Genomic DNA, 72,089 nt, shown 5'->3' with positions numbered 1-72,089 from the left:
GAAGTGATGTTATATCCTTGACAAACTTTTACAGTGCTCTAGCACCACCATCAAAATATGCCAGCATTTCTCAAGGCAGTGCTGGTAACTCTACTTCAAAGCAGCCATTAGAGGCTACAGGTGAAATCGGAACAATGGTGTTGGTGGGGGTGGTTTTTAACCCTTTCGTTTTCACCATTTGCATGCTCTAGTTGTCCCCTCCATTACTGCATCATCCTCCCAGAGGAGAAAAAGTATAGATATCTCTTACAGGTTTGAACTTACAGTCAGTGGTGCCAACAAGGTTGGACTTTGGGGGCAAAACTCCAGGGTCTTAGACAAGGTTGCCAAACTCTTAAGTGAGACCTGGAGATCTCCTGGAATTACAACTGATCTCCAGACGACAGAGATCAGTTCCCCTGGAGAAAATGCCAGCTTTGGAAGGCGGACACTAGGGCATTATACACCCCCGAGGTCATTTCCCCTCCCCAAACCCCCCCTGCCCAAGCTCCACCCCTAAATCTCCAGATATTTCCCCACTTGAAGTTGGCAACTCTAGCCTCAGACACAAGCTCAACAGAGAAGTCAATGTAGATTGTGTAGCTAAAGATGGGCGAACTCTGTCCATTTCACCTCCATCTTTATTCCTCCAGTTCCTTCCCTACAATGCTTTCTGGGAACTGTAGTTCCCAGGCTGCCTGGTAAAGGGATTGGTGCTAAAACCATTAAATGCAAAGTTTAAAAATTTCTAACTGTGCCATTGCTTTGCAATTGATTTCAGTGGCAGGATTAAGCGTGTGCTAAAATCTCTTCTCTCTCAGCTTGTCTTCAGGGTGCTCAGGGCGGTATGCATAGGGTTCTCAGGTGGCGTCTCATCCAGGAACTAACCAAACCAAGATCTGCATAGTATCAGCCCACTGAAGACAACAGGTCTGAAGAGTGCTCAACATAGATTCTGCCCTATTTTTTTCCCAGCATTATCCATTGTAATAAATACTGCCAGTTTTATCAGACACTGAAAGATCCTTATACACAAGGGCAAACCCACCGCAATGCCAGTAAAAATGCCAGGGAAACAGAACATAAAATATTGCTTGCCGTCTTACATTATTTAGTGTTATTAACATTAATTGTCATGCACAGATACTGCGGGTGATTCATAGGTTTTTTTCCCTCCCATAACTTCTGCAACAAGGTCTAAACTTTTGATGAAGTTTTCCCTTTCCCTGGTGCTGCAAATGCAGAGGCATTCACAGGGGCAACGGAGCATAGGGTTACCAGCTGTTGTCTGGTGATCCCCAGGAGGATTTATGGGGTGGAGACTTCTGGGACATCACTTCCTTTTTCAGAAAAGAACATGACATCATGACACTCTAGGAATTTTCAAAATCTCTCTGTTTTTTATCATAGAGATTTGAACATTCTTAGAGTATCATGATGTCACTTCCTGTTCTCAAACAGGAAGTGACATCCAGTCATATACTGATATCATTTCTCACCCCGTTTCCCTCCCCTACTCCAATGGGGAGCATTGCCAGGAGGTTCCTTCTCTGGAACTGGGTAAGAGCTTAGAGCACAGAGCATACACACACCGGTAGGGTTGCCAGATTCCCCCATGGCAACTAGAAGGGGGCAGGATGTGTGAGGGAAGCTGGTACCCATTGTCTTCCTTGTGTGTGTGTACTCCCATTAAGATATCACTGTCAGTGCGAGTGGCAGCAATTTCATTGCCCCATTGCAAAACATAGCATTTTTGCCGTGCAATGCTGTCACTTCTGGTCAAACTGAAAGTGGCATCATTGATGGGAGTGCATGTGTGGCCATTTCTCTGGCCTGCCTGATGATGATGGGCAATTTCTGGACATCCAGCAATTGGCAGACAGATGCAGGAATCTCTAGGAGATTGCCTGCCAACAGCGGGCACATTGGGAACCTTATATATCAGCTTTCCCCATTTTTCTTCGCTATGGCAGCTATCCACCTCCACCATCAGAGGGCTTTTTCTGGGAGGAGGCTAATCAATAATTGACATAAAGGTATATCTTATTAATTTATTTAATTATGTTATATATAGTCCACTTTTCTCACTGCAACACAAGGTGAATTACAAAGTCAATCAAGGACGGGGAGATTCAATAAACAGTACAATAGGCAATGGATTACAGAAGTTTGGAAATAAGCAGAAATCCAATGCAGAGCTGAAACAACACATAATCAATTTAACATGACATATGAAACAATATGGAAACTTGCCAGTAGGAGAATACTTACAGCAACAGACAGTACACAGTAGTATACTCTACACTCCCTATCCCTTTATCAAAGCATCTCTCTGAACCATTTCCGTACAGCACAGCCCTATTAACTGTTGGGTAGCCAATGGAGTGACCACAGAATAGGAGTAATATGCATGTTCCACCTGATAATAACTGAGCTGCAACATTCTATACCAACTGGAGTTGACTTTGAGGGAAGACCTACATAGAGTGTGTTGCAGTAGTCTAGTCTTGATGTTACCAAGGCATGGATCCAGGTGGCCAGATGGGCCGTGTCAAGGTAGGGGGCCATTTTCTGGGCTTGACTGAGTGAGATGAAGACATTTTTTGGCAACTGTATTTAGTTGCTTCTCTAGCAGCAGTGCTGGATCCAGTAGAACCCGAGCTCTTAACTGAGTCTGCAAGGGTCAATTGAACTCCCTCAGAAGTGGGGAACACAAGGTCCTTCAATAACTCCACCTTCCCAACCAGCATCACTTCCATCTTGTCTGGGTTCATTTGCTTTCAGCCATTTGACCCCAATTATGGTACCATAGCGTTATAACATTATAAATCCATTTTTTGAAAAACTCTGGTTGGGGAACAAGAAACTGGAGCTAGGAAAACGGCACCTAGCTCAGCAGTGACGGGATGGGTCCACTCAGCCAGGGGATTTCCTGCCCCGAACAGGAACATGTTAAGCCTAGTCTTTGGAATGATCTCCCAGGCACCTAGCCTGTTTACTTTAGAGTGCCAAGTAGAGATGGGCACAAACCAAAATATGAACCAAAGTTCGTCATGAACCAGACTAGTTTTTGGTTCGCAAAATGGCAGTTCGTCAGAGCTCATTTCTGACAAACCGTGACGAACTGCTATGATTTTTAAAGCAAATGGTTTGTTTTTCAGTTTGCCACAGCAGACAGCCTGGTGCCAATCAATCTGTTACCTAGGCAATTGAGGGATGGGCTTTCTGCAGACCTTCTGCAGCCCCGGAAGTGACAAACTGACAAACCAATAAACTGGTTCATGAACCGGGCAAGTTAATGGCGGTTCGTGATTCATGGTTTGTGAAACGCGACGAACCACGAACCGCAACGAACTGCCATTTTCCCAGTTCGTGCCCATCTCTGGCGCCAAGCTTTCTCTGCTTCAAGGCCTTTGGCACTGTGTGTGTGTATGTGCATGTGTGGTTGGGCTCTGGCTTTAACATTATTGCTGTCTTATTACAAGTGTTAGTAATGCTATTGCGCACTTTGGGGGAGGGGGGTCCTGGGAAGAGAGTACTCAGCCCCCCTCCGTGCCCCAAACTGGGCTCCCTTTCTTGCCCTCCCACCCATTCCTCCTCCACCTGCCTGTGCCTCTTTCCTTTGCCGACTTGCAAGCTCTCCCACCACCTGCAGCCACAGCCGCCCGCACTCCCTGCATGCCTATTTTCCGTTAGTGCTTGGTGGCGGGCGCAGCTAAGAGTGTCACTTCCCTGCTGAGTCGAAATGCTGATGCAGAACTAGGTGGCCTGTGCATCAGGGAGCAGAGGTGACAAAGCACTCATGACAAAGCACAAAGGCATTCGAGAAGATGCGTGAGGAAGAGGTCAGCAGCAGCAGGCACCACCGGAAGCCAGGGGCTCTGGCAGCTGCCCCACCTCGCCATGTGTTGATACCAGCCATGGCCAAGTCTTTAATAAATGGTGCTGGAGATTTTATCCTGTTGCATTTTGGAAGACATCTTCAAAGCTTGTAGCACAGATGTGGGAGAGACGTTTTGCAAAAAAAAAAAAATGAGCCCCTCCAGCTTAGCCACCAGCTGCTGCTTCCTTGTCCAGCTCCTCTAAGGACAGGTTCCCTCCTCTGGGGAGACCCTTCGCTTTGTCACACTCGTCTCAGGCACAAGCTGTTGTTTCCCTTTGAAACATAATGCTTCACTCCTTTGGAATACTCCTTCATGATTTCCAGTCAAGGATATCAGGGTAGTTAGGCTTCAAGAGGAAATGGAAAGAGGGCGCAGAGTTTTTGAGCTCTTTAACAAACAGGATCTTTTTAAAAAAACACCAAAATTTACATACGATTAGTTCTTGCAAGGTTTTCACTTGCACTTTTCCTTCTGCATCCTGTGATCTGCCCGGAATCTCAATAAGAAAGGCAGACTCTAAGTAAGGTAAACAAAATAAAATGAAATAACGCTGTTACGATATTTTAAAAATATTTTCTGTGGCATTTCCCCTTTGGAGAGGAAACACTATTTAACATGTTACATGTAAATGAGTGTAACTTTTTTGTAAAGGAAAGCACCTTTGGAAGGGGTACTTTTTTAGGGGGGTGGAGATGCTTAAACTTTGACTCGCCGTCTGTTCTGTTGCAGATTCATCCCCTGCCAAGCTGTTTTTTCCCATCATAAGGATCCAGATGTGTGTTTGCCATGAAGTGTGTCATTATACGTTGTGTGCATGTGCTAGGTTCAGATTTGAGCCGATGAAAACCAAATTAAGGCATAGGCTTTTGTAATATTTTTTTAAATGAAGAGTTTTATATAATTAAAAAAATCCATAAAAATACAATTACACAAAAACTAACAGACAATCAAAACTAACAGACCATAGAAACAAAAAAACACAATAAACATAAAAGATAAAGAATACAGAACATCTATATAAACTAAAAAGAAACTTCCAATTCCGATTTTCTCAATGACAAATATTCGTATTTTCAAATTTTCTCTTACTCTGTGTTAAAGACAAAGGCTCTTTTTTCTAATGTTCAAATGTCTTGTAATAATTTAAGGTTTGCAACTCTGGGAGAACAGTTGCTAAGATGGGAAGCCCATTATTACTACTTCATAGTAACATAAGGACAGATAGTGTTGCCAACTCCAGATGGGGAAATTCCTGGAGATTTGGGATGGAGCTTGGGGAAGGCAGGGTTTGGGGAGGGGTGGGACCTCAGCAGGGTATAATACCATAGAGTATTGACTATGAGTCTCTATACACAAGACATCTTACATGGGAACACTCAAGTGAAGGGAGATGCAATGTTAGCCGGGAAGCATAGTTTTAAAAGATAGAGCTGAAGACTCTGTTAATTTCACCTCTCTACAGGAGGGTAGTTTAAAAAGACAGAGCTGGCAAAGATCGCTCCTCAGAGAGTTTGTTAATTTCATCTTCACCTCCCGGAAGGCTCCGTCAATTTCACCTCCCCTTCAGGGAAGCGATGATGAGATTAACAAACTCTCTGAGGAGCAATCTCCCCTTGCTCTGTCTTTTTAAACTACCCTCATGTAGAGAGGTGAAATTGACAGAGCCTTCCAGAAGGCGAAGATGAAATTAACAAACCCTCTGAGGAGCGATCTCAGCCAGCTCTGTCTTTTTAAACCATGCTTCCCAGATAACATTGCCTCGTCCTAAACTTGAGCATTCCCCGGTAAGATGTCTTGTGTAGAGAGACTCTATGTCATCCATTGTCTTTCAATGAATGGCCTTCATCATGTTATGGGCCTTTAATTACGGAATATGCTTAAGCAGCCATTGTCTCCAGGGGGAGTGATCTCTATAATCTGGGGATCAATTCTAATACCAGGAGATCTCCAGGCCCCACTTGGAGGTTAGTAATCCTATGTCTTATACAGAGTTAGGCCACTGGCATTTTACATCCCGCCTGTCGTATTTTCTGTCCAGAATCCCAACACTCACTACTATTTAATTTAAGATGCCAGCTTCCGCATCACCACACATCTCTGTGTTCATACCAACACACTTGTGTTTCAGAAAACCACACTGCAGGAAGCAGCTTCCAGTGGTACTTGTGAATGCGCTTGATCAGTCTGTCTGTACGATTTCACATTGCTTTTTTTTAAAAAAGATTTTTTTATTGGATGGGTTCACATATATTCCAAAAACATTTTACAACAAATATACCCCTTTTCATAATATGCTATCCCACCCTCTCCCCCTCCCCCTTTTCCATATTGACTCCCAGCAGCACTCTGACCCCTCTTCCCCTAGTAACTAAGAGCCAAACTACAAGTGACGCCTGACACAGGTTGGACACTTGTCAGCTTCCCTCAAGTTTTGATGGGAAATGTAGGCGTCCTGGTTTTATAGCTTGGCTCTCCATTACAGCTGCAAGACCAGGATGCCTACATTTCCCATCAAAACTTGAGGGAAGCCGACTAGTGTCCAACCTGTGTAAGACATCACTTGTAGTTTGGCTCTAACTCTAGTCTAAATAATTTTTCTCCTAACATTTAAGGCAAAGTTTTGTCTTACATTTCTAATTCTCTCATACTCAATAATTATCATGAGACCACAACGGACCTTTCACATCCCATTTCTTTTCTACATATTTTTTAAATTTACACCAATCTTCTGCGAATTCCTTTGGATTTTGTTCTCTCAATTTCCTTGTTAATTTGTCCATTTCCGCTATACGATTTCACATTGGATAGGAAGAACAGCTGTAGGTTCTTCAAAGCAGTTACCAAGCCACAGCTTCCAGGGCACGCCACAGCCGATCAGTCCTGTGATCACCCAGCCCGTTGAAACCGCTCGCCCGCCTAACCTTTCCTCCTCCTCCTCCTTCCCGAAAGTTAGAAACATCTTTTGTATTCCAAAAGGCCAAAGGGCCAAAGTTTGCCTTTTAATTAAAATGCATATTCCGTAATTAAAGGCCCCATAACACATGAAGGGCATTCATTGAAATACGATGGGTGACATAGTCATTACCCCACTGTTAATTACTAATTAATGAAGCTATTTCAATTAATAGCTTCCCCGCTGTCACTCTCCCTTTGACAGGGCTCCGTGCTGCAAAGCTGCGGCAGAATCACAGACAATCATAACTCCTGGAACATCACCAAAAGGCCTCTATTGAATATTCATGTCAGAGGACTTTAACACTTTTCAATTAAACATAATAAAGTAAAATCTCTGTCAAAAGTGTATATCAAACATGTGTCATCTTTTTTTTTCTTCCCCCCACCCGCCTTCTCTTCCCCTGGCTTCTCAAAAATAAGTAGAATGAAAGACGGAAGAGAGGGTGTTCTTTCTTCACCCCTTTGGCACCTCGGGCAGAAGTGTGATTTATCAGCGGTGGTTGTGAGCATGCAGTGCGCTGCCAGACAGGGACACAGTCGGGAGCGGACAGTCACTCGTTTCAAGCATGCCTTCATAGTCCTGTCTCTTTTTGTTTCCATTTAGAACCTACACTGACTCATTATTTGGTGGTTTTGCCTATCTGGCGGTGGCAGTGATGATTGAAAGTGCCATCAAGTCATAGCTGATTTACGGTGACCCCTGATGGGATTTTCAAGGCAAGGGACTAACAGAAGTGGGTTGTTATTGCCTGCCTCTGCAACCCAGGTCTTCTTTGGTGGTCTCCCGCCCAATTACTAACCACGGCCGACCCTGCTTAGCTTCTGAGATCAGATGAGATCAGGTTTGCGTGGGTTATCCAGGTCGAGGATTACCTATCTACTCTATTGATTATTTACATACTTCATTTATCCCCTGACATTTACCCCAATGGGGACCCAAAAAGGATGACATCATTCTCCTCTTTTCCCTCTTCACAACAACCCTGTCAGGTATGTTAGGCTGAGGTTCATTTGCTCCTTTTTCCTATCCAATTTGTTCGTTCAATTAGTAAAGCTTTTGTTACAGGTAATCAGTTGCGTAGGCACTCTGCCAACAGTTAAAGCCAATCTACCCTTCCCACCAATTTCCCTTTAAACTCTCCTCCCCAGTCCTTTCTCTCCCGGATGGGCTCCCTTTCCAACCACAGAGCCAGCAAGGTGGGTGGTTGGATGAACACAGAAGGATAGAATCCTAGCAAGAGGGTTTGGGGTGGAGACATGGTGGGGTGGCAGTGTTGTCAGTGTGACAAAATCACTTCCAGGGAGGATCCAAAAGGGACAGCAGGTAGCTCTAGGATTCCTACAGCTATCCACTTCGCGTCTGGGTTTCTTCCAGGAAAGAATACTGAACACTTTCGAGGGATCAAATGATTGGGTCTCTTTTCTGACAAAATACGACATCTTGTGTTCATCATGAATTTTATGCGTATAGTGCTTTCTATGAACTGATCAGCTGTTTCCTGTGCAGCGGCATACTGGGAAGGAACTGCCCGGGAAATGAGCCCTGCCCTCTCCCGTCCAGCTTAGGCCCTACCCCTACAAAGGAGGGAGAGAGAAGGAGCCATCTGGCCCCACTGCTCTACCAGGCCCTGTGCCTGGCTAGCCCAGGCTGGGATCAGCCTGCCTTCGGCTGGTGCAGCTCTTCTAGCCTGAGCAGAACTGGGGGGAGCAGGCTATCAACCCACTGGGAAATTCCCCATTGGCAATAACGGCTGGTCCACCCTGTTCCTGTGAAGGGGGGGAGGCAGAAAGTCCCTGATCCTTGCTTCCAGAGAGAAACAGCGCATATGAATTACATGGAAAGCTTTCTATAAATCTCAAAGCATAATCCACTGAACGCCTTTCCTTTTTTGGGCTGTTCCAGTAATTACACGCCGAGCCTCTGTTCTTCGCATTTCAATTCCTGTGCTGGAGTCCAGGCTACACTCCGAGTAAAAGCTTGGTTCTCTTGAGCCTTGTACCTTCTGCTTGGAAACTTGAGGTCAAAACAAATGTGACATGGCTGTAAGTGCCCCGTCACATTCAAATGCGCTTAACATATTCATGGACCCACGGATGTCTAGCATTCTCTCCCTCTCTCTCTCTTCTTTCTCTCTCTCTCTGTCACACACACATACACAGAGTGAGAGAGAGGTGGAAGTAGCTTGGTCCTTTGACTTGCACAACGGCCTTGGACACTTTTGTACGTTTTCTACTTTCCTCCATTCATTCTTGGAAGATCCAGAGAAACCCTTCTTGAATGTAGCAAAGCGTAAACCAAAAATAAGATAAATCCCTTCCTTTCCCCCCTTCCCCGCTTTTGGGGGATCAGGATTATCTGGTCTCCAAGGTTTCAATTAGGACTCGGTCCTGACTTGACTCCACCTCTCCTGGGATGTACTTTGCCTGCTCTGGTCAATTACAGGCAGCGATTTTATCATGCAGAAAACAAAACCCAAGGGAAGCCGCTTTAGTTACACTTAGCCGTTAACCTCAGATGTGTTTTTCAGAGGCACAAATGGCAAGATTTCCCACACTGATATTGGGGAGGTAACGAGCCCTTGATCTGGCCAGATTGGACAGGAAGCAGCTAACCAAGCTAATTAACTTGCCAGGTCCTCATTTGTGTATGAAGTCATTCCCCTAGCCCCCACCCCAGGGCCATTATCATAATCTTGGAATCGAGTTCCCCGTCATTGCAGGGAAGCTGTCAATAAGCTCTTTCAATGTGGCCTGTGGCAGGTGGATTTTATCACTAAGAGGCCTCTCAAGTAGGGTTGCCAACTCTAGACTGGGAAGTTCCCGGAGACTGGGGGGGCGGGCTAGGGATGGTAATGTTTGGAGAGGGAAGAGACTTCAGTGGGGTATAATGCTATAGAGATTGCCCACTGAAGCAGACATTTTCTTAAGGGAACTGATCTCTGTAGTGTGGAGATCAGCTATAATACCAGGAGATCTCCAGGTCCCACATGGAGGTTGACAAGCTGACTCTCAATTGGTAGAAAAGGCATGTACAGATCAATGAGGATCTGCAGCTAGCAACTGATTGGATTTTTCAGAGAGAGATGAGATTTCTCAGCTTTGTGATCCCTGTCTGTGAATGGATTTCCTTTCTGCCCACGCTCAGTTTTACTCCTCTGGTCTTATGCTAGAGCCCCCAATTGCACTAAGAGCCAAGCTACAAGTGACGAATGACACTTGCCTGGCAAGTGAACAGACTTATGTGTATTCTTCCCTGTTCACTTGCCATTCACTTGCGGAGCGCAAGTGAATGGCAAGTGAACAGGGAGGAATACACGTGAGTCTGTTCACTTGCCAGGCAAGTGTCATTCGTCACTTGTAGCTTGGCTCTAAGTCCCTGTGCTTGCTTTGACTTGTTGACTTCTTTTAGCTGAATCCACCACCCAAGACAATTCTATGCAATTCCTGTCAGCTTTTCTAAATTTCAAGCAAGGTCTTGTCCAAACAAATTTCCACAATTTTACCTGAGCTTTTGTAGCTTAGTGGTTAAGAGGCTGGGCTCTGAGCCAGCATTCGGCTGGTTCGAGTCCCACTACTGCCATAAACTCTGCTGGGGCCTAGGGTAAGCTATTTGTCTCAGCCCCAGTTCCCCAGTTATATTGCGAGTATAATGAAAACACTGATTTTGTTCATTGCTTTGTGTGTGGCACTAATCTGTCCAGAAGGGTGGTAAATAAGCACACAGTTGTTGTAGAAAAGAGCAACAGTCCTGTAGCACCTATAAGACTAACAAAATTTGTGGTAGGGTATGAGCTTTCGTGAGTCACAGCTCACTTCACTGATCCTGAAGAAGTGAGCTGTGGCTCAAGAAAGCACATACCTGTAGAGTTAAGATTTTAATATTCCTTATCTTATAAGGGTTTTAAAGAATTTTATACTTTTATACCCATATATTCTTAGAATGAATTAATAGTGCCGAGTGCCTAATTCTTGCAAAAAAAAACCCACCCTTTTTTCTCTCAGTGTTCCGTTTTTACTGAAAGCTGCTTTAGGGAGACATCAAACTGAAGGCCGAACAGTTTCTCTCTCTCAGTTGCCTAGGGAACATAGATAAGGCCACATTCCAAAAGACTATTTTCACCTGACAAAAAGATACAAGAGGAACACATTCACTCCCTGTATTCATAACTTTCGATTCTGGAGTTTGAAAGTTAGCAAAAAGTGTGAAATTCACAGTGAGCAAACGGTATAGTGACCAAATAAGGAAAGATGGGAAGTTACAGTAATAGATGCACTGTTGCGAGACTAGTTAGAGAACTGAGAAGTAGCCAATTAAAAGAACTATAGAGATCAGATGTATGTAGATGACCAATTATCAATCGCTCAGCAGGTAGTTCCTTTTGTACTAGAAAAATGTCTTTAAAACTGCTTGTAAGCTTTATGTTCTATGGTACGCTCAGAGCTTTTTTTGAAGCTGTACCCAATATTGCAATGTTTAATAAAAATCCTTGAAGCAAGCCCTTGCCTGTTTCCTCCTCTGCTCTGAAGAATCTGGATAAGGGCAGAAGGGCACTTAATTTGTGTACCATACCCTAACACAAATGTTGTTTGTCTTATAGGTGCTACTGGACTCTTGCTCTTTTCTACAGCTACAGACAGACTAACATGGCTAGCCACTGCTGTTGTTGCTATGTTCAGAAAAGTTCAAGTTGTAAAAAAGATAAAGAGGCCTCATATTTGTAACTCTCCATTGGATTATGACAAAATTTGAGTCCACTAACAAGATTCCCAGGGTATAAACTTTCACGAGTCAAATTCTCTTCATCAGATACAAGTAGGAATGGAAATCCCTGAGCCCTTATATCCCAGTCAGAGATTGGAAGGAGTGTTACAAAAAAGAGGGTCAGGATGAAATGGTACAATACAGAATATAATTGGCTTGATTAAAGCAGGGGAGGAAATACAGAAAATTAGCCTTTGTAGGGAGATAAGAATCCTATGACGGGATTTTAAATTGCTGCATAATAATCTGAGGGCAAAGTCGGCCGAGAAGAATAAGTGTTACTGAGAATGGGAAATCAACATGATGAGACTATTGTTTGCATCCTTGTTGATGCCACTAAATATGATCATTGTGGCATGCCACTGCGGAGTAAGTTGAGCATTCCACCTGTGGAATGGTGTTCATGGAAAATGTTTCAAGTTTGTGCTCATGTGCACGCACCAGGCATACACAGGGCAGTTGTGTGAATCAGTTTTCAGTACGGGTTGGAAAAAAACCACACAAAATGCACCAGAGCGACTTGTGGATTTCCTTGCGCATAATACTTGCCGGAAGAGAAGAGTCATTTGAGGAATTCATTAAAAGAGAAAAAACCTTACCGCTGGTTATCCTTCTAAACACCGAAGGTGCACATTAATCAAAATCTATTTTCGTATCAAGCATGGAAAGTAATCGCCCCTGTTGGCTGTGAATATCTGATGTCTGCCTTGCTTTCCCCCACCCCCATTCTTCCTGATCCATGAATGCATTCTTGCTTTCAGTTATTAGTTCCTGCGCTCAGTAAATCTGGTATTAAAGGTAGCTCCTCAATTGGAGAATACAGATTTTGCTGTTATTAAACGGGCTATGAGAAGTAATTGTACAATACGAAGTGGCTTCTAGTTAATCTAATAAGTACGACTGGCTAAGATATGGGAAGGGAAGGGGGAAGCACAAAGCTTAATCTTATGCATGGAAACAATCTAATTTCTGATCAGAAATGTTTTATTATACATGCAGTGACAGCAGCAAGAATTCTACTAGCATTTTATTGGAAAAGACCAGTAATACACCGACAGGAGGAGCTAATAGTGAAGATAATGGAGAGTGCGGAATTAGACAAATTGACTTTACTAATGAAAGGACAAATGGAAGAAGACTTTGCTGAGCTATGAACCCCATTCTACAACTGGAGGAGAAATAAATATAAGGACCCGAATGCTGTAATTATATGATGGCAATATTGTAATTTTTTATTAGTAATCACGGTTAAATGATGAGCCCTGGAAAATTTAGATAAGTAGAGTGATGTTTCAAGCAGAATGTATGATACTTTTTAATTTTGCTCCCCCTCTTCCGCTATCCCTAATGGAAACTAATAAAAAATATTAAGAAAGAAAGAAAGAAAGAAAGAAAGAAAGAAAGAAAGAAAGAAAGAAAGAAAGAAAGAAAGAAAGAAAGAAAGGAAAAAGAATCTAATTTCTGAAAACCCTATTGTTTAGAATAAAATTCCCATGAATGTTGCAACGGTAGTCACGTTTCTGTGATGGGCAAGGGATTGCGCTTACTGGGGCTGAGTGTACTATGCCACAGCGTTCTTGGGTTGTCACATAACAGTCAAAGGGAGAGGACAGTTGGAGTCAGGCAGAAGGTGATGATGATCCGTTCTCTCCTTCCGCTTTCCCCTTGCAGTCCCATCCTCTTTGTTACTTTTCTCCACAATGTGCAAACAGACCCCCTGCAGGTGAAAATGTAGATGGGCTGACTGCAGGGTTGCCAACTCTGGTTTGGGAAATTCCTAGAAATTTGGGGATGGGGCCTGTAGAAGATGTGGTCGGGGTGAGAAGGGACCTCAGCAGGGTATAATGCCATAGAGCCCACCATAGGATTGCCAGGTCCCCTTACCCACCCTGCGCCTGTGCAATGACATCACTTCTGGGAAGCCTGCTGTGAAGTGCATGGGTGCTCCCAAGCCTGCAAGATGACATCACTTCCCAGCAGGGGAAGTGACATGCACTTCATAGCAGGCTGATTCAGCCCTTTTGGGGACCAAATCGGCTCACTGCGAAGCAAAGGCGTGCTCTCAGGGCGGTGCAATAATATCAGTCCTGGGAAGTGACGTCATCGTACCGCCCGAGAAGCAAGCCCGGGAGGCTTGTTCCTGCACCTTTCCCTCTGCTGGCCAGGGGAATGGTGGTGGGGGATGGAAAGTGGGAGCAGGGGATCCCTCACCCCCACCGGGGGACCTGGGCTCCCTAGTCCACTGTCCAAAGCAGCCATTTTCTCCAGGGGATCTGACTTCTGTAGTCTGGGACCAGTTGTAATTCCAGGAGATCTCCGGGCCCCGCTTGCAGGCTGGCAACCCTAACTGAGTGAGTTACAGGGGGAAGCAGCAAACAGAGAAAGGGTTTCTTAAACTTCATTGGACAGGAGGCAGACCGCTGTTCCATATAGTTTAGGGCTGCAACTGTTTGCTCCACTCTATGATCTCGGGTAGACAAGGGCCCCATTCCTGCTACTTAAAATCTTTCCATTAACCATGCAAAAAAAGCATATGAGCCATTTCCACATGACTTACCTTCCTCTGGAATGTTGCGGAACATCAAGATTTCTTGTGTGAAATCGCGACAGGAAGACGTGATGTTACACAAAACTCCCGAATGATCGTGTCTACCTGGCATGATTTCACACAAGAAGACGCTATCTCCTGCATGTTTTTCACGACGTTCCGGAGGAAAGTAAGTTGTTTGGAAACAGCCCCAGTCTTCTACAGAACCACAGCTGCTAAGGGTGCCAATCTCCTGGTGGGATCTGGAGAATATAGCTGCTTTGAAGGGTGGACTCCACAGCATTGTACCGTGCTGAGATCCCTCCCTACCCGAAACCACACCCTTCTCACATTCCACCCCCAAAATCTCTAGGTATTTCCAATCCAGAGTTGGCAACTCGGGGTCTTCCATGAATAGCTTCAACAATATCACATCATCTGCTGTCACCATTCATTAGACCCAATTAGTTTCGATGAATGCACCTGCTGCAAAGGTGAATTTTCCAGGAAAGAGTGCAACTTGTAATTGCTGGTGCGCGTTGTTTGTTTGGAAGAGTTCCCCAAGAAAGGACACAACTGGAATTTTGGAAAGGCTTGCAGCTCTTTTCCATGACAGTGCTTCTCCCTCGCTCCGATCATCACCACTACACACTGGAGAGATGATAAATTAATGTTTTTTTATGAGAGACATGATGGGGAGGTGGGGAGAGCAACATGAAAGGGGGCTAACAGCTGCAATGAGCCTAAACAGGCAGCGATGGAACGTCCCCCGCCAACAGCTGCCTGTTTGCTATTAATGAGGATTCAAGACAGGTTCTGGTCGCTTTATAATTCTCTATATCGAAAGTCATAACACACATAATTGCTACCCATGTACCTTCACACCATCTCCCATGATTATAATTTTTTCCCTCTCCTTGGACCTGGAATTTAAAAAGCTGCTTGTTAAAAGAGATGTTATAGCATTACTGTGCACCTCAAGATCTTGCATAGAGTTTAGAAAATAAAAAAAATATATTGCAAAAAAAAAAAGATCTTGCATGGACTCCATGAGGCTAAATAAATCTGCTATTATCATGGCCAATAATTTCTGTAATGTACAGAAGTGCTTTGTCCCTGAGGGTCATGGAAGAGGAACCATGAATGCTCCAGAGGAGAATCTGAGGGCAGAACTCTTTTGTCGAACACCTCGTATGTCATTCCACCAGGGCTCATTTCGAGGGGTAACATGCCGGAACACAGTTCCGGCAGTTCCCCAAAGAGGTCACATGTCAGGTGGCCTCTCCCATCTGACTCTCGGCCATTTTGGGCTCATTTTGTACTGGATTGGGGCCGAAACGGCCCTGATTGGGCCTCTGATGGGTGGTGGATCACTCTCCTGTTCAGCAGCAGCCCGATCCTGACCATTGTGGGGCCCTTTTCGGCCATTTTCAGCCCCTTTTTGCCATTTTGGGTCCAATTTCGGCCCTGAATGGCCAGGATACGGTCCAAAGCAGCCAGGATAGGTGATGTCAGGGGGTGTGGCATATGCAAATCAGTTATGCTAATGACACATTGTGGTGATGTTAAGGGGCATGGCATATGCTAGTGAGTTATGCTAATGAGTTCCTCCAGCTCTTTTTCTACAAAATGGCTGCTTCCATACACGTTGGATAATCCACTTTCAATACTCTTTAGTGAACATTTGAAACTGATTTTCCATGTGTGGAACAAAAAATCCACTTCTAAAGGATTACGAAAGTGCATTGAAAGTGCATTATTCAACGTGTGTGGAAATGGCCAATGACCCCTGCATTCCACAATATAACACAGCTGTGGGGGTTGCAGTATAAAACCCTTTTTCCCCTCACATCATTCTCCCACCCCAATTTACTTTCACCTAGAAACATGAAGACCCAGGAAAAGACTGGAAATTTGGAGGAAATACTTTCGCTCCATTTCTTTTGCCTGTAGGAAAAAAATGGGAAATTTTAGAGAACGGAAAGGAAAAAACTCAGAGGAAATATTTTGAAATGAGTGGAATGCTTTCAAGGCAAGATTTTGCTCATTCAGAACGGGATACTCTAAGAGCAGCTCACTCAAACCTCACACCAGATACACTGGAGACTTCCTATCTACCAATCAGAGGAGACAATATTGGGTAAGATGGATGAATGGACTGTTTCAACAGAAAGCACTTTCATATGTCCAGATGCAAAAGTGATTTGCACTTTTAGAGCACCAAAGGAATAATAATAATAATAACAACAACAACAACAACAACAACAACAACAACAACATTCGATTTATATACCGCCCTTCAGGACAACTTAATGCCCACTCAGAGCAGTTTACAAAGTGTTATTATTACCCCACAACAATCACCCTGTGAGGTGGGTGGGGCTGAGAGAGCTCCAGAGAGCTGTGACTCGCCCAAGGTCACCCAGCTGGCTTCAAGCGGAGGAGTGGGGAATCAAACCCGGCTCTCCAGATTAGAGTCCCATGCTCTTAACCACTACACCAAACTGGCTCTCCAGAAGAAAGAAGAATTAGAAAGAGCTTAAATGCAAAATAGGAGATGGGTCCTCTTTTAATGTCCTGTGCATTTGGGGCCCTGCAGGCACTTCCTGCAGAAATTCTAAAATGGCTACCAGAGAAGGCAGGCAGGCTCGCCCTTTTCTCCCCACCATCTAGAAAGCATCCTGAGAATTACTGTCACATACTCTAAGAACAAAAACAAAGGCTTGTGCTGCTGACAAACAGATTTACTACAATGTAAACTTTTTGTGAGCTCAAAGCCCATTTCATCAGCTGCTTCGTGTGCAAATAAATACGATGCAGAACAGACGACTAACAGAAAAGATGTCACAAGACCTGGGCCGTTTCCACACGGCTTACCTTGTTCCAGAAAACAGCGAAATCTCGTGCAAAATCATGCGAGAAGACGCTGTTATCGCGTCTTCTTGCACGATAACAGCGTCTTCTCGCGTGATTTCTTGCAATAACAGCGTCTTTTCGTGTGATTTCGTGCGAGATTTCGCTGTTTTCTGGAACAAGGTAAGCCGTGTGGAAACGGCCTGTATTTTGATTTGGCTGGAACAGACTAAAACAACGACCCCGCTTCACTTTTAATGCAGTCCAAGTCCACAGAATAAGGAAGACGTGTTTGTCCACAGCGGGAACAAGAGAAAATCAGGTGACCCTAATCAAGGGTCCTTTAAGCACGATCGATGAAAGCCACATCAAATATAAAGTTGCCCGCAATGCCGGCTCTTAATTCCGCACTGAATAGGGATGCAACTTCCAAGTGGTTCTGGGGATCTCCTGGAACTGCATCTGGTCCCTAGACTATAGGGATACGTTCCCCTGGAGAAAACGGCTGCTTTGGAGGGAGGACTCCATGGCATTATGCCCCGCTGAGGTCCCTCCATTCCACAAATCCTGCCCTCCCCAAGATCCATCCCCCAAATCTGCAGGAATTTCCCAACCCGAGTACCGAATCGCTTTTGTAGCATTTCAGAATGGAATCAAGAGGCGTCCTACGATCTTGTCTGGACAGACCCAGAGCTTACAGCTCCCTCTGTTGGAATCCGTTTGCATTTAGGAGCTGTATTTTACATCCCCCTCCAACATTCTGCAGAATAGAAACATGAGATTGCAACATCCTTCTCATCATAAGGATCACTGCTCGAGCTTACCCCGTCATTGTTAAAGCTTCTTCTCTACCTGCTACACATCACATTCACTGACGCGGCGGCGGCAGCTTCCCCTGCATGCATTTTGAAGACGAGAGGGCGTCTCTTCTTTTGGCTAAAGATGTGCTAGAAAAATAGTATTCTCCTCCATTAGGAAGAGTTCAAAGCAAACATCAGCAGTGACAAGGATTGAAAGGGCAGGCTGTGCCTATGTGTTCATGCACGTGCAATGACATGGATATGCGCTAGACGAAACACACAGTGCATCTCACACTGCGAGGCACCCCAAAAGATTTCACCTCTAGAGATCTTGACGGGAGAGCTGAACCCTGAAATGTACAGTGTGTGGAACAGGCTTCCTCGGGAGGTGGTGGGCTCTCCTTTGGAGTTGTTTAAGCAGAGGCTAGATGGCCATCAGACAGCAATGCTGATTCTGTGAATCTAGGCAGATCATGAGGGGGGGGCAGAATAGGTTACATCAGTGCTTAGTTCGCATGGCCCCTTCTTACATGCCCAGGGTAATACCGATCACCACTTGGGGTCAGGTAGCAATTTTCCCCAGGCCAGTTTGGCTAGGGATCCTGACGGTGTTTTGCCATCTTCTGCGCATGGAGCAGGGGTCACTAGGTGTGTGGGGGGGAAGTAGTTGTGAATTTCCTGTGTTGTGCAGGGGGTTGGACTAGATGACCCTAGAGGTACCTTCCAACTCTATGATTCTATGAAAGAGAACTCTTATTTGACACATCTCAAAAGGCACACAGAAGTCCTGTTCTCAAGCTACAGTGAACACACATATATTCCGTGTGTGTGTGTGTGTGTACATCTGTATGTAAGAAAGAACCAATGTGCACTCACTTTACAAATGAAACCACCGACCAGTACCTGGATAAATGTGCAGACTCAATTACATGTTCAGCTGTACATGAATGCTGAGAGGGTGTGCAATCTTGAACGCGGCATTGAGAAGCCATTTTATCGTATTTATAGTGCTGATGGATTTTATTCCATGCTGTTGTTGTTTTATCCTTATATGTATTAACTGATGTTGTTACCCGCTGTGAGCCCGTTTGCGGAGAGAGTGGGCTATAAATTTAATAAAATCAATCAATGTACCATGAGAATGACTCAATTTGCATATCAAGAAAAATCAAGTGTACACAATACACCGATTGGTTGTGCATTCACTGTAACTTGTGAACAGGGCAAGTGTCGAAATAGATATCATGATTTAATAGGAACCTGGACCAAAAAAGGGGGGCCCTGGTAAAGAGGGGCATCTGGTATGTATGCGTTTGGAACTGGTTCTGATCATTTCTGTGAAATGCACTGAATTTGAAACAACAGCGCAATCATGGGCATTATTTCTGGGGCGGGGGGAGTACTGAACTAATTTACTGTTGCATCACAAAACAACCAGGGGGACCTCAGCTTGACTTTTTCTGAGCCAGATTCAAGTTTGCCTCACTTTGTGCCTATTCTGTTTTGCTCCCATTCCCTTCCAACACTTTGGCCATTTCCACACGCTCTTAAAGAGACAGCCCACTCACCGAACACTGGCTGCTTTCCCCCAGGAATCCAGACAGCTCTGTTTGCAAAACGGCTACAGGCGGTTTGACTTGCATTTTTTCAGCATGCTTTTCTGAGAATGCACTTTCCACGTTCCCTAAAAAGCATGCTGTAAAAACAGAAGCCAAACAGCCCGCAGCCATTTTGCAAATGGAGCCATCTGGATCCCTGGGGGCAAGCTGCCAGCTTGCAGTGAGTGGACCGTCCCTTTAAGAGCATATGGAAACGGCATTTTGGTGCAATCCTGAACAGAATTACTCCAATCTAAGCCCATTGATTTCAAGGGGCTTAGACTGGAGTAACTCTTCTCAGGATTGTTCTGCTAGTCTACTAAATCAGTGGGCTTCAATTAGGGCTATTCAAACATCCACTGGTTCAGGTCACAGACTGTTCACCCATCATTGGTATTTTTTTGGTCAATCAGTTTGACTGTTTGTGAACAGTTCGAACCTGTTCCTCAAGGTTACTTTAAAAAAAATATATTGAATTGTGAAAATACAACTTATAAACTTTAACAATTAACAACTTGAAAGCATAAGAACATAAGAACATAAGCAAAGCCATGTTGGATCAGGCCAGTGGCCCATCCAGTCCAACATTCTGTCACACACAGTGGCTAGAAATCCAGTGCCATCTAAAGGACTGTCAGTGAGGCCAGGACACCAGAAGCCCTCCCACTGCCTTCCTTCCAGCACCAAGACAACAGAGCACCACCTCCCCACAAAGAGAATACCATCTATCTCCTGTGGCTAATAGCCACTGATGGACCTCTGCTCCATATATTTGTCCAGTCCCCTCTTGAAGCTGGCAATGCTTGTAGCTGCCACCACCTCCTGTGGCAACGAATTCCATGTGTTTATCACCCTTTGTGTAAAGTAGTATTTTCTTCTATCTGTTCTAACCCGACTGCTCAATAATTTCATAGAGTGCCCACGAGTTCTTGTATTGTGAGAAAGGGAGAAAAACACATCTTTCTCGACCTTCTCTAACCCGTGCATTATCTTGTAAACCTCTATCATGTCTCCCCTCAGTCGTCTTTTCTCCAGGCTAAAGAGCCCCAAGCGCCTCAATCTTTCCTCATAGGGAAAGTGTTCCAACCCTTTAATCATTTTAGTTGCCCTTCTCTGTACTTTTTCCAGTGCTATATCTTTTTTAAGGTGTGGCGACCAGAACTGTACACAGTACTCCAAATGAGGCCTCACCATTGATTTATACAGAGGCATTATGATACCGGCTGATTTGTTTTCAATCCCTTTCCTAATAACCCCTAGCATAGCATTAGCTTTTTTTATGGCAGTCGCACACTGTGCTGACATTTTTAGTGAGTTATCTATCATGACTCCAAGATCTCTCTCTTGGTCAGTCTCCGCCAGTTCAGACCCCATCAATTTGTATTTATATTTTGGATTTTTGGTTCCAATGTGCATTACTTTGCACTTGGCTACATTGAACCTCATTTGCCACATGGATGCCCACTCTTCTAGCCTCGACAGATCCCTTTGGAGTGCCTCACAATCCTCTCTGGCTTTCACCACCCTGAACAATTTCGTGTCATCTGCAAATTTAGCCACTTCACTGCTTAATCCCAATTCCAAATCATTAATAAACAAGTTAAAAAGCATTGGACCCAATACCGACCCCTGTGGCACCCCACTGCTCACCACCCTCCACTGTGAGAAGTGCCCGTTTATACTCACTCTCTGTTTCCTATTAATTAGCCAGTTTTCGATCCACAAGAGGACTTGGCCCTTTATCCCATAGCTACTGAGCTTACTTAGGAGCCTTTGATGAGGAACTTTGTCAAAAGCTTTCTGGAAGTCAAGATAAACAATATCTATCGGGTCTCCCTTGTCCACTTGTTTGTTCACTCTCTCAAAGAACTCTAACAGATTGGTGAGACAAGATCTTCCCTTACAGAACCCATGCTGAGTTTTCCTCATCAGCTTTTGGTCATCAATGTGCCCACTAATTTTATTTTTGATAATAGTTTCCACCAACTTACCCGGTATTGACGTCAGGCTGACTGGCCTGTAATTTCCCGGATCTCCCCTGGAACCTTTTTTAAAGATGGGGACAACATTAGCTACCTTCCAGTCCTCAGGAACAGATGCAGAGTTTAATGACAGATTACATATTTTTGTGAGGAGATCTACAAGTTCACACTTGAGTTCTTTCAGAACTCTTGGATGTATGCCATCTGGGCCCGGTGATTTATCAGTTTTTAAATTATCTAGCAGTCGCATAACCTCCTCTCTCGTCACCTCAATGTGACTCAGGTCTTTCAAAACCCCTCCCAAAGTCAGTGCTTCCGGAGTGGGCATGCGCTTCTTATCTTCCACAGTGAAGACAGAAGCAAAGAACGCATTCAGCTTCTCGGCCATTTCCCTATCACCCTTTAGTAATCCTTTTACGCCTTGGTCATCCAAGGGCCCCACTGCCTCCCTAGCTGGTTTCCTACTTCTAATATATTTAAAGAATTGTTTATTGTTTCTCTTTATGTTCTTTGCAATATGCTCCTCATATTCCCTTTTTGCCTGTCTGATCACAGACTTGCACTTTTTTTGCCACAGCTTATGCTCCTTTTTATCAACCTCACTCCGACTAGTTTTCCACTGCCTAAAAGAATCCTTTTTACCTTTTACAGCTTCTATTACATTGCTTGTTAACCATGCTGGCCTTTTCCTAAACCTATTTGTGCCTTTCCTAACCAGCGGTATATATTTAATTTGAGCTTCCAGGATTGTAGTTTTAAATAGTCTCCAAGATTCCCCAAGTGTTTTGACCTTTTTTACTTTCCCTTTCAGTTTCTTCTTCACGTACCCCCTCATCTCAGAAACATATTAAGTAGGTAGAAAAATAAGTTAAATATATATATAAACTAAGACAGTAGCTGTAAGGAGTAGAGCGGTATAAACCAGATATGTTGATAATATTATGGTAACATAATTTCAAAATTATAAGATAAAAGGATTGAACCGGTACGATTTACCTGGATTTAAACCCAGGTTGGCCATATACTCCAAAACTGGAAACTAAGTTTCTAGAAAGCTCGAGTGGTAATGATCCAAGTCAATGTGAGAAATTTAATCAGTGATCTTTTCCATAAAATAATGGTCCCCGATTTTTTTGTGTGCCATAAAGTGATAGATGGAGTTTGGGTTTTTTTCCAAACTGCAGCAATAGTTGATTTGGCCACAGCCAAAAGAATAGCTATTAGGGTTTTTTTTTCCATTTTCTTTGGAAGATTACTTTTCACATGTTCAAAAAGAACAGTACAGTACAGTGCAATTGGCATCAATTCATGCATGGGCATTCTCACACAGCCCAATGGAAATGCTACTTTCTCCCTTCCTCCCAGATCTTCTGTTGCTGCATGCCACTTGGCAGCCAATCATACATAGCATTTTTTTTAAAGACTTAGCCATGTGATGTTCAGTTCCACGTGACTGATGTCATTTCACGCATACACATTTTTGCATGACTTGGTGGGAAGCGTAGCTCACCCCTTCACATCATCAAATTACCTGACCCAGCTGTCCATAGATTGAATCATCCCACCTACTACACAGATGCAAAAGCTGCCACAATGTAAGGAAATGAAGCTCCGCTTCTGTGCAGCTGCAAAGCTTTTGACAGCTGTTTGAGGCAGACAGTGGGCAGGCAAACAAGCCAGAGTTTTGGCTCCTGGGCAGCCACAGCACTCAAACATGGTACATCCACCTAGCAAACATGTTCACCTCAAAGGTCATAGCATCTCTGCCTTCCACTTTCTCAGTGAAAAAGGTAGGCTATAAACAAACTCATGGGTCAGGAACCTCGCGTGGTTGTAAAGTCCCTTAAGGAGATGCAGTTTGGAAGGGCCTTCTGCATATAATAATAACTGCGCTTATATACCGCTCTTCTAGAGAGATTAGTGCTCCACCCAGAGCGGTGAACAAGTTAGTTCACCAGTTTGGTGCAGTGGTTAAGAGCAGGGGACTCTAATCTGGAGAGCTGGGTTTGATTCCCCACTCCTCCACTTGAAGCCAGCTGGGTGACCTTGGGTCAGTCACAGCTCTCTCAGAGCTCTCTCAGCCTCACCCACCTCACAGGGTGTTTTGTTGTGGGGATAATAATGACATACTTTGTAAACCGCTCTGAGTGGACATTAAGTTGTCCTGAAGGGCGGTATATAAATCGAATGTTGTTGTTGTTGTTAGTGTGTTTATTATCCCCACAATACAGCTGGGGAGCTGGGGCTGAGAGGAGTGGCTTACCCAAGGCCATGTACTGAGCTCATAGCAGTAGTGGGAGTTGAACCATCAGAGTGCTGATTCGCAGCCGAACCACTTAACCACTGTGCTACAGCAGCTCTCTCCATAAAATATATATGTCATTCCTGTTGAAAAGAGCAACAAGATGGTGAGTAGGTTGGGAAATCCCAGCAGATTTGAGGGTGGAGCCTGAAGGTGGCAGGATTTAGGGAAGGGGAGGGACCTCAGCAGGATATAATGCCATGGAATCCACCTTCCAAGGCAGCCATTTTCTCCCAGGGAAGTGATCTCTCATCTGGAGAGCAGTTGTAATTACAGGAGATCTCCAGGCTGCACCTGGAGGTTGGCAAATCTAATAGGTGAGGTGTTAATTTGACAGATTCTTCCCTGCCTCTGGTCCTCCGTTAATTCATCATGGTGGTATCACCTCCTAGTGTTCCGTTGTTGTCCATCCCTATTCTAGACACGGATGAAGTCATAACTCTTGCTCCTCCTCTTCCTATCACATGACTCAATTATTAGCTTGCAGCTCAAGAGGTCTATGTTGATTGGTTTGGAAAGGTTGACGCCCTATCTTCTAACGCTGCAGCCTCAAGTACTCTTCAACTCTTCAAAAAATATCACACCCATCAAATACTTTAAATAAGTTCGCTTTATTAATTTACAATGCATCTTCCCCACCTTTCCATCTTTATGATCCACAAGGCAGCTCACAGCATTAAAAATAACTTTAGAAAAAACACAGATAAAATAACATTTCCTTATTTAGAAAATCTGTATGCCGCCTCTCCAGAGATCTGCATGAGGCAGCTCACCTAGTCAAAAGAAATAAATACAGTTTTTAAAAGAACTGTACAATGTTCAAATATTATAAAATTATATACAATTAAGACAAAGACACACACACACAAAAAAAAGCATTAAGCATGCTAAAAATGATATCCATGTAACAGCTCATAGGCTAGAAGCAAATCACAATAGCTTTTAAAAAGCGCAAGAGTCCTGTAGCACCTATAAGACTAACAAAATTTGTGGTAGGGTATGAGCTTTCGTGAGTCACAGCTCACTTTTTCAGTGGTATCTGAAGAAGTGAGCTGCGACTCATGAAAGCTCATACCTTACCTCAAATTTTTTAAGTCTTATAGGTGCTACTGGACTCTTGCTCTTTTCTACTGCTCCAGACAGACTGTCAGGCTATGGATGACAGGATATGGTAACCAGGTCTCTGTACCATTACAACAAGAAGTCCAAGCTCTTGGTTAAATGGTTTTTATTCAGAAATCCAATCTTTCCATATACATGTCCATAGAATTACTCAGAGGCAAGAAAGCCTCCAAGCAGTACACGCTTCCTTGATAGGAATAGAAACGTGAGAAAAGTACAGCTCTAAATACTCAATTATTTCCCCCCTCCCAAAACCACAAGTTTGCGCGTGAAGGAGTCTGGGAACTTCTGCTGGAGTTTATACATCAGCTAGACAGGACAAAGAGGCATAAGAGAAACGGCAACATTTCAGAGAGTGCAAGGTCACTTCGGTGAGCTTCAAAGAAAGAGAGAACACAGCTATGTTCTCAGGCTGAGAAAGAGAAATGAAAGTGTTGATTATAGCATTTACAAACTGAAATCAAGACACAGTATTAGCAATAGTTCAACACCTAGAACAATTACATGGATGTAGGGGTACAGACATGACACTAACACGGCTACCCATCTCGAGCTTTTAAAAAGAGGGAGCACTTCAATTAAAAGCCCGGGTAAAGAGAAATGTGCTTGATGGAGAGGTGAGGCACATGCGCACGTGACATGTTCAGAAGATACCAAAGGCAGACTCCCTGCCATGGTAGCAACCGAACAGAGCATTTGGTTCTGACCTCCAGTCCATTTCTTGTAGACATCCTGCTTTGGTTTATTCCAACAGCTACAACACTAAGGCACACAAGGGTGATTTAATGTTCCTTGATCATTCTCATAAATGCTGGTGAAAAGTACAAACTGACAATCTGGGAAGTGAATAAAAGGGTGGGTGGGTTCTGTTGAGTACCTTTGGAGTCACATTTCTCAAAATGCGATTCTCTCCACTTACTCCAGCCCATTTTTAAAAGTCCTTCTGGGGTAGGAGCAGAGCGCCAAACTGTCTTTTTCTCCCAGCAGGGCCTGCTGTAGTCTCGATTGGGGCCGTTTCCACACTGCTTACCTTCCCTCGGAACGACCCAAAACATCACGCAAAAAAAGCAGAAGATCGTGTTTTCTTGCGCAAGATTTGCATGACATCACACAAATCTCGTGCAAGAAAACACGATCTTCCGCATTTTTTGCGTGATGTTCCGGGTTGTTTCAAGGAAAGGTAAACAGTGTGGAAACAGCCCTTCTGTGTTGCCTGACATTGCTGCAGGAGTGGGGGGGGGGGGCAAGAGGCTCAAAGCTTTTATGCTGCATGAAATGCTTTATGGACCCAACATGGTCCATAAAACATTTCATGTACTGAGTTAGAGGAAGCAAGCCACAGTTCTACCCTGTTGCACTTGAGTGCAATTTCCCCCACAAATAAAGTTCTCCCCGCCATGTGAAAAATTTGGTGTTGTATGAGGATTTCATGCAACACCAAAAATCAACTAAGAATTATTGCACTAAGAAACACTGGGAGTTCTTGTGGTTATGTTTGGGGAAACTCAGACTGGGTTTGGATGTTTAGTTAGGCTGCTTAGCTTCAGGGTCACCGAAGCAGAACATTAAAATGGTCAGTACAAACTTCAGCTCTTTTTTGGAGGACGTCTAAGACGGCTTCCAAAAATATGTTAAGCTTTCTAGAAGAAAATCATCTTTGGGATCCATGAGAGTTGCAGGTCCCGGTTGGGAAATTCCTGGAGATTTGGGGGGGTTGGAACCTGGAGAGGGCAGATTTGGGGAAGGGAGGGTACAATGCCACAGAGTCCACCCTCCAAAGCAGCCATTTTCTTCAGGGGAACTGATCTCTGTTGTCTGGAGATCAGTTGTAATTCTGGTAGATCTCCAACCACCTCCTAGAGGCTGACAATCCTAGATCCACATGGTCACAGCTACCAACTAATTAGCAGCAGTTTGGTGGAAGAATTTTAAACACTTTGTTTGAGAGTTCTCTGTCTGTAATTTAAACACTGTTTCAGAAGAAAATGATCCTGAACTGGCCTATAGCATAGGTAACTTGGAGGTCTTACGGTCTTCCAAGTTGCCAGAAAAATGGTCCACACACCCAACAATAACATTGAGTTAAAAGGAAGGCTGCAAGATAGGGTTGCCCGGGACTTTGAGTCCCTCGACGGGAGACCCTGGGCTCTCCCGTGGGGCATTGGGAGCCGGCACTTACCCTGGCTTCTTTCTTCATGCGTACACACAGCGTGCGCATGCTCCTGGCTCACATGATGATGTCACTTCCTGGAGTGACATCATCATGTGGGGGTCAAAGGGCGCCCCCAGGTCAAAGGGGCCCTTGTCCTCGCTGGCACAGACTGCTCTCGCCACTGCGGCCGCAGCCCACTCTTGTTTGATGCAAAGGGGCCATGGTGGCAGTGACAAGAGCATGCGGCAGTGGCAGTGAGAGCGGGTGACAACAGCGGCGGCGATGGCAGTGAGAGTGGGCCACGGCACTGGTGGCAGCGCCAAGAGCGGGCCACTGTCATGGCGCGGGAGCACATCCCCTGCCCAGGGGTGCAATGCACCACCCAGAGAGGGGGCACCCCAGGGAATGTGCGCCCCTGCTAGCCAAGTGAGTTGCCACAGGGGGGAAAGGGTGCAATCAGGAGATCCCCTACCCCAGACAGGGGAATGAGAACCCTACCACAAGACGACCTCACAGCCAATCTGATAATATGTGGGTTTCCTTCATTCCATAGCCAATACTATTATTGCCATGTTCAGCTTAAATTCAGCTGCTGTCTCACACAAGCCGGTGTTTCCAGTCTGACTTTGTCCTGGGGTTTGCACATGTAGTCCACAGAAGGGTTTATAAATCTACATAAACAGAGTCTGTGTCTAATCTGTGGGCTTCTCCAAAGATCAGAAATGTGCAAAGTCCAAGGGTATTCACTGTGGCCACAAGATGGAAGACAGACACCCAGGAACCTGTGCTTTCAATCAGATGTCCAGCCAAGTACACGCAGACGACACCTGCGCACAGACAGAAAGAAAACTGATCAGCAATTTGGGCAATTCTCTACCAATGTTTCACGTTAACAGAATGCCTGCCTATTAATCCAATTTGCTGTGTACATAGTGGATGTTTATTGGAGAGAGGAACCAATTTCTGGGCAATAACTTACCTAATAAAGCTCCACCAGTGTTTGCCACACCTGTGGAAAGAAAGGAAAGAAACCAAGAGAGATAGGATGCTTCTAATCCCACATCTGTTCTAGATTAGATTATGGTAACTCCCTCTACGCAGGGCTTCCCTTGAGTCTGGTGTGGAGGTTGCAGCTGGTCCAAAATGCAGCTGCACGTGTTATTGCAGGAGTGCCAACTGGAGAACACAGAACATCTATACTGCGTCAGCTGCATTGGTTGCCAGCGGAGTACCGGATCAGATTCAAGGTTTTGATACTAACCTGTAAAGCCCTAAGCGGACTGGGACCAGCATATCTGCAGGACCGCCTCTCCATCTATAGCCTTATAACCAGCTGAGGTCACTTCCCAAACCACACCCCTTCCCAGACTCCACCCCCAACCTCCAGGAATTTCCCAACCTGGAGTCGACAACCGTATGCTGATCTCTCTGCTCTATAAAAGCCTATATTTCTACCAGTCATTTTGGATCATCTTCTCACATGGTTTTGTCCTCTCTCACACAACCTGTTAAGTCCTGCTTGAAGACCCCGTTCTTTTAGCAAAGCCTCCTCTGAACTTCCCTCTACCTGAACCTCCCCAGCCAAGAGCAGTCACTAGTGCTCCCCAAAACTGACACAATTTGAAGCCCCAGAGGTCTGTCTATTCAAGTCTATCCCATCTGATGATCAGGAACTGTAGCAGCTCACCAGCAGCCACAACCATCGTGCCCTGGCTCCTCCCATCGAAAAACGGAAATAACCGACACTCACCAAACAACAGGCCAGCGCACGACGGGGCCAAATCCTGCACGTTGACTGCAATGCCGCTGTTCAGGAAGAGGAAAGATACAAGTGTGGGAAGAAGCTAATTCAGCCAGCACTGTGGCTTTAAAAAGTAGCTACAGTACAGGATAACTAAAGCTAACTTATACCGAGTCAGACCACTCGTTGTAGATCTGCCTCACTACCTCCCATTCTGACTCGCAGCAGCAGCTATCCAAAGTCTCAGGTAAGGAAAGGTTTACCCCAACACTGGAAACTGGAGACCCTTTAACTGGAGAGCCAGGAAGCAAACATGGGAACATCCACAAGCAAGACAGGGGCTCTGGCAATGTAGGTGGGGTGGTGGTGGCGGCAGCGGCAATTATTAAGAAGAGATGTCTTATTTATCAGCTATTTCCTCTTTCCAGTAGCCTTCCCATTGCGTCTCCACAACCACCTTGTGAGGTGGGTCAAGATAAGAGACAAGGACTTGTCCAAGCCTAAACTTGATGTGAAAAAGGGGGTTTGAACACAGATCAACTTTCCCACTAAACCATACTGGCACACCTACATCCAGCAGGCTTTCTACATAAACGAGAGCAGGGCTCATTTTGAGGAGGAATGTGCCGGAATGCAGTTCCGGCAGTTCCCCAAAGAGGTCACATGTCAGGAGGCCCCGTCCACCTGACTCTCGGCCATTTTGGGCCCGTTTTGTCCTGGATTGGGGCCGAAACAGCTCGGATCGGGCCTCTGACAGGTGGTGGATCACTCTTCCACTCAGCAGCAGCCCGATCCTGACCATTTTGGGCCCCTTTTCAGCCATTTTCAGCCCCTTTTTGACATTTCGGGCCCAATTTTGGCCCTGAATGGTCAGGATTGGATCCGAAACAGCCAGGGTAGATGATGTCAGGGGGTGCAGCATATGCAAATGAGTTATGCTAATGACACACGTCTGGTGATGTCAAGGGGTGTGGCATAACCTAATGAGTTATGCTAATAAGTTATGCTAATGAGTTCCTCCCGCTCTTTTTCTACGAAATGACCCCTGGACGAGAGACTTTTGATGCACCTTACCTGTGGTTAAAACTCTGAAGTCCTATGCAAGCGGAAGCAAACACAACCGCTCTGCAGAAACTGGAGGTGTGACCGATGCACAAGGCGAAAATACTAGACACACCAGAGCCAACGACCTAAAAGCAACAACATCAGGATTAGACGATGTGGACAGAACATTACATGAACTATTTCGATATTTGCTGACAGCAGCAAGAGTGGCGAGGGCAAGCAAACCAAAAGAAGGAGAATGCCCAACGAGGGAAATTGGGAAGGACAAAATGTCAGAATAGGCGGTGATGGCAAATCTGACGAATTACATAAATAGGCCAATTAAAGAATTGGAAGAGAAATGGGGGAAGCTACTTTGCCTATAATGGATAAAATTTATAAGAGGCTTTAGTTCTGCAGATCTGAAAATGTTTGCACTGTGATATATTTGATAACTCGATTGTAAGATAATTAGTTATATAAAGATGATAGATTTTATAATATTAAAACACTGGCAAAAAGTCAACATTAGTACAGTTCTATAAAGTATAAGTAAAATGAAAATATTGAGTAGAAATAGGTTAGAAATCCTAATAGTACTTTATATTAAGACTCTCAACGGTTGTGATAATCAGTTATATTAAGTAATAAGCAGTGTTCGCGTTAACAGTTGTTTTTCTCTCTTTATTATTACTAGAATAACAAGTAGAAATAGGTTTGAACTTTGCATGTGATGCTTATTCTGGAAAAATATTCAACAGTTATTTTAATATCTATAAAGGTCATGACTCTGGTATTTTGTATTTTAATAATCCTTGTAGCACACAATTTCACATCTGCTCGTCCCCTTTTCTCCCCTTCTTTTCTGTACCCCTTTTTTTGCTTTAATAAAAAAAAGCCTATATCTATTTGATGTGTACATGTAACCACTATTCCAGGCAAGGGTGGCATAAGGCGCATACAACACCATTCTTACGCGAGCTGCATTGGTTGCCAGTGGAGTACTGGATCAGATTCAAGGTTCTGGTATTGACCTATAAGGCCTCGTGTGGACTGGGATCCGCGTATCTACGGGACCATCTCTCCCCATATATTCCCCAGAGGACACTCCAATCAGGGAACAAACAGCTGTTGGTGGTCTCTGGCCCCAAGGAGGCCCGCCTAGCCTTGACTAGAGCCAGGGCCTTTTCGGTCCTGGCTCCCACCTGGTGGAATGCTCTGTCTGCTGAAATCAGGGCCTGGCAGGACTTACTACCTTTTCGCTAGGCCTGCAAGACAGAGTTGTTCCGCCAGGCATATGGCTGAGGCTGGGCCTCCGCCGTCCTGGAAAAAAGGGGTGTATAAAACCCTCCCTGTGAAGGCTGTCCACCATCTTGTTTTAAATGTGTTGTTTTTAATGAATATGAATTTTTAATTGTATTTTAATTGTATTTTTAATATGTTGTTATCCACTCTGAGCCCGCTTGCGGGGAGGGCGGAATACAAATTTGAAATAAATAAATAAATAAATAAGTGTATGAACTAGCAACTTATCAACAAAAGACTTAAACTCTTGCAGTGAAGTTTCATTGAGAGCTGCTTGGCATTCCTTACAGGCTGTGATTGACCCAAGGTCACCCAGTGAGTTTTATGGCTGGACTGTGCTTTCAGCCTCAGTTTCCCTGGACCCAAGTGTCATAAACAGTCCATTCACACTAAGAACACCTGCGGATCTTCCCATACATGAAAATAGGTTCCTGTCCCCTTCCCCCAAACATCCATACCATGGGTTTTTTCCTTACCTGCATAAACTTACGAGTGGTGATTGTTTTATATCCTGAAAGCAAAAAAAAAAAAAGACTGTCAGAAAAACAATCCAATGTGAAATACAAATGAGGCACAGGCCCGGCTCCAAAGATGCTACTTATTTTATTTTACTTCATTTATACCCCACCTCTCTCCCCAAATCAGGTTTCATCATTCTTCTCTCCTCTATTTTATCCTCACAACAATGCTGTGACACAGAGCTAAGCTGCAAGGGATGAATTACACGAGGAGAAGCACACAAAGGGAGTCGCAATGTTAGCCGGGAAGCTGAGTTTTAAAAGAGATCGGCCGGCTTTGACAATTTCCCCTCTCTACAGAGCCAGGGAAGATCCCTGCTCAGAGGGTTTGTTATTTTCCTCTTTGCCTCTGGAAGACTCTGTCAGTTTCACCTCCCCTTCTAAGAGGTGAAGAGGAAATAAACCTTCTGAGGAGTGATCTTCCCTGGCTCTGTAGAGAGGGGAAATTGACAAAGCCTTCCGATCTCTTTTAAAACTCAGCTTCCCAGCTAACATTGTGATTTCCTTCACATGCTCCTCCTCGTGTAATTCGTCTCTCGTAGTTTGGCTCATAGAGTCTCTCTACATCTTACACAGGGATGCGCAAGTTACTGATTTTCTGTGTGGTCTTATAGTCAAGTGTACTCTGTCTTCCTAGCAGTGCATGTGTATCCACAATGGGAGAACAAGTGTAAGATCTTTCACTTGAGCGTCCTCATATAAGATATCTTGTGTAGAGAGACTCATAGGTTAGGCTAAGAGTGTGTGATTGATCACAGAATCATAGAATCATAAGGTTCAAAGGGATCTCTAGGGTCATCTAGTCCAACCCCCTGCACAATGCAGAAAATTCACAAATACCTCCCCCCCCCACACACACACAGTGACCCTTACTCCATGCCCAGAAGATGACAAAACACCATCAGGATCCCTAGTCAAACTGGTCTGTGGAAAATTGCTACCTGACCCCAAGGTGGCAATCGGCCTTACCCTGGGCATGTAAGAAGGGGCCACGAGAACTAAGGACTGATGTAACCCATTCTGCCCTCCCTCTCATGAGCTGCCCAGGTTCACAGAATCAGCATTGCTGTCAGATGGCCATCTAGCCTCTGCTTAAAAACTTCCAAAGAAGGAGAGCCCACCTATGGAGGTTTTTCCAAAAGTGGTCAATCAGCAAGCTTCTGTGGCAGAGCTGGAATTCAAACCTGGGTGTCTGAAATCTTAGTCAGACATTCTAACCATTGCAGCACACTGAGTCTCGAAACAGAGTGATATTCCACTACGGGTTATCAGGGGGGTGCAATGAGATTCTTTGCATTCTTTGTACTTATGTATTAAGTGATTCTTTGCACTTATGTATTAAGTCTACATACATAGAAACCACAGTAGAATGACTAAACACCAATCCCGTTCCTTCATGCCTGAACTTAAGCTTCCTTGTCTATGGAGGCACAGGTTGCAGCGGTTGTTTGATCCTCATTCTTCTATCTAAGACAGGCTCGACAACTTGTCCCCTACTTATCGACCCATGACCTTACAACAGTGATCCAGGCAACAGTCACCTCCAGATTAGACTACTGCAACTCACTCTACGCAGGGCTTCCCTTGGGCTTGATCCAGAAACTGCAGCTGGTTCAGAATGCAGCTGCACGGGTGGTTGCCAGAGCACCAATCATGGCTCATATAACACCTATCCTCCGTCAGCTGCACTGGTTACCGGTTGAGTACTGGGCCTGGTTCAAGGTTGTGGTGCTGACCTATAAAGCCCTATGCAGACTGGGCCCAGCATACCTTCGGGACCGCCTCTCCCCATATGTTCCCCGGAGGTAGCTTCGATCAGCCACTAAGCACTTGCTGATGGTCCCTGGTCCCAGGGAGGTCTGCCTGGCCTCTACCAGAGCCAGGGCCTTTTTTGTCCTGGCTCCGACCTGGTGGAACTCTCTGTCTAAGGAAACTAGGGCCCAGCAGGATTTGTTATCTTTCCGCCAGGCCTGCAAGACAGAGATGTTCCGCCAGGCATTTGGTGGGGGCTAGGCTGTCCTCTCACCGGCCATACCACTGAAGACCTTCCACCACCCATGCAGGAAAATGCTGTATTTCAATATTTTATACCCGCCAATTTTAATTGTTTTGATATAATGTTTTAATGTTTTTATAATGTTTTTACTGTTTTAAACTGTTGTTAAACCACCCTGAGCCCATCTGATGGGGAGGGCGGTCTAGAAATGTGATAAAATAAATAAATAAATAAGATATATATTTTTCTAAAACAAACTTTTTACTTAATGAGCACGCATGTGTGAGGGCTGAACTCATAATGTGCTGAGACCAGACAATCTGAGCACCTCCAGAACAGAAACATATTCTGTTTCTTCTCAGTCAAGTCCTGTTAGCAGGGCTACCAACTGCCTGGAGAAAAAATACCATGTACCTTAAACACAGGTGTAATGACATCTTTTTACCCAGTGATTTTATTTAATCTCCATTCCACGAAAAGCTTCGACGGCCCGATTCCCTTGCATGGTGCCTCTTATTAAAGGGTCAGGATATTTTCTCCAGGCCTTCTGGCAGCCCTATCTGTTAGTTACCACTAAGAAGGGGGTCTAAGCAGGAAGGAGACCCTGGTGTAGTCTCAAAGTGCAGTGCAAATGACTCCCCCTCCCAAGTTTTCACCCTACCAAAGTCGGACCATTGGTTCAACTAGCTCAGTATTACTTAGTCATTCTTTTGAGGAAGAAAGGGGTCTTTCCTGATGTGTGATACTGAAAATCTTTTAGTTGGCCATTCTAGGGATCAAGCCTAGGACAAGCTGAAGGCAAATCTGGTGTTCTTCCACAAAGCCATAGCTATATTTAAAGAAACACACTCTTAAAACGTGTATTAATTTGTTGCTTTATATATGCATGAGTAACACAATTAGGCTTGCCAGCTCTGGGTAGGGAAATTCCTGCAGAATTTGGAGGTGGGGCCTGGGGGGGGCTTGGAAGGTCGGTGGGCAGGCCTTAGCAGAAGCCATGCTGATTTTCCCTCAGCAGGCTTTGTTCCTCTATGCGCCTAATAAGCCCAAACTTTGATTATAGTTTCTATGAGCCTTACAGCCAAGTGCAAGATTTGAACCTGGGTCTAGTCTAGCACACTAACCACCACTCAATAGTTCGCCTCTTTGTCATTGGGAAAATAATACCATTCCCTTATTCCAGAAGAAAACCGCACCTGTTGAATTTCTGCTGCCTCCCATGCTGCCATATTGAACTAGTAAAGAGCAGAAGGACAAATTACCTTGACTGATAAACTGATCGGAAAGGAATCCACTGAAGAGACTTGATGGAATTGCCACCAGCCACGGAATGACGTTAAATATCCACCCCTGAAAGGAGTAAAGAAAAACACAGAACAATCACAAGTACTTTACTTTAAACAAAAGTCCTGGTTTTGTCCTACTTACTTTCCAAGGAGCTCAGGGCAGTGTGGCTTATTCATTTTATCATCACAACAACCCTGTGAGGCAGGCCAGACTAAGAGGGAGTGACGGGCTCAAAGTCACCTTACTAAGATTCCAGGCAGAGTGGGAATTTGAACGCAGGTCTCCAAAATCCCAGTCCAACACTGTAGCATCGTTCTTTTTTCTTTTTAAACCCAAAGGCTGTATAATTTGCAAACGGATGAAATCTGCTTTTGTCAGACCTTGGGGTTCTACCAAATTTTCTACTGTTTTCAGTTAAATGGCATTTTGTGTAACAAATTACACAAATGGAGCACAATAATTAGAAATGATCAATAGCAGAAGTCCAACACTCTAGCCACTTTGCTATGGTGCCTCTTATTACAATGTTGTTGTTGTTGTTGTTGTTTAGATTTATAACCCGCCCCTAAGAAAGCACTATTGCAATTTGAAAATAAATACCAAATTTGTTAGCTTTTCTTCGTCTCAACGAATGCTGTGAAACCCACCAGTATGAAGATTCGATATTGATTTGTACAAGAGTTCACTTGTAATTTGCATATGTGATCAGTAGGTGGTGCAGTTTTACCATACTCAGGCTTTCACCCAAAAGAGTTTGCATTTATTAAGCAACTTGCAAGGTGTAGAGTAGACAAACCTTCTTGTGCAAATCATGAGAGACAAACACTTAATTGACTGCTCTGTCTAATGTTGCCAGCACTTCTGTAGAAGGATACAGAACTCAACGGCGACATGATTTTATATAAAAATACAAGCGTGCCCTGAACCTAACACAGTCATAAATGAATATTGTTTGTATGTATCCAGTGTTTATCCTCCTCTTTAAATTCCAGCAGTTAAGATAAAATGCCAACACCTCAATCAGAGAAATCAGCACACAGAGGAAGCTGTTTTGAAGACACTCTGCACCTTGTCCCTGAAAGATCTTTTGAGTTTTACTTTTTGTCACAGGTGGAGAGGGAATAGTCAAAGCTGGTGAAGGAAGGAAGGAAGGAAGGAAGGAAGGAAGGAAGGCTCCCCCTTGCTCTTCATCACCCTTTCTCCAGGAACAGTTTTTTTTCCAAAAGAGAAGGATCGGTAAAGGGGCTGGTAGAAAAACCCTAAATTAAAGCAGGAAGCCACATCTATACTTGGTGGACTTTGCTGCACTTTACTTTCACTTCTCTCCTCTCTCTGATGCAACATGGACTTACTTTCGAATCAGGGAATGTTTCCTTGAAGAACGTCGGCAGCCAAGAGAGCAGGGTGAAAAAGGTACTTGCTGCAGATAGCTGAGCTACTATTACAGCCCTGATAATACACAACAGGAGAATGAATCAATAGATATGGCAGGTCAGCAATGTAACCCAAGCTAGAGGGAAGAGATGGGGGTGGGGGGCGGTATATAATCATGCAGAGAGTGAAAGTTCAACCCCATATCATTGGAACTGGTACTATCACTAGGACGAATTTCACAGCCCTGCTGTTATGGCTGCCAACTCTAACAGCTAAGCTCTAAGAGCTCTTTTAAAAGAGGTTGGAAGGCTTTCCTCTCTCTACTGAGCCAGGAGATCAGGGCTCAAAGGGTTTGTTAATTTCCTCTTTGCCTCTTAGAAGGGGAGGTGAAACTGACAGGGCCTTTGGGAGGCAAAGAGGAAATTAACAAACCCTCTGAGCAGGGATCTTCCCTGCTCTGTAGAAAGGGGAAACTGACAAAGCCTTCCAATCCCTTTTAAAACTCAGCTTCCCAGCTAACATTGCGACTCCCTTCACGTGCTCCTTCTTGTGTAATTTGTCTCTTGTAGCTTTGCTCTAAGTTGTGAAAATCCTGGAGATCTGGGGGTGGAACCTGAGGAGGGCAGAGTTTGGGGAGCAGAAGGACCACACCGGTGTATATAATTCCATAAAGCCCACCCTCCAAAGTGGCCATTTTCTCCAAGGGAGCTGATGTCTGTAGTCCAGAAATCAAGTGTAATTCTGGAAGATCTCCAGGCCTCATCTGGAGGTTGGCAACCATGCCGGTCCCACTAATGGTATTGTGATGGGGAAGGCTCTTTGCATCAGGGGTAAGCGCCACAGTTAGTGGAAGGGATCCTTAGGAACTAATCTTCCACCTAGGTTTTTCAAGCTTTCTGGAGTTACCACATGAGCTAGGAAGCTATCTTTATAAATTAAATCAAAAAAATCTTAGGATTCTGGACTGGCTATCAGAACCTCCTCATTTCTGACCGCCATCTTTGATTAGGGCTGAAAAGAAGCAAAATGCATCATAAGAGAAAACAAACTTTGTGAAATGCAAGAACTGGGGAAACTGCAGCTGTAACCGTGATTACGACTTACCAAACAGGGGGCTTTTTAAATAACTGTTTCCAAGGCACTTTGGACTGTTTCGATAAGGAGAGGCCCTTGGCTATGTCTTCTAATGGGATGATGAGTTCTGCACACAGGAAACAAAACACATCTAAGCTCACGATGGATAGTATTTACTGTGCTCATGCCCAGGTGTGTTTATGCGCAGAGTTATGTTTTTATCTCTTTGATGGTGTATAAAATGGTCACAGTTCTCTTTTAGCGCTTCATCTCTGCAGACCTGCCTCTAACCAGGAACTCAGAGGTTGCCTGCCAGAAGGATCAGCAGGGAGAAACTGCAGACACCCTCCGGCCTAGACAGCCACACTGCCAAGGAAATATCAAGAAAACTGGCCTCATTTGGACCAAGATGATAAACCTGTGGTGGTACCACCAGATTGCAGTTGGGGATTTTGTCAGAGAGCCCAGATAACGGAAGACAGCTGAAAGTCAGTAGTCTGGGGTCAAGTCAGTTGGGCCGAAGAACTTCCCGTGAGAACACTTTGTCTCCAAACCTGGTAGGGACTGAAATTTCACACCCTACAAACCTTTGTTTCCATATTGGCTTTTTTTGTTTGTTTCCTAGACTTTTATTTTCATAATTGAGACTTTTGGAACAACTTACAGTGCAATCCTAAACAGAGTTAACCCTGTTTAAGATCACTGATTTCAATTGACGTAGACTAGTGTAACTCTTTTTAGGATTGCACTGTCAATCTTCTAGTCCTCAGGAGGGTTGCCGCTCTGTAGGTGGGAGTTACTGCAATAAGCTAGAAAAACAGGAATCCCCTCCATAACTAACTAGTTACATTTAAGGCTATATATACAAGAATTAATACAATAGCTTATACCATACAGAAACTATTCAGTTATATTCATTCAGCTTTGCAGCCAATTACAGTGTCACCGTTCAGGATGAACAATATAAATATTTGAGCATAATAAATACACTCAATGGAGATAAAAACCCTATAAATAAGCACCATTCATTGACTTGAAATATAAATGACAGGTAAGTCCAAGAGTCCAATAAAGTGACTAAAGTGCAACTTCTTTCTTTTCTTGCTTTTAAGGGAGAAAAGGACGTTTTCCACGGCTCCTTTCGATGAGGAGCCAGCTTGACTGACCACCTCATTTCCAGAAAATTCTTTTTCAAGAACGTGCCGTTTCCAAACAGATTCTCCAGTGAAGTGTCTCCATTCTCCATCTGATCTCCAGAAGACAGAGATCAGTTTCCCTGGAGAAAATGGCTGTTTTGGGGGATGGACTCTATGATGTTATTTTTATTTTATTTTATTTACATTATTTATAGTCCATTTTTCTCACTGAGACTCAAGGCGGATTACACAGTTTGAATTTGAACACTCAATATCAAAGATATTTCAATAAACATGTAATAGATATATACATGCAAATTTGCAAAGATTGAAAACCCACTGAGCTCCAGCCCCTCCCCAAGCCCCACCCTCCCGAGGCTCCACCTCCTCCAGGTATCTCCAGGTATTTCCCAACCCAGAGCTGGCAGCCCTATCAATGAGGGCAATTGGCATTGGAACCACACTGTAGGCTTCAGGAAAACCAACCACTAAGAAACAGGTTTGTTTCAGCAGTAGGAACAGCGTGACGCACCTTTTTCATTCAGGAGATATTTGCACATGCAGTAGACCCAAAGCAACGTGAGCAGGCCTGAGAAATAGAAGACGCTTTCCCATCCATACCACTCCAGGAGGACGGATCCTGCTCCACCCATCACCAGTGTCCTGGAAGGGAAGAAAGGTTTAGGACATTTGCCATTCTATCAGCAGACAAAGAAACGAGAAAGAAGCAAGAAGGAGATTGACACGGACAGCCCAGACCACACACATCCACTCACAATAACGAGACTGAATTATTTGCTTGTGTTGGCTTTGTTGGATAGAAGGACGATTAAGTTAGGTTTACTGTGCCTTTCTATTATTTATACACCACCTTTAGTACACAGTGAAAAGGAGACAAAGAAGGAATGAAATCAGTTTGTGGTGTTATTTTTCTACAAGCAGTAACGGTAGAGTTGCCATCTTCCAGGTGGAGCCTGGATAGCTCCCAGAATTGCAACAGATCTCAAGTCCAAAGAGATCGGTTCTCCTGGAGAAAGTAGCTGCTTTGGAGTGTGGACTCTACGGCATTATATTTCGCTGAGCCCCACCCCCACTCCACCTAACCCTGGTTCCACCCTCCAAATCTCCACTATCCCAAATCAGAGTTGGCAAAGTTAAATAAATGGTGGCAGGAGAAGCGATATCTGATTCCCATATGGATGGGAGGCACAAATGGATATTTTTCACAGGTGGAACAAGAAGCCAATCTAAACATAAATGCACTCTGCCCCCCACCCCCCCAAAAAGTAGACCCTGCATATTTGTCACAATTAACATGATTGTTTTTAAAAATTTATTGATCAGGACTCAAAGGCACTTTTTCGTACTGTTCTCTTCTCTTCATTTTATCTTCACAGCAACAATTTTGTGAGGTGGGTTAGGCTGAAAGATTGCAGTGGGTCCAAGATTGGGTGCACAGCAGAGCTGAGATTTGAACCCAGTCCAACACTCTAACCGCTATACTATGCCAGCTTATCAGAAATTTTCTTTATAAAAATTCAGACATGTAGACTGTAGTCCAAAATCATCACAGGTTCTTCACCAAACGACACATTCCATTTCCTCCAGGCACATTTCCCGGTCAAGTTGAGAGTTACGTTCTTAAGTTCTGCACTTCCCATATAGATGTGTGTCCCAATTCAGATCAGGGCTGTGCTGCACAGAGATAGGGCTTAATCCTTCCTTCCGTGTAGTTTTTCTGACCTGAAATGGCCCTGGTGGATGCTATTTGCCCTGCTGTAGATTGCAATGTGCAGCTTATCAACACACATACAGCCCCCTAATGGAGTCAACAGTACAACCCAGGAACCTTCCAGGGCTGTTTCCACACTACTTACCTTCATCCGGAACGCCGCGGAATGCTGCGAAAAAAACACGGAAGATAGTGTCTTCTCGCACGAGTTTTGCGCAACATCTGGAATGCTGCAGAATGTCGCCAAAAAACCACGGAAGATAGTGTCTTCTCGCGCGAATTTTGTGTGACATCGCGCAAAACTCGCGCAAGAAGACGCTATCTTCTGCAGTTTTTTTGTGACGTTCCACGGCGTTCCGGATGAAGGTAAGTAGTGTGGAAACGGCCCAGGTCAGGAAAACGGCACAAGAGAACAGGGCTAAGCCCCTTCTCTCTGTGTATAATGGTCCCAATCCAAATAGGGTGCCCCATATGCCTGGGACACACAGAATTGCAAAACACACCTCTCCACCCGACCTGGGAACATCCCTAGGGAAAAGGTAATGTGTGGTGAAGTCCGCAGAAAACCAAGAATTCTGTCTGTTACTCGGTCAAGGCAGTCTCGGAAAGAAAAGATTGCTCGTGTAGCATTTGTCCCATATATCTTTACAGCCGTGCTATCTGCTCAAGGAAACTCACCCAACTTGAGATCCTGTTCCTACTGTGCTATAGGTGAATGCCCTTTCACTCTCCCGCACTTTCTGAGAAAACAAACTGGCCAGAGCAGGAAAGAAAACCCCTAAGAAAAGAAGAAAGAATCAGAAAGGGGTTATGGGCAGGGACTTCAAGCATCATACAGCACTTTTGGGTCCGAGGATCTTGCTTAAGGCTTTCCACAGAGGTAAATGGACATTACAGCACAGTTCTTTGCAGAGTTACTCTAATTTAACCCCCAAATCTGCACAGGACTGCATTATTGATTTCTACAAGAAGTTGCCCTGATCTGGATAGCCCAGATAAGCCTGATCTTGTCAGGTCTCAGAAGCTAAGCAGGGTCAGCCTTGATTAGTAATTGGATGGGAGACCTCTCACAAAGACAAGGGTTCCTGAAACAGGAAATGGCAAACCACCTGCGTTAGTCTCTTGCCTTGAAAACTCCATCAGGGGTTGCCATAAGTCAGCTATGACTTGAGGTCATTCTCCATCACCCCAGAGAAGTTGTACGGTTTGATAACATTCTTTTGCTGACAACTTTCCCTGTAACTGTTGTAATGGTTGTGAACATACTATTTTATTTGGTTTTACTGGCTTTAATTTTGGACACTTGTTTTAGTACGTTTTTGATTGTACTGTAAAGAAAATTCTTCGTTTAGATTTTCACTGGAAAGCACTTTGGAAATGTATTTTGAAAAGGAGAACAAAGCTGATTTCGGTAACATTCAGTAATGCACATTCAATGAGACACATTGGGTAGTTCCTTCAGTCAGGGAAGATTCTCAGATATGCTCTAACACAAAACATTTCACTTTCATTGGTGTGAACGCATTCAGCAAATCTATGGACTGTTGCCTTTTTATTTTTGGATGCTACAAGATCTGTTTGAAAAAGAATATGAGAGCACACAAAAAGTTGTATGACTGTATTAATACACATACCAATGGAATATGCATGGCCCATTTCGAGGGGGAATGCGCAGGAACACAGTTCCAGCAGTTCCCCCAAAGAGGTCACATGTCAGGTGGCCCCGCCCACCTGACTCTCGGCCATTTTGGGCTCGTTTCAGCCTGGATTGGGGCTGAAACGGCCCAGATCGGGCCTCTGACGGGTGGTGGATCACTCTCTCACTCAGCAGCGGCCCAATCCTGACCATTTTGGGCCCCTTTTTGGTCATTTTCAGCCCCTTTTTGCCATTTTGGGCCCAATTTCAGCCCTGAATGGCCAGGATTGGGTCCAAAACAGCCAGGATAGGTGATGTCAGGGGGTGTGGCATATACAAATCAGTTATGCTAATGACACACTTCAGGTGATGGCAAGGGGTGTAGCATATGCTAATGAGTTCCTCCAGCTCTTTTTCTACAAAATGACCCCTGGGAATACGTACATGCAAATCAGTTAGTATCCTATGATGAATGGTTGGTCCTCATTCTGAATATTTGAACATAGATTTTTGAGATTCTTGCTGTATTAGGAAAGGGACTTCAGCACTTTTGGGTCCGAGGATCTTGCTTAAGGCTTTCCTCAGAGGTAAATGGACATTACAGTACAATTCTATGCAGAGTTTCTCCAGTTTAACCCCACAATCTGCACAGGACCGCATTACTGATTTCCTAGAGAAGTTGTACTGTTGGTTAACATTCTTTTGCTGACAACTTTCCCTGTAACTGCTATAAGGAATGTGAACATAATAACATACTTTGTAAACCACTCTGAGTGGGCATTAAGTGGACCTGAAGGATGGTATATAAATCGAATGTTGTTATTTTATTTTATTTGGTTTCATTAGTTTTGATTTTGGACACTTGTTGTTTTAGTCTGTCTTGGGAAAGGGGTCATCTGAGCAGCCACCATCTTTTTTACATCTTCTTGACAGTGTTGTTGGCACCAGAGAATCCTTCTCTGCCATAAAATGAGATAAATTGCCGTAAATTGTGAGGGGCTGTGGTGGCTCAGAGGTAGAGCATCTGCTTGGCATGCAGAAGGTCCCAAGTTCAATCCCGGGCATCTCCGGGTGATATGAAAGACTTCTACCTGAGACCCTGGAGAGCAGCTGCCAGCCTAAGTAGACAATACCAACGGTGATGGCCCAAGGCTCGGACTCAGTGTGAGGCAGCTTCATGTGTTCATAACTGGCCTCCTGCCCAAGCAGATCGTCTTACCTTGCAAGAGCCCCATGAGGAACCGGGAGATGGTCATAAGAATGAGGTGGGCAGAGCCGAGGTAGATGAGCAGAGGGGTGAGGGCAGTAATGGACCCCCAGGCCGACGCGGAGAGGAGGAGCACTTTCTCTCCTCCTATCCTAGAAGACAGAAGAGAATCAGGGCATGTCCACAAAGGGGCTTCCCACCCTTCTGAGTTGGTGCTGGGATGCAGGAAGCAGTGCCTCAGTGAGATAAAGAGGATTGGTGCAGCATGCAGGGCCGGCGCCAGGGGACCGCTTCCGGTCTGCTCTTGTACACACAACATGTGCACACACAAAGCACATGCGGGGCAGTGGGCAGCTGGGCGGGAGGGCTGCCCGCTCAGACTGTCCTGCGCTGCCGCTGCTGGCGTGTGCTCCCAGCCAGGCACAGCGGGTGGCTGGGGAGGTGCGCGTGTGTCCTCCCAGCCCTCCTACTCCATTGCTCTGCGCGCCACCCTGGAAGCCTGCCACGCCTGGCCCGTGGCTGCTGCTCCCGGCCGGGGGTGCGTGCTGGCAGCGGTGGCAGTGCGGGAGGGCAGGGAGGCTGCAGTAGCTGTGGACCAGGCGTGGCAGGTGGTCAGGGTGGCGCGTGGGTGGCTTCCCATCCTTCCTGTTCAGCCGCCCATGAGCTGCTGCCGCCAGCTCCACAGTGTGCGCCCTCACCTCTGGCGCCCCCTCTGGTGCCTCAGCGCTGGAGGTGGTTGCCGGACCTGCCTCAATGGAAGCGCCGGCCCTGGCAGCGTGAGAGTTGTGTTAGAAAAGGAGGACTCAGCACTGTCCCTTTCGCCAGGTTTCAGAGGGGGACAAACCAGAGAGTTAGAAAGACAGAGACATTACCTCCCCTGATAATCCCTTGAGAGCCCAAAAGAAATCTGCTAAAAATCAGTAAGTCTGTCGTACATAAAAAATGACCTCAGCAATTTTTTTTTCTTTCAGAGCCTTCACCTGGCATCTAAAAGCTAGTAAATTTGATGTCGGGCGAAAATCTCTGGGGAGGGAGCTCAACAACTTGATCACCACAAAAAGACCACAACAGAGCCTCCCAGGAAGACCCTAACAGGTTTTTTCGGGGGGGGGGGGGCAGTTAACTGGATTTTCTTTGCTGCAAAGTGAAAACAGGCCTCTGATTTTAGCAGGTCTATCAGAAGACACTTTGAGTCGCTTATTAAATAATTGAAATTTGATACGGGATCATTAAAATCCCAGAGTAAACGTTCAGATTGTGGACAGATTTCAAGGCAGTATTTGACAGTTGACATCTAATAGTATTTCTCCTTTGACAGTTGACATACAATGGAAACTTGTAATTGTTTGATAGTTACTTGATGCAAGGGTTTTTAGCATTTGACAGCCAAAAGCTGCAGAGATTTACTGTTTGATGCCTAGCAAACAAAGCGATGATCGAACATCCAGTGCTACAGGAGCCTTCTCTGTGGCCTCTTTGGAGGGGGTGGATCATATTTCCCCAGGCCTTACGCTGGCCAGTTGAAGAACACAGGAGCAATCTCAGCCAGAACCTCTAGAGGGTTGAACAAAAGTACTGAATCATCACCAGAGGGGTAGCCAGGGCTTTTTTTCAGTTCCATCCCCTCTTGAAAATGGTCACATGGCTGCTGGCCCTGCCCCCTGATCTCCAGACAAAGGGGAGTTTAGATCGCCCTCCACGCCGCTGGCACTGCAGAGGGCGATCTAAACTCCCCTCTGTCTGGAGATCAGGGGGTGGGGCCACCGGCCATGTGACCATTTTTGCCGAGGGCGATTTAAACTTTAAAAAACTCCCCCCTTGTTCCAGCTGACCCAAAGTGATGTCATTGCACAGTCTGAGGGAATGTGCACACACCTTGCGCATGCGCATATGGTACCAGGGGCACCACCTCCTGCCAGAAGTTGCCCCCTGTGCTGGCAACCCACTGAGTTCCACCACCTCTTTTCCCAGAAAAAAAGCCCTGGGGGTAGCTATGTTAGTCTATTGCAGAAAAATAAAACAGCCCAATGGCACCTTGAAGACTAACAGCATTTCTTTGCATTTACTTCTGGCTACTTCATTACACTTTTGCTTATCTGCACTCCACAAGAGGCTGGGACCTCTGATCTCTCTCGCCACCCATCAGGTGTGTGTAGCAACCTAATCCATTCCAATCCCTTACACAGAGAATTACACGTGAAGATTTTATGATCTACAACCAACCTCTCTCTGTCCCCGACTCGTCCTCCCCCTCTCTTCGGGTAATTTTCTTTATGAATGTGTGCAAAATAATTTCCTTCCAACATGCATCTGAAGAAGGGAGCTGTAACTCATGAAAGCTCATGCTGAATTAATTGTATACATATTTTTACTTCAAGCAGCTTATATCATTCTCCTCGCCTCCTTTTTCCCCCTCACTCTGTGAGATGGGTTAGGCTGAGAGTATGAGTATCTCTACACAAGACTTCTTCCATGAGGATGCTCAAGTGAAAGGAGATGCGATGTTAGCTGGGAAACGTAGTTTAAAAAGACAGAGCCAAAGGCGCTGTCAATTTCGCCTCCCCACACTAGCATGTTTTCAAAAGACAGAGCTGGCAGAGATCCCTCCTTGGAGGGGAAGATGAAATTAACAAACCCTCGCTCTTTCTCTTCCCTCCTCTTTCTCTCTCCCCCACCCGTTCCTTTCTTCCCTTCCTCCGTCAACACCAGCCAAAGGTGGAGCTTTGCTGCAGTGCGGCGCAGAACGTCAAAAACCTCAATTTGCAACTTCGCATCTTGGCTGGACTTTTGGAGCAGCTCAAAAGAAAAGGGGGAGAGAGAGAGAGAGAGAGAGAGAGAAAGAAAGAAAGAAAGAAAGAAAGAAAGAAAGAAAGAAAGAAAGAAAGAAAGAAAGAAAGAAAGAAAGAAAGAAAGAAAGAAAGAAAGAAAGAAAGAAAGAGCCTTTCTCGGTGCAAAAGAGGGAGGGGAGAAGAGGGGAAGAAGAAGGAAGGGAGGGGGAGAAAAGTGTTGCTCGCCACGGTGACTGCCCAGATCCGCTGCCCTGGGGAGGCGGCGAAGAGGGGTGCGTGTCTAGTCAAGGGCTTGCCACAGCCTCATAGCCAGCGACACTCTCTCTCTCTCTCTCTCTCTCTCTCTCTCTCTCTCTCTCTCTCTCTCTCTCTCTCTCTCTCTCTCTCTGTGCATCTTTTAGAAAGAGCCAGCAGAGATCGCTCCTCAGAGGGTTTTGTTAATTTCATCTTTGCCTCTGAGGAGCCATCTCTGCTACCCTAGCATAGAGAGGTGAAAACTACCCTAGCATAGAGAGGTGAAACTACCCTAGCATAGAGAGGTGAAATTGACAGAGCCTTTGGCTCTGTCTTTTTAAACTACGCTTCCGGGCTAACATTGCATCTCCCTACACTTGAGCGTCCTTGTGTAAGAAGTCACGTGTAGAGAGGTTCTCAGTGATAGGCCTACAGTCACCCAGCGAGCTTTCATGACATAGCAGGAAATTAAACCTGGGACACCGAGATCTCAGTTCACCACTCTAGTCACTACACCACACCGGTTCTTTAATCTTTAAGGTGCCGCCAGACTTCCATTTTATTTTTGAATCCTCACACACAGCTTAACACCACCTTCTTCCACCACAACTGATTTTAATTGTGAATTATTTTGTTCTCATTGTAAACCCCATAGGAGCCATCATAGCTAAAAGGCAATCCATACAGCAAATAATAAACTAAATATTTTCAAAATCCGGGTGTTAAAATTGAACATTTCAACAAATTTCAAATGACGGCGAATACATATTTCAGCACTAGGGTGGTCATAACATGGGGAAATGCTGTTGTTTTCCATACCGGTCGCTCAGGTGCCCTCCAATGATCTGGGTTAAACAGTAGCCCCAGAAAAAGCTGCTGAGAACTATGCCGGACTGCTTCTTGTCCCAGTCAAAGCGAGCGCTCATGGCTACCGCACAGATGGGCATAGCAACCCTTGCACAGTACAGCAAGCAGGTTCCGAGCAGCAGCATCATAGTCCATATTCGAGATTCAGGCCTGCAAAAAAGTCAAGGAAAAAATTAAAATAATTAAAAAAAAATAAAGATACTAGAAAGTAGGCAAGTCTTCAAGATTTATAAGATCGTAAAAAGTATTCCAAGCCTGCTGGAAAAGGCTAACAATGACCTTTTTGCCAGAATTTAACACATCCTAAGCACAGGTTTTGGTCTTAGGTCCAGAATTCTGTAACCAGGAACCAGCTTTTTCAAAAGAGAGACAGAGACAGAGACAAAGAGGCAGAGACAGAGAGAGAGAGAGAGAGAGAGAGAGAGAGTAGGATTGCCAGCCTCCATTTGGGGGCTGGAGATCTCCTAGAATTACAACTAGGGATTCCAGGTGCCCTGGTGGGGGCAGGGGATCCCCCACTCCCATCCTCAGCCTCCTGCCACCACTCACCTGGCAGGCAGGGGGAAAGGTGGGGGAACAGGCCTCCTGGGAGTGCTCCCAGGGCAGTGCAATGATGTCATTCCCACACGTGCTGTCATCACATCGCCCTGATGTCATGCCATCAAAGCGAGTGATTTTTGTACCTTCCACCGCCCTCCTCCCTACCGAGTGACAGCACCTGGAAGCTGAGGAGTACTATAACTTGTGTGGCTCATGTTAATAAAAATACTTAGCATTTCTGAAGCACATTTCTGTTCTTTCAAAACATTTCACAACAAACCCTGTAGGGCGTTTCGATGTCACATCCCCCCATTTCTATTCAGAACAGCAGCAGCATAAAAAAAATTAAAACTCCACAGCATCTCAGGTGGTGTTACATCTAGGAATTGCAGGAAACTCTATGGTTGCTGGAAACTCTATGGTTTTATTGGAAGTGACGTTACACCACAGCCCACATTGAAGCCCTGCATATCTCCTCCCATTGCCGTCCCACCAGTTGCCAGGCACTACCTGGTAACCCTAAGGCCAGAATTGGTATCATTCAGTCTCAAATAGAAAGCTGCAGCTGGCTTGTTTTAAGGCCAGCTGGTGGCAGAGGTGAAATTTGAACCCAGAACATTTCAGTTCACAACCCAGTTGCTCTTGGAGCATGCAACTGTCATATTCCCTGCATTCCTTCCTGCTTGTTACATCTAATCTGAGTCACATTGTATAATGCAGGCAACACAGGTTAGTCAGGTTTCCTTCAGGGCCTCCGCATGCCCGACTGGTCTCTACCTCCCAGTGCCACAGCAGTGTCGCAGCCACACCAACTCCTCACATTGTCACAGGCCTTCGAAGGATTTGTCACTCACCCGTCATTCTAACACGAGCTGGCACATTTTCTCCAGCAGTGAAAGAACCAGCAACGCTGACAATAACTTGGCGTGACTCAGAAGCCTTTTGCTACAGGCGAAGGGAGAAACCTCTGTTGTGCCACCTGCAAACATGGTTATTGGCAAGAGATGCCCTTTCCGGCAAGGGTTGCCAGCTTCCAGGAGGGGTCTGGATCTCCCAGAATTGATCTCCAGACTGCAGAGCAAAAATGGTTGCTTCGGAGGGTGGATTCTACAGTATTATATCCCGCGGAGGCCCCTCCCATCCCCATACTCTGCCCTCCCTCAGACTTCACCCCCACATCGCCTTGAATTTCCCAACCTGGCACAGGTAACCCTGTCTCCAACAGCTGGAACGGAACAAAATTGATCCACCACCTTAACTGAAATTCGTTTGAAATGGAATGGAATGCCCCTCGAAGTGAGAGAAATTTACAACCCTTAAACAAACAAATCAGCTTGTATTTTCCACTGGAAAAGTCAAATATTTCAAGGCTGCCCACCAAAAACCCTCTATTAAGCAATCTGAAATTTCAAATAGTAACTGCATCTAACCCCGATCTTGTGTCCCAGCTCACATAAACGTATATCGCTCTTAATAACAGGGCTTTTTTTCTGGGAAAAGAGGTGATGGAACTCAGTGGGTTGCCCTCGGAGAAAATGGTCACATGGCTGGTGGCCCCGCCCCCTGATCTCCAAACAGAGGGGGGTTTAGATTGCCCTCTGCGCCGCTCGGTAGCATGGAGAGCAATCTCAACTCCCCTCTGTCTGGAGATCAGAGGGTGGGGCCACCAGCCATGTGACCATTTTCAAGAGGTTCCGGAACTCCGTTCCAGCTGAAAAAAAGCCCTGCTTAATAATAATAATTATCCATTCTTCTTGTACAGCATAACCCCCACTCACCCACCCAAAACACTCCAGGCAATTTATAATGACAATAAACAAAATAAAAGGAGTGGGCAGGCCATTTTGTAATACTTAAAATACTTAATAACCTGTAATACTTAAAAACCTGTCATAAGCAAAATGCATTATTTAATATAAGAAAAGCAGTTTTCGGTTGGCTAGGATCAGCGGGGGGGGGGGAGTGACTTTCAGACTTTAGGATCCTAACTTACAAAGAGATGACTGCATTTAGGCTTGCTATGATCCGAGCTCGGAGGACGCAGCTTCATCCAGTTCAGCTAGCTAGGGCAGGAGATACAGATGCCAGCTTTGAGGTGGGAAATTCCTGGAGATTTGGGGGAGGAGTCTGGGGAGGTCAGGGTCTGGGAGAGGGAGCAACCGTTGAAAACACTCCAGACATTTTATAATGACAATAAACAAGATAAAATGAGCAGGCAGACCATTTGGGGGGAGGCAGGCAGGCAGGCTAGGGTTTGAGGAAGGAAGGAACCTCAGCAGGGTATAATGCCTTACAGTCCACCCTCCAAGGCAGCCATTTTCTCCAGGGGAAATGGTCTCTGCCTTCTGGAGATCAGTTGTAATTCCAGGAGATCTCCAGGTCCCACCTTGAGGTTGGCAACCAGGTTTGATACCAGAGAATTCTTTTCGGCTTCTGAAGAGAAGAGGGTGTACCAGTGTCAGCTCCTGCGACTGCCGGGCTTTGAAAAGCTTCTGGATTGGTCAGGCCTGGTATGAATATCACAAATCTGGTCTTTTGTACTTGCCTGGTGGTGGTTAATAATAATGATGATGATGATGGTGATGATAATGGTAATGATAATAGATTTATATACTGCCCTTCAGAACGACTTAACACTCCACTCAGAGCAGTTTACAAAGAATATATTATTGTCCCTACAACAACAATCACCCTGTGAAGTGGGTGGGGCTGAGAGAGCTCTGAGAGAGCTGTGACTAGCCCAAGGTCACCCAGCTGGCTTCAAGTGGAGAAGCGGGGAATCAAACCCAGTTCTCCAGATTAGAGTCCCGTGCTCTTAACCACTACGCTAAACTGGCTCTCTGGCAGTGCTTTCTGCTAAATGCATTTTCTACTCTTGAGGGAGCCTAGGGTGGAGAACACGACGTTTAGGTCTGGAATTAGGATATAACTACCACAGCCCTTTCCCTGGCATGATATTTTTATTTGTTTACTTCATTTATAACCTTGTGATGGAAATGTCTTCATGCTTCCTGCTATCATGCCACTAGATTCAATCCAGCATTCAGAATTTGCAGAGCAATCCTGTGGTTAAGTGGTTGGGCTGTGAATCGGCACACTGCTAGTTCGAATTCAACTACTGCCATGAGCTCAGCAGGTGGCCTTGAGTAAGCCACTCCTCTCAGCCCCAGCTCCCCAGCTATATTGTGGAGATAATAACAATGTTTTCACCACTCTGAGTGGGACAATAATCTGTCTAGAAGTGCGGTATATAAGTGCAGATATTATTTATCTTCATTGGGATAAGAACAGAGTAACTGAATAAATGACAAAACTGAGGCGATTGTACTTTGGTCACATCATGAGAAGACAAGATTCTCTGGAAAAGTCAATAATGCTAGGAAAGGTGGAAGGCAGTAGGAAAAGAGGAAGGCCTGAAACAAGATGGCTGAACTCAATAAAAGAAGCCCTGTCCTCCAGTTTGCAGGATCTGAGCAAGTCTGTTAATGATAGAACATTTTGGAGGTCTTTCATTCATAGGATCATCATAGGTCGGAGGCGACTTGACGGCACATAATACACACCCACAACTGAATAAGAGTTCACAGTTAAGCATAATGGAAGTATAACAGAGGGGGAAGCACTGCTCCACGAAGAAAAGAGCCTGTTCCATTTTTTAAAATCTTAACTGAATCTGTTTCCCCGAGTCCCATAGAATTCTAAATGCTCATGAAATTAACTGTACCAAATTAGAAGCAGTGAGTGGTATAGTTAATTTCATTCCTTAGGGAAATGATCTGTCTTTCCTTTTTCCCTTTTACTTCTACATTCGTCTCTTCCAAGCTTGCCGGGCCAACCCATCTACTAAATACACTAGATGATTACCTAGGTGCCAGAGGTGGAGGAGCGCTAACCAGTTCTATCACTGCCCCAACCGCACACCGGCACCGTTGGATCTGCCCCAGATGGCACCCCCAGCCTCAGTGGGTGGCCTGCAGGGAGACTTCCTGCTATCCCTCCTTCCATCGGCTGGGCCTGGTGGGACTTCTTCTGCCTTCCTTCTGGTTAGCCTTTTTCCTCCTTCCATCCCCCAGAGTATGAGGGAAGAGAAAGGTAAGCAGTGACTTGCTCATAGTGCAAGAAAAGGGTGAAAGATCTGCTGCCTTGAGCCGTTTCTGCACAGCCCGTTGTTCCTGCCCTCTTCCCGCTTTAGGTCCGGGTTTTGCGGAGTTGCCCTTACAATTCATCTTCCACATGCAGTACCCACAAGCACTTAATTTTCGTTGTGATGTTGCAGGAAAGCCTCCAAACAGTCCCCCCTCCCCCAAAAGCGCCCGTCCTCCTTTGAATTTTTTTTTTTACTTTGCACATGCGTGATTGCATGCAGCAACTATTGCAAGCAGGCTTCTGCAGCTGAACGGAGATGTGAAGAAGGAAGAGAAAGAGTTTCTGGGGAACAACTGGGCAGAGATTGTGAGGAGTAGGAGGTTTCTTCAGAAACGCTTCAAATTCATATGCCAGAAAATGCAAAACCCCCCCAAAAAAACACTAGAAACCAGAACAGAAGAAAACATTGGAGCGAGTGCAGGCCCGGTAAAGATGCAGAAAACCTGGTAACAAAACAATATGCACGTTTGGCATATTGGTCCGAGAGTGAACTGTACTGATAAGGATGTACAGAAATGGCCCAGGACTCCAAAAGTCAGTTGGCTACCTTGGTTGGTATGTTTGTTCCCAGGGCTCATTTTGATGGGGAACATGCCGGAACACAGTTCCGGCAGTTCCCCAAAGAGGTCACATGACAGGTGGCCCCACTCACCTGACTCTCAGCCATTTTGGGCCTGTTTTGGCCTGGATTGGGACCAAAACAGCCCAGAGTGGGCATCTGACAGGTGGTGGATCACTCTCCCACTCAGCAGTGGCCCAATCCTGACCATTTTGGGCCCTTTTTTGGCCCTTTTCGGCCCCTTTTTGCCATTTTGGGCCCAATTTTGGCCCCGAATGGCCAGGACTGGGTCCAAAACAGCCAGGATAGGTGATGTCAGGAGGTGTGGCATATGCAAATCAGTTATGCTAATGACACACTTCCGGTGATGGCAAGGGGTGTGGCATATGCTAATGAGTTCCTCCTGCTCTTTTTCTATGAAATGACCCGTTTGCTCCTAACAAAACACAGCTGTCCTACAATATGTTCTCAGTCCATTCAGAGTATACCTCAGCAGCTGCAGCATATGAAATAGCAGCTTGTGCTCTTCATGGGGCCTCAGTATTCATGTAAGAGCATTTATTGGCATACTCACAATGGACAAGGTACATCTCCCCGCACACAGAGATACAGTCATTCAGGGATCGAAATTCTACCAACCCTAAATACTAGAGAATGGCAAACCAAATCACACCAATACAACTTTTGTATTTTTAAAAAATCGAGACAAAATAATGGAAAGAATTTACCGATGACAGGTAACAAAAATAAGGACAGGTGGCATATATAGTCTCGGAACAAAACACAGGGGCATTCCATTCATTTATTCAAGATTGCGTGCTATGCAGGATACTTGAATGCATTCTTCCCCGTAGCTTCTATCCGCCTGCCTGAACACAACTACGCACAAACATAATTGAATCATTAACTAGCCACATGTAGACAAAACCTTTTTCTGAAGAATTATTAGCCAAGTCTTGGTCATGCATTCAGATCTTTTGCATCATGCCTTTGAAACGAGCTGTCCAAAGTGCCCTTCAGGGTCAGTCTAAAGAGGGACATTGAAGCAACATAAACCCATGCCAGAGCAGAAAGTAATTTTCTCTCACAAAACACTTCCAATATCTGGCCCAGTCACACATCTGACCTAGTTTTGTTTAATGTCCCAGCAAAGCTGAGAAATGGGTCTCAACAAATACGTCCAATTTTGCAAAAGGTCCCGCAAAACTCTGGAAATCACAGAAAGTGCTACTCAAACTGGTCCCAGAGAATGCAATAACAGATAAGGTAATACCAGAAACTAACTGCAGCTACCCATGCGTGTTAGCCAGAGTTAGTTTTCATGCACACAAAATGAGTTTCTAACAGTGCAATCCTAAGGAGAGTTACACCAATCTAAAACTGTTGAAATCAATGGAATTAGAGTGGAATAACTCTATTTAAGGATTGCACTGTACACCTGATATAGAATCTCAGCATGTATAAAGGGAAGCTGACTCCAGTTAACCTAGTGGTTTGAAAAAAAGAGCTGATTTCTAACTAGGATTCTCTAATTGTGCTAGAAATTGGGGGTGGGGAGAGGTGCTGAGGTACATGAGCTCAGCAACAAGCCAAGTTTGCACACATTTTCACTAAACTGTGGTTACCTTTAGCATCGGAACACAGTCTTACTTGCGCCAAAAACAAAAAATAAGTTTTGTGGCACTTTACAGTTAGTTTATTTTTAGACCTCCTTTCACCTAAAAGTCCCCTAATTAGATAAACAAAAGGCCAGTAATAACAATAAAAATTCAGTCTAGCAGATTTATTGCGAAATTTCAGCATGCAGATAACACTCGTGCTGGCAGCAGGGGGACAGATTGTGCTCTATGGACGCTAAAGACTCTAAACTGCAAGAGGTATAATCTGTGACTTTTCTGTACAAAATTCAAAAAAAATAATGACTGTTTATAACAGCTGTAATTGACGATAACAGAGTCAAGCAATGTAATACTTACCCTGATTAAGAAATGTGTCATCTATGTTAAAGCCCTGGTTAATACAATGAAGCCTATTGATATATTTGAATTTGCAGTTTTGCACTGGAATCTGCCTTTGAAGTAGTCTTATTGAAAAATTGTAACCTTCGGTCATCAAGATACCAGGAAATCCAAGGTTCTGAATGTAGCCACTAATTATGGCAAACACAAGTCCATTTCTTCTTTTGCATAGTGACTGAACTGTTTGTCCTGGTGGTCGATTAAGAGAAAGAACAGTGTTTGAACAGCTAACCGGTGGAGATCTTTAAAAACCTGTTAGGAAACGTATATAAAAATTTACTGCCACATGTAACAGAATCAGAACAAGTTAAAAACTGTATGATAAAATGGATGAAAAATTTTGAAGAAAATATTTCTATGAGCCAATGGGAAAATGTAAGCAAACTAATTTACAGACTGTCAAATGTTAAGCAGGAATGGGTATAAAATGTTTTTAAGGTGGTATATTACTCCTTAGGAAATTGCAAAAACAAATAAGGACTGTAGTGGAAAGTGTTGGAAATGTCAATGTATGGATGCAACATTTTATTATATGTGATGGACATGCAAGAAGGAGAAGAGATACAGGATAAAAATACAAGAGATGCAAAAGATATTAAAGCTCCGCTTTGTGCTGCACCCTAAAAATATGTTATTAAATATGAACTGTTTGGCATAGCTAACATTAGGTTATGAGTCTTGCCTGAGTGGATATGGGAACTAAACTGACATATGAGTTTGTCCCTAGCAAGTTATCCTTTTAAATAGAGGCTTAATGGAGATATGCTTTGCCTCCATGCCACAAAAAGCTTCAACTGCCCATTTCTATACATTAAACCTCTATTTAAAAGACAGAACATTTTTCTCCAGGCCAGCCAAGCAGACCTATTTGGACTCTGCTATAATGCCTCATTGTTGCTGGTAAATGTGGTAAAAATGGATCACAGACACTTGTGTTCTACCACAGGGATAGGAAATACATCCTGCAGGCTCAGGTCCCAAGTTTCTAGCCCTAATGAAGAGCAAGGTTCAAGTCCAGTAGCCCCATAGAGCCTAAACAGACGAAACGTCTGACACGTTGACGACACTCGTCACTTTCCCACAAGGTTCCACGGGAAGCGTAGTGAGAAAGAACCCCTGCCACGGAGAAGAGGGAGAGAATCCTTCTTCTCCCTGGCAGAGATTCTTTCTCTAGGCATTTCATCTAGTCTGCTTGGCTCCCCCTCACTGCCACCAGCTCCCCTTGATCCCCTAAAAGCACTCCGTAGCCAGAAGAAGCTGAGCGTGCAGGTGGCGGAGAGAAGACGCCAATTGCACTGGCAGTGGTCAGAGGGAACTGGCAGCGGCAATAGGCTCCTGGTCCCTCTTGCCCCCACCAACGCGCTCGGCTCGGCTCGGCTCCCTCTGGATGCTAAGTGCATTTATGGGAGTGCCTTTGGCTCTTAGAGACCAACTACGGTATGAGCTTTCAAGAGTCAAAGCTTCCTTTGTCAGATACAAAAAGTTGGAAAAGGTAGGTGTCTTTAAAATCCAGGCAAAGGGTAGGAGACGTATTGCAAATTAGAGTGTCTGGAAGCTAGCTGTAATACATGCTGTAATTCGTTTGACAGAGCAGGGGTGTGAAGTGCAGAAAATAAGCACCTGTAGTGCAAGAAAAATCCTGTGTCCCGATTCCACCGGTGAGTGGGCTCCGTTGAAACATAGGATTTTTCACACACTGCTGATGCTCTATAGCATGGAAGGTTGGTGAGCAACCTTGGGCCAGTCTCACACTCTCAGCCTAGCCTACCTCACAGGGTTGTTATGAGGATAAAACTGAAGAACGAGGTTAAAGTTGTTTTTGATTCCCCACTGGGAAGAAAAACAGGGTATAAAAGAAGGAATATTGCAACCCACATCACAAAGATGCATATTTTGCAAATGGCAGTAAATTGTTACAACTGCTTTCAGGCACAGAATTTAGGTCTATGGTCAGGAATGTTTTCTTAGCCTGGAATTCAGGTGACTGTGGAAATGAGCTCAGAATGAAGACAGAAGTTGCCGAGATATTCCCTGCACCATTTCTGTCCAGTTCAGAAGGCTAAATGTAGTCACTTGCTGCCTACACACCCAAACCACAAGGCAGTGCTAGGATTTAAGCTGCCGCAAAGGGGGAGATTCAGCAGCTGTGGCATCCAAGGGAGTAGCGTTAGGGAGGGGGCTGTCTCTTTGCTCCGAGCTGTCTCAATCGGAACAGCAGCAGCCAGATGAGTCATTGGTGCACCTTGTTTATAAACAGCAGTAGAAAAGAGTTCCCTCGCAAATTTGGAGCAGGCTTCAGGGAAAGAAAGTCACTCAGATATCACTGGAAGCGTCTTCTCTTGTCTAAAGATACATCACTCTAAGAATTACTGTTGTTCCCACCAGCGCCTGCAAGATTAGACAGGGTTTGTCTCGAGACTCCAACGTGCTGAAGGGGGACTGGTCCTTGCTCTCCCATGAAGCTAGCAATCTAGACAAGCGGCCTTCAATCTATGGGGTCAGGACTTGGGCTGCCAATTCTGCATTGGGAAATTTCTAGAGATTCGGGGGGGGGGGGTGGAGCCTGGGAAGGGCTGAGTTTGGGGAGGGGAGAGACCTCATTACGGTATAATACCGTAATGTCAACCCTCCAAAGCACGACAAGGAGAGAGAATCACGGTGAGCACTGGCAAAAACAAAAACAAGATAGCCTGCGATATACTGACTAAGATGTAATAAGACACAGTCAATAGAACAATAAAGCAAAGAAGACAACAAATCTTTCTGTGAAAAATATTCTAATATAGAAATGTATAGTTTTATGTCTGTCGTATAAGTTCTCTGTACCCAAAGTGAGTAAATTCTTAAAGTGCTATTGAAAATTGGTGAAGGATATACACACTGGAAACACAGGATGCAAATAGTTAAGGTGCTAGTCCTCAAAGAGTAATCATTACACATGGAAATATTAAAGTGCATGTATATATAAAAAAAATTAGTCTACAGAGCATATCCAACAATTGAACATGAGTCCAACAGTGAAGAAAGTCCAAAAAGCACTTATATCACAATGGTATTAGAGGAAATAAGACTTGACACAAAGGTTCTTCATTGAGGGCCAAGCTACACATGACGAATGACACTTGAACGGCAAGTGTATTTCTCCCTGTTCACTTGCCCTCCACTCAATCCACTTGCCGTTCAAGTGTCATTCGTCATGTGTAGCTTGGCCCTAAGTGGCTGTGGAGAGTGTGAAGAGTCTCATAAATACTCTAATGGGATACGTAGATCCTCATTGGCCCATTTCAATATTAATCTTTTTCAAAGAGTCACAGTCAAACAGCAATCATGTTGCAAGAACACAGAAGTAACAACGTAGAAAATGAGGGCCAAGCTACAAGTGACGAATGACACTTGAACGGCAAGTGTATTTCACCCTGTTCACTTGCCCTCCACTCAATCCACTTGCCATTCAAGTGTCATTTGTCACTTGTAGCTTGGCCCTTAGTTAATTAGTTGCAAAGTGGCCCAAAGGGGAGCGACCTCGGTGGGGTATAATACCGTATTGTCGACCCTCCAAAGCAGCCATTTTCTTCAGGGGAACTGATCTCTGTAGCTGGGGGAACAGTTACAATTCCAGGAGATCTCCAGCCACACCTGGGAGGTTCTCTCGCCAAATAGAGAGGCACCCTTAGAGACAGAACTCAGCAATCAGAGTGGAAACCCACAGCTAAGGGACAAAACAACCAAATTTTCCAAAAATATATATAGTGATTGTTAAGCACATAAAGTGGCACAGTGCATTAATTAACAATATTCAATCAATTTCAAATGTGGTCTAACAAATTTCCATACACAATATTACACAATATCCGGCCAACTGTAGGAAGCGCACTTATTCCAGCACAGGTGGAAGCTCAAACGGTGATGACAAAGTCATTTCATGGAAGAAAGTTGGAACACCACTGTTCCTATTGTATTCATTCAAACAGTCACTTTCGTTTTGTTTTCTCTTTACAGGTGGAACAAGGAGATGGTGTACTTCCAAGGACCGAAGACCCCACAAGGAACCGGTCATTTATAACACTTGTTTCCAGACTGCATCAGGGATCAACAGACCTTCTCCCATTGCATCTCCAAATGCTACACTGCCACTTACAATCTTTCAGGCAGCAGGTCGTGCGCATGGCCAAAAAGAGGCGCACGGCCTCTTTCTCAGTCATAATCTACCTCACAGGCAGGGCTTTTTTTCAGCTGGAACGAGGGGAACGGAGTTCCGGAACCTCTTGAAAATGGTCACATGGCTGGTGGCCCCGCCCCCTGATCTCCAGACAGAGGGGAGTTGAGATCGGCCTCCGCACTGCTTGCTCAACTCCCCTCTGTCTGGAGATCAGGGGGCGGGGCCACCAGCCATGTGACCATTTTCTCCGAGGGCAATCCACTGAGTTCCACCACCTCTTTCCCCAGAAAAAAAGCCCTGCTCACAGGGTTGTTGTGAGGATAAAAATGGGGAGAACAGTGTATCGACTTGAGGAAGGGTGGCTGAAAATGGCATAGAGAAGGGCTGCTGCTCTATTTCTACAAGACACTTTATTTGCTTCTCTCTCTCTCTCTCTTTCTCTCTTTGCTGTCTCCGGAAACCCTTTTTTCAAAATCATTTTTCTTTTTAACTTCAGGCAGTCTCAGTTTAAAGCCTGGACACACAATTATGCCTTCACAGAAAACATGGCCAAGAACTGTCCGTCTGCTTCTTACCCGTTACGGACATAACTCTCGGAATATGTCCAGTTCCAACACAAAATGCCAAATGTGCGACAACCGTTAGGCTAGCCTTGCTGGGACAGGGAGATGTGACACACTGAAGGAGCATTTAAATGTAAGAGAAGGCAGGCTAAAAGGAAATGAAAACAAAAGAGGAAGTTGAATGGTCCGGGGAGAACAAAGAGAGACAAATAGAACGGCAGAGTTTTCCTGGTTATCTCTCTGGCTACACCATGCACGCACAAGTGGGTTTGGACAGCTGCCCGGCATGGCTTTTGTCCTCAAATCAAAATGGAACATCCTTCAAAGGGTTTGTTTTAGTTTCCATAACAGTAATTTGTTCGGCCAACAGGCACATTAATTGCCACGTGGGAGGTGTTATTTTAAAACAACTCCGCAATGTCAGGCTTGTAAGCTACCTCCATTTTGAAGGCACTTTCAAGGTAGATACAGGTGACAGTTTATCAGAAGTTGGCTCAGCACAGTGAGCAATGGTCACAGAGTTGCCAACGACAAGTTGAGAAATTCTTGGAGGTTTGGAGAGGTGGAGCAGGTTTTTAGGAGGGAAGAAACCTCAGAGAGATATAATGCTATTTTGTCCACTCTCCAAAGCAGTCATTTACTCCAGGGGAACTGATCTCTGTAGTCGTTATTCCGGGAGATTGCCAAGCCACCCCCTGGAGGTTGGCAACCTTGGCAAAGAACCACATGGGTCATTTGTAGCCCAAGCCCAATCAGAAATCCAGCGAGGCAGAGGAAAAGGGAAGGCCTTTTCATTACACAAGCTGGCAGAGATCAAAATGCCCGAGCATTTTCATGTGATATACAAAATACCTTGAAGTCAAACAATACTTCAGCGCTGACTGCCAATGAAGCAAAAATTTTGTTAGTGCAGTCTTTCCATATATATCACTGTTATCAACTGAACTCTGACACTGTTGAGTAGAAGTCACTAGATATAAGCCCTGTACAGTGCAATCCTATGCAGAATTCTTTCAGTCTAAGCCCACTGAAATCAGTGGATGTAGACAGGAGGAACTCTGTACAGGATTGCACTGATTATCTGCATGGGAGAACAGGTATAGTGTAGCAGCGAAGTGTAAATGGGCAGTGAATTAGAAAGTCTCCTGTTCCATTTTCAGTCACTAGATGGGCTTATTTAAGCAACTAATGGTGCAATCCTAAACAGTCTTACACCCTTTAAACCCCATTGGCTTCAATGGACTTAAAAGAATGTGACTCAGTTTAGAATTGCCCTGTAAGAGTAAAAAACACAGAATTAGGATTTATTGGCAAATTCATATTATTTTAATTTAGAGTTACATCAAGCCCAGGGATTTCTATATGGGTGTTAAATTAGCACAGCAAATGTATTGTGCGACCACGAATTTCGACTGTTGTGAATTATCACGGTTTGCATTCAAACGGTACAGGCTGAACTCTTTGCATTTCATGGCTTTTTGGCCCCACTGGTTTACATTAAATATCACACACACTGAGGACCTATACAGTGTTCTTCCATCCTTTCTCCAAGGAGCTCAAGGCAGTATAAACTGGTCTCTACCACTATTTTGTCCTCACAACAACCCTGTGAGGTAGGCAGAAAAATAGTAAGTGGCTGATTTCAGGCATCTGATGAGATGAACTCTAGTCTAGGAAACTTGTGCCTAATTTCAGTTAAGTCTTTAAGGTGCCACGAGAATTCGGTTATTTTTGACACCATGGACCACAATGGGCTACCCATTCTACATTTCTCTACTTCGCAACATTTGTGATTCATCGAATCATAAGCCATACAACAAAGGAGAGTCAATCACACTTCAAGAAAGGGGGGCGGGGTTCAGTGAACATTAAGTTCCATGAAGTGGGAGGGAAAGCGCATGCATGCACATATGCACATTGAACATGGACCCAAACTATCCTTGGAATTCAACTTTGTAAAGGGCTATACATTCAGTAAACTCTCACCCGAGTAGCTCAGGCGAGCCTGATCTTGTCAGATCTCAAAAGCTAAGCAGGGTTGACCTTGATTAGTAATTGGATGGGCGACCTCCAACAAAGACCAGGGTTGCAGAGGCAGCCAATGGCAAACCACCTCTGTTAGTCCTTTGCCATGAAAACCCCACCAGGGGTCGCCATAAGTCAGCTATGACTTGACGGCACTCTCCACCACCACCACACCACGTTCAGTCTATTTGGACTTGTGGCTTCAACTGGGGGCTCCAGGAAGGCACAGAGAAGAACCCTTCTCCCAGAGCGACTCCAAATCCTTACCTGGACCAAAAAGCATCCCCAGATCCATCTTTTCTGGCGCCTTTGTCCTGGTGGGAGAGATGAAGGGCGCATCTTGCGGGCTGCAGCTGCTGATGAGAGAGGAGATCGCTTCCATACACCTGCGCTCCGGTTTTGCCAAGACACCCGGCCATTCACCTTGGGACGTCTCCCCCTTTCCCACCCAGGTGGAATTTCCCCAAGCCTTCTGGTCCCTCCAACTGGAAAACTACCAGGATAGTAGACGGAGGAGGCAAACAGAGAAAGAGAGAATGACCTGGATGAAATTTTCCGCTCTACTTTACGGACTGCCTCTCTGTTTGGGCTGCTTGTGGGGTGTGGGGTGTGGGGGACAGCTCTCCTCAGTTGCCAGACTCGATGGATTCACTCTAAAGAATCCTACCTGGCGAGTCAGGCGGGCTCGGGTGGGAGGTCTCCCCTTTTTGCCGGATCCCAAAGTCCACGTGTCACTTTCGCAGCCGCTCTTCCTGCTTGGGTCTTTTCCAGGAAGTCTGGCAGCCACGGCTGCACCAGGAGCATCTGGGGCTGGAGGCGTCCCTCCAAGGGGAGCAAAAAAAGCGATCGCGCCCGGAGGCAGAAGCACCGGAGAGAAGATCTCCTTGGAGAGGGACGGATCCACTCCACAGAGCAGGTTCGGTTCTCCAAGACCCGAAACTCCCGCGGCGCCGGTGGGGAGGAGATCAACGCGGAAAAATACCGGCCCGAGTAAATCCGCCCCTTCTTTCCTTCCCTTCATCTCTGAGGTTTCGTTTCCGAACAGCCTGCGAGCCTCTCTGCATGTTTACACGGGAGTAAGGGCCAGGGTGCAGTGGGGATTGCTTTCCCAGGTAAGGCTGCCATCCTTCGTCGTTGTTAGGGTCTGACCCGATACTGGAAGCTTTCTCAGGGTTCAGAAGGGAACTTTTGCGAAAGGAAGTGTTGTGTAGTGGTTTGCGTTTGGGACTAAGAGCACAAAGATCGGGGTTCGAATTCCGCTGGCCCTGGAACATGGGTCAGTCTCTCTCCCGCAAGTTAGGTCAAGATGGGTAGCCTTGTTAGTCTGTAGTAGCAGAAAAAAGCAAGAGTCCAGTAGCACCTATAAGAGCCAAGCTACAAGTGACGCCTGACACAGGTTGGACACTTGTCAGCTTTCCTCAAGTTTTGATGGGAAATGTAGGCATCCTGGTCTTGCAGTTGTAATGGAGAGCCAAGCTGTAAAACCAGGACGCCTACATTTCCCACCAAAACTTGAGGGAAGCTGACAAGTGTCCAACCTGTGTCAGGCGTCACTTGTAGCTTGGCTCTAAGACTAACAAAATTGATGGTAGGGCATGAGCTTTCGTGAATCACAGCTCACTTCTTCAGGTATCTGAGTCACAGCTCACTTCTTCAGGTATCAGAAGAAGTGAGTTGTGACTCATGAAAGCTCCTACCCTACCACAAATTTTGTTAGTCTTCCAGGTGCTACTGAACTCTTGCTCTTTTCTTCAGGTATCTGAGTCACAGCTCATACCATACCACAAATGTCGTTAGTCTTAAAGGTGCTAGTGGACTCTTGCTCTTTTCTAACGCAAGTTAATGTACCTCACATGATGGTTGTTGGGATATAATGGAAGGGAGAAATCCTGAGCTCCATGGATAGCATGAACTGAAGATAGTTTCAAGTAGGTAGCCCTGTTGGTGTAAGCTTACAAGAGTCTCAGCTCTCTTACACTGTGAAAATCTTGTTGCTCTCTAAGGTGCCACTGGACTCAAATCTGGTTGCATGTGAATTGAATAAAGGAATGGGTGTGTTTGTTCGTTTTCGTTTTCGGGGATTCGGTTTCGTTTTCGCAGCCATGTCGGACGCTCCTCTCGGCAGGCCCGAGAGGAAGCGCCCGAGCCGCCTGGCCGGGCAGCTGTTCTGCAAAGGTTAACCCCCAGACTCTCAGGCAGGGAGTCTGAGTCCGGGATGCGCCGGGAAGAGCCCTCTGACAGATCGAGGCAGGGGGTAAATCGCCCGTTTGTCCCTATGGAGGCCGGCAGACGAGCGCGGCACCCAGTGTGCTGCCGGGCTATTGAAAACGGCAAGGAGCAGGATTAGGCGAAAAGCCTGGAAGTAAGCGAATCCCTTCTGTTACTACAAGCGCTGTGAGGAGTGGTGGGGTCTGAAGGTTAGAAGACTTGGATTTTTCCCCCCTCATAGAGTCTCGGAAGATTGGCGGGTTCCCCCCCCCCCTAAAATGGCAGCAAGAAAGCAGAGTCCTTCTCTTGGCAAGTCAGTTACGACGGCCTTGCAGAGGGGCGAGACGCTTGAAGAACTGGTTAAAAGAGCGGTTATGGAAGCCATAAAACCCTTTGTTGACACGCTGAATGAAACAGATCAAAGGGTGGGCTTAATTGAAAGCGATGTGAAAGCCATTAAAGAAGCAGCGGGGGGGGGGCAGAGAAGTCTGCCCGGGAAAGTGCGTCACTTACGAGAGCAACGAACAGGGAATTAAAGTTGGTGGAAAACCAGCTGATCGGACTGCAAGTGGAGCGAACACAAACCATTTTGCGTCTCCAGAATGTTAAGGAGGAGGAAAAAGAGGATTTATGGGATCTTGCCTCGGAACTTTTAGCGATACCCGCGAGGGCAACTAAAGAAGAAGTGAAAAGCGCCATTTTGGGAGTCCGTCGGGCATCTTCAAAATATGCAACGAAGCGGCAGCTGCCTCGCGAGATTGTTATCGAGTTTTCATCTAGGAGGGTCCGGGACAGTATCCTATATAATTCATACAACGCGGAATTGGACTTTCTGGGAAATAAAGTCAAGATATTGAAGGACGTTCCATTTCTAGTGCGGAAGAAAAGATTTAAGTACAAGATGTTGGCAGCTCTTTTGAGGGAACGGGATATAAAGTACAAATGGCTACTCCCGGAAGGAATCGGGTTTAGTTATAAAGATAAAGCTTACAAGATTAATTCAGAAGATCAGTTAAGGGATTTTGTGGATATAAATTCAGAATTTGGACCAGATACCAAGCAAGAGGATCCGAAGCCTGAAGGGAGGGGGGAGGCAATGAGCGCTCCGGCGGTAGCTGCGCAGAGGGAATTGCGCCCGAGGCCCAGGGGAGGGAAAAAGATTTAATTTGAGCTGTAATTTGTAATTTGTATGATCAACCACTCCGTCACTATCTTATTAAGCTATTTTTTTATTGTGGCAGTATGAAGGGAAAGCATTGAAACGTAGTGTTTAGTGTTTGTAGATTACCTTCCCCTTTCTCTCTACCCACCCCCTTCCCTTTCTCTTTTTTCTCCTTTCCTTCCCATCCCTTGTGCTATTGTAGTCTTTTGTAGTTACTGTTTTGTAGGGTATGTATGTATGTAGTAGTTTTGTATGCTAGATATTGAAAAATAAAAAATATTATTAAAAAAAAAAAGGAATGGGTGTGTTTGTTCCATCTTGCCTGAGGTCAAAATTGTGCTCCTGGATGTATTTCAATCAATGCCTACTACCAATTTAAACAAAAAAAAAAGTTTAGTAATGGGTTTTGATAGAAGAGGAGGTTGGAGAAGAGGGGTTGAGGGGGGACATGATTACTCTCTTTAAATATTTGAAAGGCTGTCATTTGGAGGAGGGCAAGGAGCTGTTCCAGTTGCCAGCATAGGATAGGACCCGAAACAATGGGCTTAAATTACATGCACAAAGGTACCGGCTGGATATTGGGAAAAACTTTTTCATGGTCAGAGTAGTTCAAAAGTGGAATCAGCTGCCTAGGGAGGTGGTGGGCTCCCCTTCACTGGCAGTTTTCAAGAAGAGGCTGGATGAATATTTGTCAGAGATGCTTTAGGCTGATCCTGCACTGGGCAGGGGGTTGGACTAGATGGTCTGTATGGCCCCTTCCAACTCTATGATTCTATGAAATATAATGCATGGGTTTTTTTACACACACCCACCCCAAACTGATACTGCTGTAGCATAATAACAAGCTGTAAAGAAGGCCAGACATCAGTCATTCTATTTTTTCCAACTCTGTATTTAATCATTAAAACAGAAACATGATAATAATGAAATGCCCACGATTATAGCCAGTTGCTCATGGAGTGCTACTCACGCAAAGTGGTGAATAGCAGGTCTAGTCAAGACTTTGCCATGTTAAAAAGTGACGGTTCTACTTTCAGTTAACCGTACACTGCTTTAAAGCCCACCTCTTAGTCTGCCCATGAGTAAGGTGTGGTTTATAGACACCAAGGCAAAAGGATATGGTAAAGTGGACTTCAGACAGCGGGTTGTGGATTCCATCTATGAGTGTTCCTTTGCATGAAAAACCTCAACTCAAAGAAGAGTAGAACAGCAGGGATAAATATGCCTCCCCCTCCCCCAAAAATGATCTGCTTGCAAGGAATTTTTACTACAAGAGAAACCATACATATTATCCGTTGCTTTAAATATGTAGTCCCAGGGCTTTTTTCCAGCGGGAATGCAGTGGAACGGAGTTCCGGCACCTCTTGTATCCAGTGGCCCCACCGCCTGATCTCCAAACAGAGATCATTTCCCCTGGAGGAAACAGCCATTTTGTAAGGGGGTCTGTGTTTCTCCCTCATTTCCCTCTTGAGAGTTCCACCACCTCTTTTCCCAGAAAAAAGCCCTGTGTACTCCTATGCGCTACCTGTGCTTCATGTGGTCTAATGTCAGCCCTAGAATCGCTTATGTTCCGTCTCAGCATTTCTTCAACTCCGTATTGGATTCATGCTAGTGCTGTGTCCTTGTAAACTTGTATTTATTTATCCTATGGCATTGTTTATGAAAATGTCCTTGATATCGACTGTACTAATCTCACACAGTGTAATCCGCCTTGAGTCTCAGTGAGAAAGGTGGACTATAAATGACATAAATAAATAAAATAAATTCCCAAGTCATGCGATTCCATTCTACTGCCTTAGACATCTCATTTTGCTTTTGGGGAAGGGGAGAACCAGGCTTCAGTGATGCTGGTTTCATAGGGGTTTATTGGCACCCACGGGTCAGCTTCCTGAAAACAGCTTTCTTGCAAAAGATTCTAGCCATCTTGCTGTTGATGAGCAATGACATGGGTACACACAGTGAGCGTGGGAAGTGGGGAGGACTGTGGCTTAGTGGCAAAGCATCTGCTTGGGAGGTAGAAAGTCCTGAGTTCAGTGTCTTGTATCTTCAGCAAAGCGCATCAGACGGTAGGTACAGTGAAAGATCTCTGCCTGAGATCTTGGCGAGCTGCTGCCAGACAGAGTAAGCAGTTCCAGCCTTGATAGAGCAAGGGTCTGACTCAGCGTAAGACATACCTGACTCAGCGTAAGACATACCTGACGAGAATAGGCAACTGCAAGCCATAAATAAGAGAATGATACCATTGCTCTGACCTTTATGGTCCAGGCTAGTGCGATCTCACCAGATCTCAGGAAAGCAGGGCCAGCCGTGATTAATACTTGGATGGTAGACCCCCAAGGGACCCTCAGCTGGAGAGCCCAGGTGATCCTGATCTCATCAGATATCAGAAGCTAAGTTGCAGTTCTTCTTTAATATATAACACAATCCCTCTTTTCTTTTGCTTAGTTGTTGCCACAAATTGCTTCCCTAAATTTTTATTTTGTAAATGTTTTACATCCTGTTCTCTTATATGGGTTTCTTGTAGACAAATCGCATTACATTTTTGTTTGGCCAACCAATGAAATATTGCTTTTCTCTTCGAAGGTGAATTAAGTCCATTTACATTCCATGATATTAATTTGCATTCCATAATTACAGTCTAGTTGATTTTGGTAAGTCCTTTTCAAATTCTGTCAAAAACACATCCATTGCATGTCTTGATTTGATGACTCGCCTCACAGATTGAAACTCAAAACTCAACCCTTCTGGAATTTCCCATCTGTATCTTATCCAGAGGAGTTAGCCGTGTTAGTCTGTGGTAGCAAAATCAAAAAGAGTCCAGTAGCACCTTTAAGACTAACCAATTTTATTGTAGCATAAGCTTTCGAGAATCAAGTTCTCTTCATCAGATGCATGATCCGAACTGGTCAAATACAGAAGAGGAGGGATGTATCTTATGTTCATTGTTTTAAATTTTTGAGTCAGGTCTCTGTATTTTTTTCGGTCTTGCAACACCGATCTCGGTAACTCCTTCATAATTCGAACACGCTTCCCTTCAAGTACCAATGGGGATTCATAATGCTTCTCTTGGTGGTTAACTGGACAGTAACATCTCTTGGCAAGTTTTTTTGCTCTGCATACATGGAATTAACTCGGTAGGCAATGTCTAGGTTGGCAGCCACTTCTTCCTGCTCTTTACTTTAAAATTCTGCAATTATTTCAGTGACTTGTTTCAATGCAGATCCCGCCATTACCTCTGGAATGCCTTGAAAATGCAACTGTTTTTCCATAGCTCTGCATTCCATTACAACAACTCTATCACTCACTCCTGCTGCCTCTGCTCTTATAGAAGCTAAGCAGGGTTGGCCTTGGTTAGTAATTGGATGGGCGACCTCCAACGAATACCAGGGCTGAAAAAGCAGGCAATGGCAAACCACCTCTGCTAGTCTTTTGTCATGAAAACCCTGCCAGGGGTCACCGTATGTCAGCTATGACTTGAAGGCATTCTCTACCACTCTCCCTCCAAGGGAGTCCAAGGTTGCTACATGGAGGCAGGCAATGGCAAACCACCTTTGAATGTCTCTTGCCTTGAAAACCTGATGGGGTTGCCGTAAGTTGGCTACAGCTTTATGGCACTTTCCACCACCACCATTTTCAGAACAGGCCTGGGCCTTTATATTATTGCTAGAATATTTAGGTTATTCTTGACATTTGCTTTAAATGCTTGTTGTAAACGTTAGTCCCTTTTGAGAATATCCTGATATAAGCATTTGAAGCAAACCGCTATGAGTTGCAACCTGATCTTATATGTGTTTACTTAGAAGGTCCACTAAGCCAGCTCGTTTTTCAGTGCATGTATGATCACAGCCTGAGCTTCTCAGATACTGTTTGTAGCATCTCCTACCACCATTCCTATTGCAGGCAGAAGACACAGCAATCTACATAATAAAATCCTGCATCAGTTCAGATTCACAGCACACTTCAGTTCGAACTAATTTGACTCTTCCTTATAAACCTCTTTGGATCTCTTGTTCTTCGTGTGCATTTTAATAACAGGATACAGCATGAAAGAGAAACTGAAAAGTGTATTATCTTGCTAATGTACATTTCAGATTCACATTACACTGCAGTTAAAAGTTGACAGAAGACGGAGTCCTGTGAAAAACGCAACAGAAAGGGTTAACTGATGTGTACCTGAACTGTGGTTGAGCTGCAAGCTGGTTTACAAATGAAAACACTCTTTCCAAGGGGTATGTGTTGGTACCAGCACCTCTTTATGTAGTACCACTAGTATTCGAGATTTGGGCTGAGGGGGAAGAACATGAGCGCACCTTTTTAAAAAAAACATTGACCTCTCCTAATGTATTTCAGAATTCAGCTGATCTGATTTTTATTTAGTTCTATTTCCGGACTTTTCTTACTCCCTTTTTTGATTCAAATTCTTGAGTGACAGCATATACAGAACACCCATATTGCAGCTCTCTTGAATTAAATGCGGCATGCAAAGATGCAACTTTCACTAGGAACTGGGGGAATATAAGGAGAAAGTTCTTGAAGGTGTCTTTGTAGCATGCACTGGGAAACTGAAGACAAATATTATAGGGAAAAGTCACAACAGGTCTCCCCCCCTTCCCCTTGCCTTATTCTGCCTTGTGGACACTTGGAGGTTTGAGAAAGTGGCACCACCACGCAAACATGGCCATAGAGGCAAGAGCTATTGCTAATGTATCCTTCAAGCCCAGAGGCTAAGCCAAAGGTTGGGTACTCAAGGCTGTGATTTCTTGCTATCCAAACCTTATTATATTGTTTCTTGAATGCCCCAACCTGTTGATTGTATTGACTTACATTATGTAATCCATCTTGAATCTCAGTGAGAAATGTAAATAAATGTGCTTATCCGGTCAGCTGGCAGGAAGTAACTCAAAAGCAATGTTTTTAACTTGGATTTCTTCCCCAATACTCAAGCAGCAAAACAGGTACCAGGAAACACGTGGTGCCCCCGGATGCCACACTGAGAACCACAGCTTCACAGGTTTAGCCACATGTCATGAAGCCAGCCTGTAAGAACCGGTTCTAGATGAAGCGTTAGTTAGTATACAGAGTTAGTGTAGTTAGTATACAGAGGAGGGATGTTGTTATGCCACTTTTAAATGTTCAGCTATTGTTGCCATACCTTGTATAAACTGCACAAGCTGAGCCACTTCTGGTTCAGAAATAACATAGAAAGAGCCCTTCTGGTTCAGACCTATCATCCATCTAGTCCAGCATCCTATTTCATACAGCAGCCAACCAGTTGCCCAGGAGGGCCAATGAACAGAGCAGAGAGGCCAAGGCCTTTCACTAATGTCACATCCTAGCACTGGGGTTCAGAGGCTTATTGCCTCTGAATACGGAAATTTCCTTTACTATGGTTTGTAGAGCCTGTGGCGCAGAGTGGTAAGCGGCAGTACTGCAGCCCAAGCTCTGCTCACGACCTGAGTTCGATCCTGGCAGAAGCTAGGTTCAGGTAGCCGGCTCAAGGTTTACTCAGCCTTCCATCCTTCCGAGGTCGGTAAAATGAGTACCCAGTTTCCTGGGGGTAAAGTGTAGATGACTGGGGAAGGCAATGGCAAACCACCCCGTAAAAAGTCTGCCAAGAAAACGTTGTGATGCGACGTCCCCCTATGGGTCAGTAATGACTCGGTGCTTGCACAGGGGACTACCTTTACCTTACTATGGTTTGTAGCCATTGATGGACCTCTCCTCTATGCACCTAACCCCCTAAGCCACCTGGGCTCATGGCAATCACGTCTGCCACCAGCCTTTTCCATGGACTCACCAGCTGACCACTCTACCCACAGGCTGCTGGGTTAGACACCATGGACTGGTTCAAGCAGGGAGGACACTGTTGTGTGATTTAACCCATTATCTGCCCATATGGGAATACTGGCCAGCTGCCAGAATTGCATATCTGTGGCGATTTTGCAGGAAGCAAGCAGTACCCAACTTGGTAATGGGTAGACTTCAGGACTGTATTCTTGAAGAGCCCAAATGTGTTTTAAAACGTTTACTGAAATCACAGAATGGAGAGGTGGCTAATGGCACAAACCTGAGCAGTTACCCCAATCTAAGACCATTTATTTCAATGGGCTTAAACTGGTGTAACTACCGCAGCCAGAACTTCACAAAATTGGAAATTAAGCAAGTTGGTACTTCCTGCATATTCTGTACAAACTTTTTTAGATAACAAAAATCTGGTTGTCCCAAGTTAACGCTTTTTTAAAAAAAAGACTGGAACACACTGAGCTACTAATTACTTGACAAGTTATTGGGTACTAGAAACAAAGCCCGTTGTGCAAATAAATACTACGGGCTCTAGAAAGCTGGCGCTGGCGGGGGGGAGGGGCGGGAAGTGCTGGCAGGCGGGGGGGGGGGGGTTGGGAAGGCCTGGCAGGCAGGCAGGGGGGTCTAGGAAGGACTAACAGGCAGGAGGGATCTGGGAAGGGCTGAGAGGCAGGAGGGGTCTGGGGAGGGCTGAGAGGCAGGAGGGGTCTGGGAAGGGCTGGCAGGCGGGGGGCAGGGTCAGTGAGGGTGGAGTAGGCGGTCTTGTTCTTCCCGCTGCATCCCTGGCTCCAGCGGGCTCGGAGGGCGGCGGGCGCATTGCCCTCACCCCGGCTCTGCCAAGAGCTGCGGGCCTCGGCTCTAGCTGGGCGGTGGGCGCGTCACTCTGACCCCGTTGCCCCAGCTCCAGCACGGCTTGCAGGGCGGTGGGTGGGTGTATCACTCTTGCCCCGTCGCCCCGGCTCCACCGGGCAGGCTCGCCTGGCTGTCTGCCGCCAGCAGCTCCCTCTGTAGGTCGTGTTCAATTGCACACTTTTAATCCTGGTGCTCCCGTGCAGCCGTTCCAGGATACAATGTGAATCGTCAGAAACCCGCTAACACAATTATGTTACAGGCTAGTGCAACTGGAGTGTATAAGTACAACAGAAAAATTTAACACATTGAATGTAACACACATTGATCAAAGTGGTATTTAATGCTAAGCAGGTAAGAGTGGTAATCTAACATTATGGAGCTAACAAAATTGCAACCATTCATCCATAGCCACCAAATAAGACATTTCTCATGCATATGACAAATTCGTTTATGTACTGAGGACTGTGTTTTCTGTGTACAGTATTTCCATAAGTTATGTTTTGCACAGCCTCTCCCATTTGAGAATAATTCAAACTGATTATATTATATTTCGTATATGCAAACTATTTTATATACACATGAATATAAAGATTCCCTAAGAGTACCACTGGGGCTACACCCTTGACCTTTCTGTAAAATGCATAGCTTTCTTTCATACCATTTTAAATATTTTCTCTGTTTCCCCCTCCCCCCAAATTTTATAGGTTAAAGCTGCTTCAGTGTGTGATGCTTTACAAAACCCAAATGAAATAACATACCTAAAATTATGTTACATTTAAACCCTCTGGGGAGGACCCCTTACATATTTGGCTTTGAAGTTAATGAATTAAACAAACTAGTGGAAGTTCCAGTTATCTATGCATTCATGAAATAAGCACAGTGCTCTTAACATACATGAAACCTCTGAAGCGGTGCAGTTTTTACTGGCAAGGAAAACTGTAATAAAACACACATGCGCTGCAACATTGTGCTAGACCTCCAAAGCTTTTTTTAAAAGCTCCAGGATGCATTCAGCACTCAAGAATGGAGGGGGAAAGCTTGTTATGTACTTGACACTGTTGGTTGTCTACTGCTTATCTTATACAACCGCTTCCCCCTAAATCATGCAGCCTACAAGCAATCAGAATATACAGTACTCCTCTAAGACCATGGATTGGATCGCATAGATCAGTTTCACAAGAGGCAACACTTTCTTCCAG

The 72,089-nt window shown here is 45.0% G+C and overlaps 2 protein-coding genes across 2 annotated transcripts in view; both read right to left on the bottom strand.

The window, feature by feature from the left end:
* Positions 1–25,947: 25,947 nt before the first annotated feature.
* On the bottom strand, positions 25,948–61,490 carry SLC17A9 (solute carrier family 17 member 9). The gene is made up of 13 exons (XM_054981033.1): positions 61,134–61,490; positions 46,809–47,006; positions 42,979–43,118; positions 40,802–40,901; positions 38,924–39,054; positions 37,286–37,382; positions 36,160–36,256; positions 34,783–34,870; positions 31,483–31,517; positions 29,732–29,847; positions 28,667–28,722; positions 27,896–27,925; positions 25,948–27,743 (listed from the first exon to the last, which is right to left on the bottom strand). Exons 1-13 carry the CDS (start codon positions 61,283–61,285, stop codon positions 27,580–27,582), a joined length of 1,404 nt encoding a protein of 467 aa, XP_054837008.1. The 5' UTR covers positions 61,286–61,490; the 3' UTR covers positions 25,948–27,579.
* Positions 61,491–71,200: 9,710 nt separating this feature from the next.
* GID8 (GID complex subunit 8 homolog) overlaps positions 71,201–72,089 on the bottom strand; it is a 13,866-nt gene continuing 12,977 nt past the window's right edge. The window contains exon 5 of the mRNA XM_054981713.1: positions 71,201–72,089. This exon is cut by the window's right edge and continues 2,142 nt beyond it. The gene's annotated coding sequence lies outside the window, so the exon portion shown is untranslated.

Source organism: Eublepharis macularius, chromosome 5, assembly GCF_028583425.1.
Source record: "Eublepharis macularius isolate TG4126 chromosome 5, MPM_Emac_v1.0, whole genome shotgun sequence".
Taxonomy (NCBI): Eukaryota; Metazoa; Chordata; class Lepidosauria; order Squamata; family Eublepharidae; genus Eublepharis; species Eublepharis macularius.
Note: the sequence above shows the minus strand (reverse complement) of the source record. Positions and strands in the feature narration are given on the sequence as shown.

Excerpts from the sequence above, each read along its gene's own strand:
- SLC17A9 (XM_054981033.1), bottom strand. The coding sequence starts at position 61,285 with ATGGCCGGGTGTCTTGGCAAAACCGGAGCGCAGGTGTATGGAAGCGAT. Across the intron at positions 36,257-37,285 it reads TTTAAAAAGCCCCCTGTTTG|GGCTGTAATAGTAGCTCAGC; the intron begins GTAAGTCGTAAT and ends GTGTATTATCAG. Across the intron at positions 28,723-29,731 it reads CTTCAGAGTTTTAACCACAG|CGGCATTGCAGTCAACGTGC; the intron begins GTAAGGTGCATC and ends CTTCCTGAACAG.